This window comes from Hippopotamus amphibius, chromosome 5 (genome assembly GCF_030028045.1).
Source record: "Hippopotamus amphibius kiboko isolate mHipAmp2 chromosome 5, mHipAmp2.hap2, whole genome shotgun sequence".
Lineage (NCBI taxonomy): Eukaryota > Metazoa > Chordata > Mammalia > Artiodactyla > Hippopotamidae > Hippopotamus > Hippopotamus amphibius.
This window is the reverse complement of record NC_080190.1, coordinates 133129004-133180285: the sequence shown is the minus strand read 5'-3', so window position 1 is coordinate 133180285 and position 51282 is coordinate 133129004. Positions and strand designations below refer to the sequence as shown.

At 39.3% G+C, this 51282-nt stretch overlaps 1 protein-coding gene and 1 non-coding gene across 4 annotated transcripts; one reads left to right on the top strand and one right to left on the bottom strand.

Moving 5' to 3' along the window:
- Positions 1 to 18540: 18540 nt before the first annotated feature.
- Positions 18541 to 39447, bottom strand: PLEKHF2 (pleckstrin homology and FYVE domain containing 2). 3 transcript variants are annotated; one of them, XM_057735517.1, is made up of 2 exons: positions 39128 to 39447; positions 18541 to 21107 (listed from the first exon to the last, which is right to left on the bottom strand). In XM_057735517.1, exon 2 carries the CDS (start codon positions 21091 to 21093, stop codon positions 20344 to 20346), a length of 750 nt encoding a protein of 249 aa, XP_057591500.1. In that variant the 5' UTR covers positions 21094 to 21107; positions 39128 to 39447; the 3' UTR covers positions 18541 to 20343. The 3 variants fall into 3 exon arrangements, with proteins under 3 accessions (XP_057591500.1, XP_057591502.1, XP_057591501.1); XM_057735519.1 differs by lacking the exon at positions 39128 to 39447 and adding an exon at positions 38974 to 39111; XM_057735518.1 differs by lacking the exon at positions 39128 to 39447 and adding an exon at positions 21520 to 33221.
- Positions 39448 to 44723: 5276 nt separating this feature from the next.
- LOC130854661 (U6 spliceosomal RNA) lies at positions 44724 to 44830 on the top strand. Its single transcript, XR_009054110.1, has one exon. It is a non-coding gene; the product is annotated as a U6 spliceosomal RNA (small nuclear RNA).
- Positions 44831 to 51282: the final 6452 nt, after the last annotated feature.

The following is a 51282-nucleotide window of genomic DNA, read 5'->3' as shown; positions in this document are numbered from 1 at the left end:
GGCTGCCGGAGAATGGAAAGCTTTTCTGATGAGGGACTGGGTTGCGCTCATGTGGGACCCCCTCCCTCAAACTTAGGCAGGGCACCTGCACAGGGAGCTTTCTGTCTCTTCCAGCCAAGCTGGTCTAGTCTGTGCAAACGTGAAATGAGGTTCATTGAAAGAGTTTCCCTGAACGTAAGAGCTGGACAAATGCTGAGTTCTTGTAGCCTCAGGAAAGTTCAGTAGCCCACATTTAAATCAGCTTTTCAGTCAAAGCTTTCACATTCATGGTTAAATGAGCCAGTTGATTAGGCACCATCACTTAACCCAAAAGTGATGAGGATTCCCCCAGCCTGTAAATCAGACGGCCAATTTGCCTAAGTGAAAGCAAGAGGGTAAAGTGTATTCCCCTAGGGTTTTACGCTGCCAGCTGAACACAGACCAACACCAGATTTCCCAGAACACTGTGCTTGCCAGTCTGTCTTTTTAAACATCTCCAGAAACCATTCAGTTTACTCTCCCAGAGAATTGCTAATTTATGATCACTTACAAATGAATTTATAATGCGTTTCTTGACAACCATAATGTTCGACAGTAGACATTAAGATGGAAAGGTTTAGGGAAAAAAATGAAGATTTTCTCTTTATCCCTTGCTTGTATGATGTCTGTCTCCCTCTTTTAGTAAATCAGTAGACAAAGATTATCATCAGAAGGCTCTCTGGGACCTTGTTCTTGAGTCATTTTCACATCCCAGGTTCAAATTCCAATTCTAGTAAGTTTTAAGACATCTGTGGGCTTGGGGAGAACACATTATATTACCACTTCTGTAACTAAACCGTGGTGACCTTGCAAAGAAGAAATCGGCATCGACTATGCTAACCATCCAGCACAGGGCCACATGTCCCCTCTTTAATTTGGACAGAGCTTAATTTGAAAGTTAATGTGTAGCCAGATCTTCCTGCCCGATTCTCCAAGTGTGTCCCTGTGGTTTGGCAAGAGGAGTGGGGTGGGGTAGCCTGGTTGAGGAAGCAGTAACTGGAGGGTTGGGTGCTCGCCACCAAGGCCCAGTTTCTTCTGTGCTCTCATGCAGAATGAATAGGGCTGGTGGCGACCCTCGTTACCCATTCACCACTCCCACTCAGAACTCAGTCTGAATGGACTCTGGTGTTGTTATTTGTTGACGGATTCTGTCCACGTCCCTTCAGCTTTAATCACTGGCATCTCTGAAGCTGGCTTTGCCTCCTACCCATTGTTGGGTTTGGGCTGTGTTTCTGCATTTTGAGGCCCTTAAAGAACTCCATGAAGTAGAAGAGAAAAGGAAAGGGGCAGTCAGACAGGATACACTGGTTGTACCATTCTTAACAGTCCATCCAACTCCAAGGAGCTCCTGCGTGTTGAATAGATAATCAAAGGTCAGTGTGCAGCTGGGCCCCATTGACCCACTACCTTTCCCTTAAATGCCTGATAAAGGGAGTCTTTAGGATGGCTCACAGAACACAGAAATGACCACCTTAAGAAACAATTTATAGTTACAAGTATGGTAGTTAAAAAAAATAAAAGGCCAGGACTTCCCTGGTGGCACAGTGGGTTAAGAATCCACCTCCCAATGCAGGGGACACGGGTTCAATCCCTGGCCTGGGAAGATCCCGCATGCCTCAGAGTAACTAAGCCCATGTGCCACAACTACTGAGCCCACATGCCGCAACTACTGAAGCCCACTAGCCTAGAGCCTGTGCTCTGCAATAAGAGAAGTCACCGCAATGAGGAGCCAGCACACTACAACAAAGAGTAGCCTCCACTCATTGCAACTAGAGAAAAGCCTGTGCACAGTAACGAAGACCCAAAAAGCAGCCAATAAATAACTTTTTTTAAAATAAATTTATTTATTTATTTATTTATTTATTTATTTATTTATTGGCTGTGTTGGGTCTTCTTTGCTGTGTGCAGGCTCTCTCTACTTGTGACAAGAGGGAGCTACTCTCTTCGTTGGGGTGTGCAGGCTTCTCACTTCGGTGGCTTCTCTTATTGCGGCGCTCCTCAGTTGGTCCGCGGCATGTGGGATCTTCCTGGACCAGGGTTCGAACCCATGTCCCCTGCATTTGCAGGCAGATTCTTAACCACCGTGCCACCAGGGAAGTCCCATAAATAACTTTTTAAAAACAAATAAATAAAAGGCCAATGTGGGTTCATTGATTGTAACAAAGGTACCACTTTGGAGCCGGATGTTGATGGTGGGAGAGGATGAGAATGGCGGGGAGAATGCGGCGTATGGAAACTCACTGTACTTTCCCTCAATGTTTCTGTGAACCCAAAACACTCCAAAAAGCAAAGTCAATTAAAAACTAAAAAAATAAAAAGCTGTGAGGAGATCTCCCTATTCAAAATAGTTTTCATAGCCCAAGCTAATTCACATATACTGTGGGGATGAAACAAAGTGAAATTAAAATGAATAATAAACATATTCTTTATCCTTAGGCAGCAGGTATTTGCATGTTATTATTTTAATATTTATTTGTTTGTTTGTTTGTTTCCTGACTGCATTGGGTCTTCATTGCTGTGCGCAGGCTTCCTCTAGTTGCAGTGAGTGGGGGCTGCTCTTTATGCCGGTGCTCAGGCTTCTCATTGCGGTGGCTTCTCTTGTTGTGGAGCACGGGCCCTGGGCACTTGGGCTTCAGTAGTTGCGGGACGTGGGTTCAGTAGTTGTGGCTCATGGGCTCTAGAGCACGGGCTCAGTAATTGTGGTGCACCAGCTTAGTTGCTCCGAGGCATGTGAGATCTTCCCAGACCAGGGCTCAAACTCGGGTCTCCTGCATTGGCAGACGGATTCTTAACCACTGTGCCACCAGGGAAGTCTGCATGTTATTTAAAATACAAGTATTAAATTAAAAAACTGATAATCTTAGTGGTTACTATTAATTAAACATTTGCTGTACCCTGAACTAAGCACTTTATCTCGCGAACTTCTTAAAAACAACTCTGTCCAGAAAGTATTATTATCCCTACTTCACAAAAGAGGAAACAGGTTTAAGCAGGTTAAGAAAACTGTGCCCAGTCACACAGCCAATAAATGACCAGCTGGGAAATTAGTATTAACTGAAGAGAGGAAACAATAAAGGAGAGGGAAGTCACCCAATATTTTTTTGCCTAAGAAATAAAAAAGCAAATTAAACATAAAAAATTTTTAATTAAAAAAAAACCTTACCCTACATCTAAAAGATAAACAAGCTGTACTTAACAAGTTTGGAGGAGAGAAAAGAGAGAAGAAAGAGCAACATAGAAAGTCCCTCTTTTTTCCCTCCCGTTTTTTTCCTCCGGGCAAAGAGGGTTAAAAGAATTCTGTGGAGGGTGGTAGGGAAGCTAAGTTTGGAGAAAAAAGATGAAGGGGTAAAGGAAGAACATAAGAGAAATATATTAGGAAAGGAAGAAATATATTAAAGAGTGGGACAATTTAATTTATGTGACTTTCATTCTGGAATGAACTGGTTTCAACAAAATCATAGTCTATGGTGGCATCAAACTTGCAAATATGCTTTTAAATTACATTCAATAGTACGGTTAAGTAAAAAAAAAACTTTTTAAAAAATAAATTTATTTATTTATTTATTTATTTATTTATTTATTTATTTATTTATTTATGGCTGCATTGGGTCTTCTTTGCTGCATTGGGTCTTCATTGCTGCACGTGGGCTTTCTCTAGTTGCAGCGAGCAGAGGCCACTCTTCATTGTGGTACTCGGGCTTCTCATTGTGGTGGCTTCTCTGGTTGCGGAGGACGAGGTCTTCAGTAGCTGTGGCTCGCAGGCTCTAGAGTGCAGGCTCTGTAGCTGTGGCCTGAGGGCTTAGTTGCTCCGAGGCATGCGGGATCTTCTCTGCCCAGGGCTTGAACATGTGTCCCCTGCATTGGCGGGCGGATTCCTAACCACTGTGCCATCAGGGAAGTTCCAACCATTAAATAGTTTTTGTCTTTGTTTAATGTAGATACTGCTGCCTGCCCTCCCTCCCTAGAAGCTGAAGCTGCTGTACCTTGCTCCTCAGGCATGGACCCTGGGCCTCTCATGGGGGAGCATCTCACTGCTTAGTGTCTAATCATATGTGTCTGTGGCCCCAAGTGCAAGTCAGTGGCTTCATCTAGTGCTTAAATGAGGAAACAGCCAATGCTGGAGGAAACTCAAGCTGTGTTTGTCTTACTGAGAGCCTGTGTACCAGTCTCTTCGTAAAGGATTTTCAGAAGCCTTAACTTTGCTGGATGTTTGCCTCATGTGCTACTGTAGAAAGTAACCTCCATGTACAGACAGACTTGAGGGGCCACTGTCCTTCTACTCCCCACCCAATGGCACCCAAACTCTAGAACCATCCAGAGCTGTGAGATGAGCCATTAGGAGAGGCTACCCCCAATATCAACAAGTCCTCCTGCTCTCTGTCCTCTTCATTAAAACATTCATTTAAAATGAATGACACATCTTCATCTCAGCACTTTTTTAATCGAAATTACACTGGTGCCTCAATCGTGCCTCAATCGCCCTGACTAGCAAATGGCCACCACAGAACTAAGAAACTGGGTTCTCCAGGGGCCTCTGTCTCACTGCTCTACGTGACCTTAGGCAAGTCACCACCCTGCGGCCCAAATTCCTCAGCTGGACAGATAGAGTGAGTCAGATGACCTGAACCCCTCCAGCTACAAATTTCCATTATCCTGCTCACCTACCACCTCACAGCAGGTGAAAACTGGAGTAAAAAAGCACTCTACATCTCAAATTCTGACCAATGTATGAACCCACCCATGACAGACCAGTTCACACTCACACACAAGAACACACACACTTGTACACACATGTACGCACCCTCTAGCCATACACCATATGCAGGCTAAAGAAGTTGTATCTCACAAAAGAGAGCAAGAAAAGCACTCTATCACTGCATGGGACTCCCAGGGAAGATCCTTAGACAAGTTGATGATAAGGAGATCAGACAACAATCTGTCCTTTACCTAAAATATGATGAAACTTCCCAATCCATTATAGACCTTCTGCTGTTATTGTTTAGAAAGAGCAAAAAGACTAAAGTAGTGATGAGTTACTATTTAACTGCTGAGTAGTCACAAAGAAACCCAGAAGAAATTCAGAATGTTTAAACATCCAAATGGGACCTCCCTGGTGGCGCACGGGTTAAGAATCTGCCTGCCAATGCAGGAGACACGGGTTGGATCTCTAGCCTGGGAAGATCCCACATGCCGCGGAGCAACTAGGGCCCTGAGCCACAAGTACTGAGCCTGTGTGCTGCAACTGCTGAAGCCCACTCATCTAAAGCCAGTGCTCCACAACAAGAGAAGCCACCCGACTGAGAAGCCTCTGCACCACAACAGAGTAACCCACACTCACCCCAACCAGAGAAAGCCTGTGCACAGCAGTGAAGACCCAACACAGACAAAAAAAACAAAAAACAACAAAAAAATCCAAATGGTGGACAACTCTGAGAATGTCACATCTAATAATCACGGTGTAATGCATCAATCTCTAATCCCCAAATCCTACCTTGGGTCCCTACTTGAATTTTTATTTCAGTTACCTTTTATTTCTCTAGTCTGTCCTCATGTTTCCAAATTACCTATCCTCAGGGTTTTTGAAGAAGTCCAGGCATGAATAAATTTATTAGTCAAGAATAACAATGTCTCATTTGAGGACTGTCAGATAGTAAAGTCACAGCAACATCAATGATGTGCATACATTTGGTGTGTAAGTGAGTTCAGGGTCTTATATTCAATTATAAGAGATTTATCACAGTTGATAATCACCATTTATAAAAAGGAAGGATAACAAAGTGACTACAGCTACTTGTTCAAATCAGGCCCTAAAAAAGCAAAATGTACAAAAAAACAGTCTGTTCCTTAGTGTCTATGTGAATATTTACATGTTCCTGTTGCGGGGCGGCAGGGGGCGGGGATTAGTGCAGCTGGGGTCAGAACCTTGGTGTTCTGAGTCTCATACCTCTCTCCCCACTCCACCTCCGCCTCCCTCCCCCTGCATTCAGCCCACTCTCTGCTCACTTGCATCATGTACCCAATTGTGGCACAGCCCTGCTTATAAACGCTTGAGCAGGTGCTGCAAGGCCTCTCACCGTCTGACCCCACCTGACACTCAGTCACTCTTCCACAAACACTGCGTCTCAGCTCCACCGAACTGCTTAATCATGGTCCTTGGTAGCATGAAACTCCCTCTTCTTTGTACCTCTGACCATGCCCTTCCCTCTGTGGGAAAGTCTTCCCTCTCCCATCCAAGGAAGGCTGTCTCCTTCCAGAAAGACCTAAGCCCTCACGCCCCTCCCATCTACTAGGTGGACTTCTGGATTCATTCTCTGGAACCCTTGCAGCCAGCCAGTCCCTCCAAGCACCAGGTTTTTCTTATCTTTTGCCAGTGGCCAAAATGGGAACCCCTTTGTCATCTCCTTGCTACACTCTAACCCCCAAAGAGTTCTGTGTTTCCTTGCCCTTGACCACCTCCTCTTCCTGCTCCCTTCTCTCCATAATATTTCCCTGGGCTCTCTAGACCTTCATTCCGTGATAAAGTCTCTCTCGTCCACAATCATGTCACAATGGGTCTTCCCCTCCACCTCTTTGGGTTTAACCAATCCCAGCTCATCCCTGCAAGGACACCACTCCTCCCCTGTAGCCTTCCCAAGGAGATGCCACTCATCCAGACTGGACCCAAGAGGTGGGAGAACTCCAGTGTCAGCTCCAAATGACAATTCCCCTACCCATTCAGGCTGATACGAAATTAGCTTCTATACTGTCCTCTGTCAATGTCAAACGGCAACCCCCAGTCGTTCTTTCTCTTCATTCGAGGAGCCTTTGGCACCTTGCTCAATCTTCCTTCCCACCCCTAGTCCTGCCATTATCCTGGGCAGCTTCAATATCTTAGTTCTTTGATCTCAAAAAACGTGTCTGCTCAATGCCACTTACGCCACCCTTCCCTTGGCCACTCCCTGGACACTGTCATCACCCCAAATTGCTCTACTTATGAAATCTTAAATCCAATAGCTTACTCTAATCACAAGATACCATATTTCATTCCAGTTACCATCATTATATCTGTATTTTATTTCAGTAAGACCTTCAGTATCTCAACTCCTCTTTCTCCTTCTCTGTCAAACCCCTCCTGTTTTTACTTCCTTCCCTATCAGACCCACACTCCATGACACATCACATCTGTCACTGTCTTAGAAATATCCTCACTCCTCATCCATAAGGTACCGTCCTCTTTTGGCTTCAGGATCACTGTATTTTCCAGAATGTCTTTCACCTTTCCCTTAAGCATCAGTGTTCTTGAGTGCCTGTTGGATTCCTCCCACTATCCCTTGATAATTTCATGCACACTGCTTGGCTATTTCTGGCAATTAATTTCTTTTTCTACCTAAGATGCCAAGTTATTTGCTTTGCAATTTCTTTTCACAAGGAGACTCTACAAAATTAAATCTAACATTTAATTTTTGGAACTAGAGAATTATCTTGACCTAAATATAAGTATAAAATCTTGCCCAAAGACCAAAACAATTTGCTCCTGATGCATATTAATAGCATTTTTACAATGAGATATTTCCAAAATCATGACAGCCACAATGTTTCGAACAGTTATTGTGTGTCAAACACAGGAAGCTTTGTGGACTCTCATTGAACCTACCCAACAATTCTACAAGGTATTATTGTCCCCAGCTCTCAAATGAAGAAACCAAGACTATAGAGATGATATAAAAAAATACTTAACCCATGAGGTCCTATAAGACAATAACAGCATGGGCTGGAATGTAATCCTGGCTCTGACAGAAACTAAAGCCCATCTCCTTTCCACCCACATTGCTTCTCTAATATGGGAATTTCTGTACCCATCCAGCTCAGTGATGGACTTAATGCTAACAGGAAATATTTGTAATTTATGACACGTAAACAACAGGCGACAGTAATCAATAGCTAAAGCACCAGAGATTCTCCCTAGAATTGACTTTACAGATGACATCCCTTTACAGGGACTGCTCCATGCCTGTGCCATACTTTTTCAAATATTATATAATTTCCTTTATTGAAATGCACTATATACAGATTTTGTTTACGAAGTTTTCTTGTAAGGAAATCCTTTTAAAAAGTCAGTTCTCAGCTTTCTTTGTTGCCACTAGAAACGAGTGATACCAAGTTTTAAAGCTCCTACTTTTCAAACTCTAATTACTGCAACGTTTTGTGAAAAATTTCTAAGATCTTGAATTTTTCTTCAGCCACAGAGCCTACAGTGGAATACTGACTAAAATTTTAGCAATCCCTGGAAGAGGTGGCATTTCTCGCTGTACATCCCTACACGTGCCATATTTTTTGAAGTTACCAATCAATCACAGTCTTGGCCTTTGTCGACCTAAATCCAGCCATAGGCTTCAATAAAGAGGGAGCTTTTGGCCTCTCATTTCACAGGAAGATACAGCAGTGAATCCTCTAAATTTAAATAAACAGATTCAAATTGTTCCCAAAGAAAAGTTACTAGAAAAGCTCTTCCTCCTGAGAGGCAGTGGAAGTCCACTGGAAGTCCGCCTGAAGCTTAGTATTTATTCTTAGACTGGTTTGAGAAAGGATTTGAGTAACCTAAGAGATTAGGAAAGAGGTAATGAGTAGAAGAAACATTCTTCACCTTTGCTAGAGCAGGTTCTGTCTATTTCCAAAGCTCACTCGCAAAAGGAAAAACCTATGGAACTTTCTTTTGCAGAAATGTGAAAATCAAGACAAGGCCCTCGCTCGGCAAAGGCGGAGCACAGACTGTGAAGTGGCACAGATGCCTTTCCAAGGGCAGTCCCATGTGTGCTTGTCCTTCTGGCACTAGGAACACAAGCCGGGCCAGCCACCGCTGCTGTCACGCCCGCAGAGCCAGCCTGTTGGGCAGTCACAGGCAGCCTGGCATTCCCTGGCACACTCAGGAGACGTTTACCTTTCTCCTAAGATAGGATGCTCCAGTGGACACTGCATGAGTTAAATGGTCAACAGGCAGCAGTGCTTCTTAAGCTTCCAACACTTGCTTACAGAAAATGATGTCTGTGTACAGCCTCAGGAGACATTTACCTTTCTCTTTAGAGAAGATGCTCCAGGGGAGACTTGTATCACATTCAATTCAACAAGCAATTATTGACCACTTACTGTATATCAGGCATGGTGTGAGGCATCGGGGATAAAAGGATGAACAAGGTGACCTCTTGCCCTGAACAGTCCCCAAAGAAGCCCAAGAAACAGGCACAAATAAAACAACTCTAAGACAACAAGAGCAGAATAGATGACCAGATGAATATTCTTTTTTAAAAATTTTGTTTATTTTTATTTATTTATTTATTTATTGGCTACATTGGGTCTTCGTTGCTGCACATGGGCTTTCTCTAGCTGTGGTGAGTGGGGGCTACTCTTCACTGTGGTGTGTGGGCTCCTCATTGCAGTGGCTTCTCTTGTTGCAGAGCACGGGCTCTAGGTGCACGGGCTTCCGTAGTTGCTGCCCGTGGGCTCAATAGTTGTGGCTCATGAGCCCTAGAGCACAGGCTCAATAGTCGTGGCGCACGGGCTTAGTTGCTCCGCAGCATGTGGGATCTTCCTGGAGCAGGGATCGAACCCGTGTCCACTGCACTGGCTGACAGATTCTTAACCACTGTGCCACCAGGGAAGTTCCTGAATACAATTCTGATGGAAGGTGCGGAGAAAGCAAAACGTGAAGAGGACCGTGCTGGGAGAGCATCTCAGAAGTAGTCACTCTTGAGCTGGGTTTCCTCCGAATTTACAGTGCCAGGAAGCAAATCTCAGTCTTTCCTTCCAAAGCTCACTGTTCTAAGAAGAACTGGCAAAGGCTTGGAAAGAGCTATATTCTTTAGATACATAACATCCTAATTAGTGGCTATCCTCCAAAGCCAAACAAAGCAGTCAGGGAGCAGACTTCAAAGTCACTCATCTGATGACAGCCTAGGACACAGAATGGCTTGAAATGAGAATAAGCCCTGACTGAGCTACATTTTGCTAGCAGTCCAATTATCACCGCTGCTGGCATGCCTAATTTATTCACTCAAAAGAGCCTTTTTCTCTTTCTCATCCCAAAGCAAGATAAATCTTTCTTAGGTAGTCCCCAAAGGGAAGTATTAACAAATTCAATAATTAAAAGATGCCTGTAAACTTGACCCTGAAAACTCATTCTGTTTGAATTCAGTAAGAGAGCAAGTTCTTGAAGCCAAGTCAAATATTTCCTAGCAGGGCCTAGCTTCCTCTAGGTCTAGAGGCTGACTTTATTTTTAAGCATGAGTTACTTAAACAAATGTTCATCCTTCAGAATGGAGTTATAACCTAATAGCTGATTCTAGTCTGGGACAGTAGACTAAATTCCTATTTTGGGCTTTAATTTTCATTCATTCCAGCACTTAGGAAGCATCCATTTTGTACACAGCAGGGATTCGAAAAGCTCCCTCCACCACTTTCAAGCCCGCACATCTACCCCATTTTCATCACAGCACTTACCCTACCTGCCACTATATTATATACTAGAACATAAGCTTCATGAGGACAGGAGCTTCAGACTGCTTTGATCACTGCTATAATCCCAGAGCCTAAAACTGCCTGGTGGAAAGTGTATTTGCTCAGTGAGATATTTACTAGTTGACTCAGGTGAATGAACGAGCCAGGCATTGTGCAGTGCAAAGTAGTTGACTAAAGTTACAGAATGTGGTGGTAGCTCCAATCATTTCTATACGGAAGGAGTTGATGGGGCTCAGTCTAGAGTTAGAAGGAATGGTTGTGCCTTAAAGCTGGGCTGCACAGCAAGCACATTGTTTCTACTTAGATCACGTTGACTTGGGTGATTTGGTGTGGAGCGTAATGGAGATTTTGGAAGAGTAACTAAATTCCTGCCATTAAATGAATAAAGGAGTAAAAGAATAAATGTGCTTGACTGAATAAATATCAAAGTTTCTAAAATAACAATATGGGATCCTTTCCCCTCTGAAAGGCACATTTAATAGGGTAAACATGGTGGATGCAAAACACACGAATAAAGTATTACCGAAGCCTCAGAAAATCGACAATGAAATGAGGACAGATGAGGACATCTGAACTGAGGCTTATATAAGAGTGGGAATTTGCCAGTGTTGCCCATGTGCAAAGTCCATCAGTAATTCCCTCAAATACATGCAGAGACTTCCTCGACTTTGTGGGTTTTTTTTTTAAGATTAATTATTTATTTGTTTATTTACTTATCTATTTATTTATTTTTGGCTGTGTTGGGTCTTTGCTGCTGTGTCGACTTTGGGTAACTTTTTAGGTGAGACATCGGAACATGAACTCTGAGCCAGGCCACCTGAGTTCACATCCTGGGCCTGCCACTTATTAGATGTGTGACCCACCTCATCATCCCTCTAGATTAAGGCTAAAATTACTCTACCTTCCTCAGAGGATTGATGTAGGAATTAACTGACTTAATAGATGTGCTTAGAACAGGGCCTGTCATAGAGTAAATCAACTAATAATTGTTAATTATTATTAATGGGATAACTATTATTATTGTTGATGTTATGAATAGAATGGTATGCCTAAGGATGAAATAAATTACCAATTATGATTTAAAAGCAGTTCCAGTTTCCAGCCTCGGCAATGGGGTCAACTGGGCCTCCAAATGAGGGCCCACAACCAAGGAGAGGGCCAATTTTAACAGCTCAGGTAAACCTTGCCTACAACACACATAGCACAGCTTATTGTTATTTTTTAATTTTTTAAAATGTTATTCTATTTTTTAAATTGAGATACAGTTGACTTAACATACCTTTAATGTAAAAGGAAATCAAATTGAATTATTCATACATATCCCTCATGAGCTTAGAAAAAAGAGACATTACACAGAAGGGAGGCTCCCAATGAAAATAAGGAATTATATTAATTTATAGCTTTCAGCCTAGACTCTCCAACGTGCTTTTGTTGGAATTAAGAAAATTTGGCATCTTAGCAACTGGCCAAGCAAAAGCTACTTTTAACATTTTGTCATTCTTTCTGCATTTAAGACCTTAAAAGCTACTACAAAATATTCTAAATCACAGAAACTATTTTCTAAACCACTAGATGTAAAATGTCAAATCATCGCTGTAAGCTTAACAGTGTTACCATTAACAACTTCCCTTTATGGAGTATAAATTTTAGGAAATCAGTAACAACTTTATAAGGCATTTATTTATGTTTATACATCAAACACGCTTTTCACTCTTTTATTCACACAAAGCAACAAGTAAAACCTTGACCTTCATTAGTGCAGGTTTCAGTTTCTATGCTCAGAGATTTAGATAAAATATCCCTAAGAAATGCTTTTAAAAGATAGAAGCCTATGAAATTGGGAGTCATTACACCCCCAAAATATGCTTTACTATACCAAGTTTAAAGTAAATTGGTGTCAAAAAAGCCAGGTATTCAAAAAATATCATCTCTTTTAAACTCATTATCCTTGCTCTGGCATTTGCTCTGCGTTTTCCATTTCTCGATGACATATTACTCTGTATAATTATTTTCATTTAATTAGCAACATTACCTTTGTACATGTGAGTCTCACATACTTTTATGAAATATATCATGGTTTACCATACTGGCTCACATATAAATGTAGAATTGTATATAATAGTGTCCACTTATTTTTTTATATCAGAAATACATTCTCAAATAATTTCTAGAGAATCATGTGCTTCAAACCCATTCCTCTGTTCCTTTCACTAAAACTCTCTTAAAATTCCATGAATTCCATTCATGGATTCCTCATGGAAATTGAGGTCCTAGGTCTCCTCCCTGGAGCATACTCTACATTAGGGTCACACCACTGTTAAAACAAGTTGATTTGTGATTTATTTATAAGTTAAACTAAAGCCCTGAAAATAACTAGACAGCTTTACTTTTCAATCATTAAATAAGAACAACTGGAAACCACTTGGGTTATCGTGGGCAACCTACGAATGTCAACGGACTTGGTTTAAAGCCGTCGTTTTCAGATCCCCTGGGGTCTTAGCAAGGTGGAGGGAGGACAGACCAGGGGCTGGCCTGGTTCTTGGCTATCGGCTCTCCAAACCTCCCTTCACCCAGAGCTCAGAGCTCTAGTTTTCTCTCTTATTTGTACATGCTATCAGGGGAGTTTATTTTAAAGATATTCACCTGCTTGCTTGCTTGCTTTCTCTTTCTTTCTCTTTCTCTTCCTTTCACCACCTTTCTTCTTTTTCTAGGAGTTATAACACATGTAAGCCCTTCCCTTCTCCTTCTGAACAGTTCAGTCCTAAGCCATCAGGTGGTCCAGAGCAAGCGACGGGTCTGTGCAGAGGAGCAGCCTGGTGGGGGTGGGGAGGGGTCAGAGCCAGAGAGGAGTGTGTTGGGAGGGTGATGATGGGGTGAGCAGGGCAGGCAGCCTGGTGCAGTGAGTCAGAGCCCAAAGAGGGCAAGGTGTCTACATGAGGGGAGTCACCTTGGCATGGGTGGCCAGTCAGAGCCCAAGCAGGGGAGAGAGGTGCATAGTTCATATCCCAAGCACAGTGAAGAGGGAAGGCTTTCACACAGGGGTAAGGCTTGGGGTCTGGTGTCAAAGCAGGATGAGGAGGGCATTCAGGTCAGGAATGGGTCATTCGACCCAGTGAGGGGAGTCAGAGACCATGCAGGGTGAAATATCCTTGTCTGTGGGTAGCTCAGAGTGGGCTGTCAGCACTAGGCAGGGTGAGAAGGGCACCTCCACAGAGAAGTGGTCCACTGCTGAATGCTGGGGCCCAGGTGCAGAGGGTATCCATATGTGAGGGTAGCCCAGAACAGTTATGAGAGACCAGAACGGGTCGCAAGCATGTCCACACATGGGGGAAAGGCTCAGCACTGACTGTTGGAGTGGGATAAGGGGAGGAGCAGCCTGGTATGAAGTATCAGAGCCTAAGCGGTGTTACAGGGTATCCACATGGGAGAGAGGCAGCAGTGGGGATGAGAGAAGTGACACACTGGGAGACTGATCAAATAATTTAAATATATTAAAGTTGGAGGTATCGATTCAGTATGAAGTCATGGATTTCCACATAGAGATAGCTGTGGAAGTTTAGATGTGTGTGTGTGTGTGTGTGTGTGTGTGTGTGTATACAATAGATTTGTCCCCTAAAAGGGCCTGGGACTGGTACTTTCCCCAAAGCAACAACAAGCACAACTAATCCCCAGATCTTGGCTTCTAAGTATCACTCTCCACTAAAAGGGCTCTTTGGAGAAATGGCCAATCCCTGGGTTGGGGAAGGGAAAGTTCAAGATGAGCCTAGAACATCCTGCAGCAAAAAAGCAAAGAAGGGCTCAAATGATGAAGATCTGTCAATAGGCCACAGAAGCCAGCTTGCCACTGGCCAAATTAGGGACTATTTGATCACCAGAATAAATTATGATAATAATGGGTAATAAAGAATGGTCCCTGCGCTAGTAACAACAGCATCACCTGGAAACTTGTTAGAAATGCAAATTATTGGGTCCCACCCCAGACCTACAGAATCAGGAGCTCTGGAGACCAGCAGGACCCAGCAGTCTGTTTTAATAAGCCCTCCAGAGAATTCTCATGCACACTCAAGTTTGAAAACCACTTAAGTAGGAAACATTGAGTCCATAAAAGAAATAAATAAAAGTTTGATAAGGAACACGGTATCTATATGATAGGTCTTCAAGTAGCCTAATGGGACAAATCGAAATTGAGTACCACTTGATAAAATGTGAACATCACGTTTATGGAGTAAAAAGTTTACCAAAGTAAACTCTGGAATTTTCGTTTCTTCAAGTCATTAGAATAATCCTATAAGAAAGCAAAATCTATATTTAAAAAAACCTAGTCTTTACAATTTTACCCTATTACTTTTGTAATAGTTTAAGTCAGAATAGTTGAGTCTTTCTTTCTGACAGTAACTTGGACTACAAAGTAAAATTATATTGTCAGCTCCCAATAACAACAAACCAAGTCTTCAGCATAAGAAAGACCGTTTCTGTTTTCTGAGTCTACCTGCAGTATATCCAATAGTTTTAATTTACCCTGCTGACTTGAAAGAAAAGGCTAATGCAAACACATTGCTGTTTTACTTGGCAGGAAATTCACAAATGAATTCTAATGGGTTACCTAATTCATTAGGAAACAGTTCCCAACTCTAATTCTGGAGGAATTATTAAGGATATGTTCCACATATCAATAAGCAACAGTCCTCATCACACTCTGAGTTAGAAGGAAACATAGGAGTAAATCTTCATGATCTTGAGTTAGGCAATGGTTTTCTTAGATATGACACTAAAAGCACAATCAATGAAAGAAAAAACTGATAAATTGGACTTCATCAAAATTAAAATTTTTGTGCTTCAAACAATACCATCAAGAAAGTGAAAAGAGGGCTTCCTAGGTGGCGCAATGGTTAAGAATCTGCCTGCCAATGCAGAAGTCACGGGTTCGATCCCAGCTCCAGGAAGATCCCACGTGCCACGGAGCAACTAAGCCCGTGTGCCAAAAAAAAAAAAAAAAAGAAAGTGAAAAGACAATTACAAAATGGAAGAAAATATTTGCAAATCAAGTATCTGATAAAGTCTTGTAACCAGATTATTCGAGGATGAGTCAAAAATTATCTGCACTCTGGCTGTAGAATTTACAGAAGTTTTAATATAACCAGAGTGTGGATAATTTTGACTCACTTGCGTATAAAGAATTCTTATAACTCAATGACAAAAAAGAAAAACCACCTGATTTAAAAGTGAGCAAAGGATCACTGACAGACACATCTCCAAAGATATGCAAATGGACAATAAGCACATGAAAAGGTCCTCAACATCATCAGCCATTAGGAAAATCCAAATCAAAACCACGGGATACAAAGAAAACCATAATCCCATAAGAAACATGTACCATAATGTTTATTGCAGCACTATTTACAATAGCCAGGACACGGAAGCAACCGAAATGCCCATCAACAAATGAATGGATAAAGAAGATGTGGCATATATATACAATGGAATATTATTCAGCTATAAAAAGGGATGAGATGGAGCTGTATGTCATGAGGTGGATAGACCTAGAGTCTGTCATACAGAGTGAAGTAAGTCAGAAAGAGAAAGACAAATATTGTATGCTAACTCACATATACAGAATCTAAAAATGGTACTGATGAACTCAGTGACAAGAACAAGGATGCAGATGCAGAGAATGGACTGGAGAACTCGGGGATGGGGAGGGTGGGGGGGACTCAAGGGAGGGTGGGGGGGGAGTTGAGGGAGGGAGGGAATATGGGGATATGTGTATAAAAACAGATGATTGAACTTGGTGTACCCCCCCCCCAAAAAAAAAAAAAAACCCCACGGGATACTTCACTATAATCAAAGACAGTGTTAGGGAAGACGTGGAGAAACTGGAACCCTCCTACACTGCCGGTGGTTGCAGCTACTTTGGAAAACAGTTTGGCAGTCCCTCAAAAGGTTAAACATTGAAGTAACATGTAACCCACTGCTCCATTTCTAGGTAGGTACTCAAGAGAAATAAAAACACGTCTACACAAAAACTTGTACACAAATGTTTGTCACAAGATTAGTCACAATAGCCCGAAAGTGGAAATAACCCAAATGTCAACTGATGAATCAATAATATGTAGGTCATCCATACAATATTAATTGGCAACAAAAAGGAGTAAGTACTCATGCATGCTACAACATGAATCTTAAAAAGATACTAAGTGAAAAAAAGTAGGTCACCAAAGACCACATAATGTATGACTTCTTTTGTGAAATGTCCAGATAAGGTAAGTCTATAGACAGAAAGTAGATTAGTGGTTGCCTAGGGCTGGGGGTTTGAGGAGTGAATGCGGAGTGACTGCTAATGGGTGCAGGGCTACTTTCGAAGTGATTAAAACATTTTGGAAATAGTGGTAATGGTTTTAAGAATATACCACAGCCACTGATAAAGTATAACTTTTTTATTTTTTTAATTGTATACCTCAAATGGGTGAACTGTATGGTAAGTGAATTATATCTCAATAAAGCTAAAAATAAAGAAGAGTAAAGCATATTATTTCCTCTAAACATTAAGCTGACAGGAGCAAAATCTGATTAAAGTGGTACTGACTACTTTTTCTTGATGAACTGTTAGATAATACCATCAAAGCTTTACAGAAATCATTTTAACTAATGTGAATAATTAAATACAACACTGGTTTAGATGGTGAAGACAAGATGTTAGCAATATTATCAACCAACCTCCTCAACCTTTCTATTACTGATCAATTAAAAGGATAGGATTATCAAGCCAAGCAATTCTGTTACCAATTTCTGTTTTTGCCAAATACTACATTTAGAGTGGGTGCAAAGAGCAATACTGTTGATTAAATGGCTTAAAATTCTACTTTCTAGGGTTGAAATTCGGTATATTAAGTTTATTGCTGCAAAAATTTTTTTTCAATTACTTCAGATGCCAAATACAAAGTAATTTTTAAGAAATTTACTTTGATATTTAAACAAATACCATTGATAAAAAAAAGAATGCCACTGATAATGACCTTTACAGAAATGACTCTTAAAAAGTTTAACACATCCAACACCAATATTATGGAGCCTAACATAACAGATACTTAATAAATGTTGAGTGAATCTAAAATAATTTAGCTTTTAAATAAAAACTTTAAAGTTACCATCAATAAAACAAACACAATTTTATATATTTCATCCTAGACTTTACCAGTCAATTTTACTTATCTTCTAAAACATATTGCAATCATGTGGATTTGTAGATAATCACTGCTATACTGTATAAAGCTACAACATATATTTGAGAACAAATTAGCATATCCAAGAGAAAGAAGATTGCAGCTTAAATACTGGGACGTTTCAAAAATCATAAGCTATACAATTCAATACTATCCATTTACAAGAATTTTAGGGATTTCCCAGTCCAGTGGATACGACTCCGCGCTTCCACTGCAGGGGGCACGGGTTCAATCCCTTGTCAGGGAACCAAGATCCCACATGCTGCATGCAGTGTGGCAAAAAAAAAAAAAAAAATTTCAGCATAAAAGTGATAAAGATACACAAATGACTTTCTATAAAACTGGCCATTTTATGCACTTGACCCAAAAGCATGAATTCCTGTATTGAGGTGTCTTCAATTTAATATTTTTCCTTGGCATCTATAGAATTTTGCTTCCTTTATGCCAATAGTTACCAATTTGGTTAATGTACTAGGGGAACTAGTATAGTCCAAGTAAATTTCATTCAAGAGAACAGCATGAGAAATTGGCACCAAAATCATTTCAGGTTTATATGTAAGTAAGATTTATAAGAGCTTTAAAATTACAGAAAAAATTCTGGAAGAAAACACAGCTTGGATTCTAATTGCAGGTAAACTCCATGAAAAGGAGGCAAGTTCTGTTCACTGGTCTACTCCTAGTGCCTAGAACAATGCCTGGCACATAGAAGGCACTTATAGCTGCTGAAATGAGGTAAAATATGCATAACATCTCCATTAACCTTAGCAAAGGGTAAAAAAATCTTCAAGTCACAATATGCACAGAACAAGTGAGCTGTAAAATATTTTTTATTGTGAAAACAGAGTCAATAGAGGTTGACAACACAAACGTTATCTCAGAACATTTCCCCTTGGTTCCTGAATTTGCTAGGTTCCTATGTACCAGCAAGTCTCCATTAGCACTTTTCAGATTTCATGGTCCTTTTTGAATGTTGATTGATTATATGTAAATATTGCTTAGAAACAAAAGTCCATATGATATTAAAACAAACAAAAAACCTGCTGTGCCTTTCTTTCACATTTCCTACAGGGAGATGTATAAATCTCAGGTGTTTTCACAATTTGAAAGTAAAGTTAGTGCCTTAACAAACCAAAGAATCCTCCAGCACAAGTCATTCCTCTCATGACATTTGCAATATATTCAGATTTAAAAATTTTAAAACAAAAGAATTTAGAATTTAAAACAAACTTCAGACTGATTTTTCATATTTGATTATAGTTACCTGCAGCATACAAATGGAGAGTAGTGCAAAATGCATCAAGTTTCATATGATAAATATACTTTCAACCTAATGGCCGCCTCAAAAGCAAAGAGTGAAAAATTACCCCTTCTTCAAAGCAATCTAGACTGACTCAATAACCTTCACAATTTAGAAAGATCAATTGCTACTCTATTTCCATAGACTGCAAAATGATTTCAGAAACAGATTAAACATACAATTGTTTTACAAAAATAGAAATATTGTTTGGGACTTTACAAAACTTTATAAAATATAACACTATATTTGCAAATTTAAGATAGTTTCACACTGAAATAGAAAATACTTCCATAGACATGAAGTCTAGCCAAACTTAACTGGTCTCTCTTGACCATTCTCATACATTATTTCTTCCAAATCTTCAACCTAAGTAGATGTGTGCTCTAGCATAAGATTTTTCAAAAGTTGTAAAAGATTTCAAGAAGTTGTATAAGATTTTTCATTCTAGAAACAATGTTAAAGCAGATGACTTTATACCTAAAAATGTCTTATTAAAAGTATAAATAATGCAATGACAATTTGTATTTGATAAATATCAAACCAAATTCCTAAGAATGACAATTATAATTCGGTACCTACAAAAAAGTAAAAATATACAGTAATCACAACTATTTTATGGAAAAATATTTATTCATATTTGTTGCTGTCAAATGAGAAGTATTTTCTAATTACACCCATTTATAACATTCATTGTATACCTCAAAGAGCACCAGTGTATTTTTAAACAAACTAAAAAGTGAGAAGGTAGGGGCTGATTTCATGCAACAGTGCTATTATGATAAGGCACCACCTGGCATACGAAAAAGCCAAACAAAGTGTTTCTAAAGCATGTATTTCTGTTCCTGGTGTCTTAACCTTTAGATATGATGGTTAGAAAAAAGCTAATAACATTATTAACTAACCACATCATACTCCTTTTTCCATCATTCTTTGCTTTTAGTTTTTCCATATAACAGAACATGTAATAAACAGTGTAGTACATGATATTAAATAAACATCTTTTCCCAACCATCCAAGAAAATAGTCTAGAATTTAAACAAGAATAAGCAACCAAAAATTTATCTGATATATTCACAAGTCTACCCCTGTAGAAGAACAGGGAGCTGGGGGAGGTGAGGAGAGAGTGGCAGCAGCACTTGGGGTGGGGGGGTGATAATAACAGGACCTATTTTCTATAGAATACACTGAGGCACATAGGTTAAAAGTTTCTCAGGCAAATTCATGGCTAGAGCAAAACTGAGAGAAAGCTCAGAATGTTACGTTCCGCCCAGAGCTGATTTCTCAGTCACACCCGATTAAACATTTCAAAACGCGCCCTTAGTCACTGCTGTCATCGTCGTCGTCGTCATCAGAGACATCGTTTAAAGGAGACTTAAGTGACTGGCTATAAGAGTCTGATCTAGCAGGCTGGCACGGGGCCATGTCCCCAGTAGAAAGCAGGTCGTAGCAGAAGTCACAAATCCGCACAGGCTTAGAGGACTGGCTCGGAAGAAGAAATCTCTTTTCAGAGCAGGGCCCACAGACGACAAAACCACACTTGCGACAGTGGTGACGACGATTCACAGCTGTGAATTTTGCTTTCTGACAACGCATACACACAGTAGCCTCAGAGTCAGGTACCCAGACAGCAGCATGTTCATTACTGGGTGTCTTCCCACTTTTGGAGAGTAAATCAGTAACACATTTATTTATGTGATTCATCCATTCTGATTTCTCAGTGGCAGTGGCAGCGTAAACTGCAAATGATTTAGTTGGTGTCTTGATCAGCCATCCATTCCTCAAGTCTCCCTCATCTTTGATAGAATCAATTGTGACATTTTCCAGGGGAATAATATGTTGTTTGTTATATTTTTTCTTCTGGATGACAATATTGCCATATACAAGAATATCATTAAATAAGAAAAACTGCCTTGCTTTGGGCTTTTTTCTGCACAACTTAGTCAATACTCCTTCTCCAATAAGAACCCGTCCAGGTATAGTTAAGGGTTGGCCAGCTGCTCCAAAACAGTTTTCTACTATATTTATACGTCTAGTATTTGCTTCACTGTTTGCCAAACGATCCACCATGTTTTGCTAATAGCCTTAAAAGAGAGAAAGAGAGAAATTAGCATACAGAAATTATAAATTCATATAAGCTAAAAAAATTATACAATCTAAATTTAATCTAACAAATCATTACTTCCACCCAAAAGCAAAATTCCCCAATTGTTTCTAAGATAATCACTAAACATACCAAAAGAGCTAACATCTCCCAATTTTTATAATCATCAAAAACACTTATTAATCATCTCCATATAGTATCATACTAGTTAAGCAGGTATTTGTAAAAGTATAAACTTCTTACAGACATAAAATAACAAATAATTAGAAAATGAATATAATATATATATACATGAGATTCTGAACAAGTAAGAGGGCCAAATATTATGGAAACTAAGAAAAATGACTATGATTTTTCCAGGAAGCTCTGGGCTAAAGCCTCAATCCTCTCACCTGGAGTACCAGCATGGTTTCCCGACACATCTCACTGCCACAGATCTTGCCCCTTAAATCAATCTTCAGGCAATGATCTCTCAAATGCAAATCTGACCACGACATTACTCAAAATTACTCCCCTTAACCTATAAAATGCAGAATCTTTAACATAGCATTTAAGGCCCTTCATTACCTGGTTCTTGCTTAACTTTCCAGACTCATCATAAATCACTCTTTACCTCGAATTTTATGTTCTAAGGAAACCCTACCACTTGTAGTCTGTTTCAACCAGACATATCTTCTCTCCTGCTGTTGTATCCTTTACTATTTACCACCCTCAGCTAACTCTTAGTCTCTTCAAGACTCAGTTTAGTTTATCACAGCAGCTCCAGGAAGCCTTCCTTAAACTCTGTTAGACTAAACACCTTCCTCTGTGCTTTTCATATTTCCTGTACCTTCTGGATTCACCCTTACCAAAGGACTGAAATCTGTCTTCTCCATAGGCTGCAATGGAAACTAAAAGGCGGAGACCATTTGAAACACATAGTGTCTGGTACAGCAAAAGTGCTCAAAACTGTTGACAAGAACATCTTGGCAATGTGCAAAAAAACCATATTAATTTAATTTTAAACAATCACAGATTTAATCTCTAGATCCAATATTGACTTCACTCAAGTCCCAGAGTTGTGCTCTATTTCAGACCACTAACCTAACAAACAATACCATACTACAATCAAATCATATTAAAAAGGAGAGGAGCATTTAGCATGGTTTAAGTTCCAGTATTCAGCTCACAAACTGATGACACTGTAACCATTTTTGTCCTCCATCATAAAGGACACAACGATTCTGATTATTCCTGAATTCTGTCTCTCCCCTAATCCTGGGTCCTTATAAAGCCCTCCAGCCTTCCACAATGGTGGACTTTGCCCTAAAAGTTGTTCCCAAAAATTAATATGACAACGCATGGCTCCAAACTGTAATGGCCTCTATTTCTAATTAGGGAAAATCTGCTGGCCAATTAAAAGCCTACTGCCCTATGCACAAGTGCATCACAGAAGAGAAAACAGAAACAGTAAACATGAGAAGAGGCTCAATTCATTCATAATTAAATAAATGAATAAAACAGGATTTTTTTCATCCATCAAATTAGCAAAAATTTTAAAAATTTCTTAAGATGGAATACTACTGAGGATACAGGGTAACAGGTACCCTCATACGCTACAGAAAATATGTGTACCCACTGACCCAGATACTCAAAAGAAATTTCACTCAAATGCATAAAGATATGTACAAGGATATTCAACACAGCACTACTTGTAACAGGAAAAAAACTGGAAAAGCTTCAAATGTTCATCAAGAGGAACTGGTTGAACAATTTATGATACACCCTTAATAATATGCTAGATATCTGTTAAGAATGTGATAGATCTAAATATAATGATATGGGAAAATGCTCAAAGTACCTAGGTGGGGAGAGTTGAACATAATGATCTCATTTTTGTTTCAAATATATACCAAATTTCATCAAATCTAAGATGCTATTAAGACACATCCTCATTTTATGTGCTATTAACAAAGAAAAACGCTGCCAATTAAATCATGGCAACCTTGATTATATGACATACCACTTTGAGAGACTTAAAATATAGTAAAACATGTTCATCTTTAGATTCAATGAGATATGGCACAAATGCATAATCATAGACACCAGTAAGTATGTAAAATTAGAAAACTATATACCATAATATCAATAATGGTTATTTATCTCTGGGAGGTACAATTATGGATAATTTTTCATACTTTACATTACAGTCAAACATTCAACAAGAGTACTGATCTGGGTACAGGAAAAAATAATAAACAACACAGGCAAGGTCTCTGTCCTTTCCAGGCTTATGTCCTAGTTGGGGAGGAGGCAAACAGAAAAAAGTCGAGACCCAAGTAATAATTAACATTGTAATTTTTTAAAGTGATTTTTTAAAAAAAATCTACTGGGACTACCCAGTCTACTGAGACTGGGTGGTCAGGGAAGGTCTTTCTAAAGTGGTATCTTTTCAATTGATAGGACAGAACTAGATACGCATGAGGGGTGAGGATGAGGGAGAATATTCCAGAGAAAAGGAATAACTACAAAGGTCCTAAGGCAGGAAAGAGGTTGGCACTTGTAGAAAACTGGAAGTATCTATTCCCACCTGAATCAATTACTGATTCTACTCATTATACAGTTATTAATCAGCTCATATGCAATGCAAGCAGGTTTCCTATTATTGTTACTACTGGAACTAATATCACCACAAATTTATGCAGTACGTTTCACATTTATTATCTTCTGATTTTAACTGTCTCAAACTCCTGTGAAATAACTAGAGAAGTTTTTATCTCTCAGAGAAACATCTAGTAATATTTGCTGAAATGTGAGCTGAAGGAGAAACTAAGTCACAAATAGATGCAGGCAAAACAGCGTGGAATTTATTCACTGGAAGCCCAAGCAAGAGCTGACCACTTGACATGCATTACTGTATTTCCCACCCTGGGCAATCTTATGATAGATATGCACTATTAACTCTACTTTATAAATGAGCAAACAGATACAAAGGAGTTAAGTACCATGCCCAAGGCTGTCACAGAACTGGGGCTCAAAGGGGATTCCTTCGTGCTGTCACCAGTATATTATGGCACACTGATTATTCCTTAAGGCTCCACAGAACTCAGAAAGCTATTGCTAACCTCTGGACCTTCACTGCAAACCCAAAAAACACTGAAGACAAAATAATACTAATTTGAGCAAATAACCTGAAAGGATAGGTCATCATGATTTATTTATTAGCCAGTCTTCTGATAATGTTTCACTGTTCCAATTTTATAATATATTAAACTTGTATCTCTGTTCATAAACTTCCCCTCTGTTTAAGAATGATGCAATGCAACAAAAGTGAAGTTCAGGGCATTTAACTGGTATTTGGCTAGAACAAATAGCTTTCAAAGTTTGACAGTGACACGGATAAGAAATATATTTCAGGGACTTCCCTGGTGGCGCACTGGTTAAGACTCCATGCTCCCCAGACATATATATAGTACCAACTGTAAAATAGTCAGTGGGAAGTTGTTGTATAACAAAGGGAGTCCAACTCGAGGATGGAAGATGCCTTAGAGGACTGGGGCGGGGAGGGTGGGGGGGACTCGAGGCGGGGGAGTCAAGGAAGGGAGGGAATATGGGGATATGTGTATAAAAACAGATGATTGAACTTGGTGTACCCCCCCCCCAAAAAATAATAAATAAAACGGAGATAAATTTTTAGAAAAAAAAAAAAAAAGACTCCGTGCTCCCAATGCAGGGGGCCCAGGTTCAATCCCTGGTCAGGGAACTAGATCCCACATGCATGCCTCCAACTAAGGAGCCCACATGCTGTAACTAAGGAGGCTGCCTGCCACAACTAAGACCTGGGGCAACTAAATAAACAAATGTTTTAAACTATATACATATTTCATACTGCAATGTTACAAACAATACTCATACAATTTTTTCAACTATGAATGATGTATTCTAGCATCTTCATTTATTTTAATGATAGCTGCAGCCCACTTGACTGACTTTAGCAATGGATTGTGACCTATATTTGAAAATTAATGAGCACAAAGAACTTAAGGCCTTTGGCCTTAAGCAGCCCTTTCCATTATCCCTGTTGGTCCTGAAAATTTTTCTGTATGTGTCTAACATGAGAGAGAAGGGAAGCACTGAGTTTGAAAACCCAAGAATACACAAATGCCACACGCGCACAACACGAGAAAGAGATGATGGGGGGCACAACAGGGAGGAACTGAAAATTATCAAAAGGAAAATCAAAGTACCACCTTTAGCTGGATTACTGCTAGATACCCCAAAGCAAGGTTCTTAATAAACTGGATTTAAGGCATTACCCTTTGGCTCAGGGCCTAAACAGGACCATCTGCCTTCCCCCAAAATCCAAAGCCAAATCTACCACCTGTGCACTGAAGTGCCCCCAAACAGCAGGAATTCTCAAAGACTTTTGTGAGAGTATTAGAATACAAGAATACTGAGGTTAATCAAGGAGTGGGTCCCTTGCATATCTGCATGAAAAGCAGAAGACAACTATAAAATGTGGCCCAACTGGACTTCTGTCTACTTTTCTTAGGAAGGAATACTAGTGAATAAAGTAAGAGCGAGGAAGAATGCTTCCCCATCTTCTGGGAGGTAACTTCTTTAGGATAGATTCCAAGAAGTAAAATTATTGGGTCAAAAGGCACTAATGTTTAAAGTTCTTGCTACCTTTTACAAAATTTCCATTCTGAAAGGTAACACCAATTTACCAAGTAGCACAATGACTGTAGCCATCCCATCTTGTCTCACAAAGTATTTTTCTTTAAAAATTTCAGCAAATAGGGCAGACTTTTTTTAATGGTATCTCGCTTTATTCTTTACTTCTCTTTTTATTCATTCAATAACTCCACTGAACACTTTCTAAATGCCGAATATTATTCTTTTCCTCTCAGAGCTCAGTCTAGTGGAGGAGAGAAAGATAAGTAAGTAAACGAATAGGTGATCCCAAAAGGTGAAGTGCAATGAAGGAAATCAACAGTGTGCCAAGACACAGAGAAAAACTTATTTACTGAGTAGTTCAAAAAGACTTCACTAAGGTGGTGTTACACACTGGGTCTTAAAGGATGAGGAGTCAGCCTTGCAAAGGAACTAATAATATGGACAAAGGTCTTAAAACAATAAAGAACAGTACTTTCAATTTAACTGAATGTTTCATTTCATAGCTACCTCGTGAGGCCAGCTACTTTCCATTGTGTTTACTCTTATTTCTACACTCATATATTTAGAGGTTTTTAATCTGTGTGAATACATTATACATAAAGGCTATTAACCCATTTATTTCATTGCTTTTCCTAGTATATTAGTCTGTAATTTTGTTTATGGTGTTTGACAGAGAGAGTTTTATTTCTTAAGTAGTTACATTTACAGATATTTTTCCTTTGTGATTTTTTTCCATGACTCCTAAGCTTCCCTTATCCAGATAGCGGGTGCATCTATTTAGTATTCTCTATATTTCATGATCTGAATTTTACATTTAGTTCTTTTATCCACCTGAAATTTATTCTGGCATAGGTTAAAAACCCATTTTCCTTTTCAAATATTTGCATTCTAAAGCAACTAACTGCTCCAGGATCACCAAATACTGTGACATCTCAGGTTTCCTCACTTATAAATGGAAATAATAAGAGCTATATCGGGGGAGGATTAAACGAGATAACGCATATAAAATGTTCAGCAAGTAGGCAACATGTGGTAGCTATTATTTATTGGTATTAATAATCTAACCTATTAATTTATGACAAATTTTTATATAGTATTATAACTGCTTCTAGGCTATCTGGTCTAATACATTAATCTTTTTTATAATTCTTTCGTCAGTACCACGCAACTTGGTAAAACTAGTCTAGACTACTTTCCATTACCTTTTAAATGTTTTACCTAGTCTCCTCTGCTTATTTGTCCAGATGACATCGACTCAGAACAGTAGTACCCAACCTTAGCTGCCTGGAACCACAGGGGAGCTCTAACCTTTAGTATACCAGAAAAAACTAGCCATCCCAATTTACTATCTGGGTCCAAAATACCCTTTATATTTACTTTTAATATTTTAAGCCATTTTATAACTAATTTACAGAAATAAGAATAAATGAATAGTAAAAAATAATAAACTTTAAGAATAATCTTTATAAAAATTTAAACATAGCAAATTTCTTATTCCACATTTCTGTTATAGAAGGTATACAGATACAAAAGAACAGTATCCTTTAAATGCAACTAACTGCTCATGAGTTACCATGCATGAATCTATAATATTTCTATTTCTGTTTTTAAGAATATTGTTTACTAATTAATTCTGAGTTTGAGAAAAACCCATATGGTAATAACGAGCTATATTTTTTAGCAAGTAAATTTCCTTTTTGTTTTGAAAATCTCTAATAATAAAACTTACAAAAAATCAATCTCTACAAATAATTATAACTGCTTAAAATATTTAATAGAAACTCAAAAACCAAAAGTGAGGTCAATAGGCTGTGATGATAAATATAAAAGGTTAAGAAATACTGATATCTAGATCCCTCCCCAAGGTGTTCTGATTTTACTGGGCTGAGGTATGTGGGGTATGGCCTGGGTACTGGGACACTTTAAAGCTCCCCAGGTAATTCTACTGTGCAGCTAAGGTGTAGAACCATTTCCAATTACAATTAAAAAAAAAAAAAAAAAGACCAAATCCACTGAAATTTTGAATTCATATTATGCTTGTAAATTAACTTGGAATAAATTAACATCTTCACAGTTTCAAATGTTCCTAGCAGGTTTTAAATCTCTCTTCCAAAGGTTTTAAATCTTGTTTAATGATCCAATAATTTTGTAGATTTCTTCTCATAAGATTGTTACACTACTTAGATTCCCAAGTATCTCATACTTTTTGTTGCTAATTTGAATCTTATCTCTTTTCCACATTATACTTTCTAATTTGTTACTACTACTGATAAAAAAAAAAACTACTGTTTCTTCCCACATCCAGCCACTTCAGAGAACTCTAAACATCCAACAGTTTTCTCACTGACTTCCTCTGTCTTCTTTTCCAGCAAATGGTGTTTGCAGCCTTAATTCATAGTTTAAAATGTAAGAACCACAGCAAAAACATACCAAAAACAAAACAAAGAAATCCTCTTAACTTTAATAAAGCTGACTTTACATACCAATTAAAAAAAATTAAACCATCCAAAGCTTCAAGATATCTCCTTCACAACTGCAGACAAGAACTACATTTGCACTGTGGAAGTTCCACCCTAGTCTTCTGGTAACACCTTGTTTCTAAAGTTAATATGTTCTGCAGTGAAGTGTCTACCACCTGTTAAAAATGTAATACTAGAAGAGGCAAAAACTCTTTTAAAAAGGAGTCAGAATACTACTTACAATTGAGAAGAGAGCCCAACTGTCACAGAATACTATGGCCCAGTTCTTCTTACTGAAAACCAATACTTCTTATCTCATCTTTGCAGGTAAGTTTAAAACAAAAAAATCACCTAATTAATTTCTTACACATACCCAAGACATCTGATAACAGTGAGCTTCAGTATTCAACTGTGCATTATACTGAAAAAACAATAAACTATGAACCAAAAGACCTGGATTCTAACCTCAGCTCAGGCATTAAATAAGAGATTTCATACAAACTACCTAACTGCTACACACATGCACACACGCACACACCAACTCACCTTGCATAAAATAATCGCAAAGCCCTTTCTTGTCTTTAAAATAATGAACTCTGACAGTAGATGGGCCATACTTCTGGCTTACTATAAGCCTTACTTGCCTATAAGTTATTCTAATCAAACTTTTGACTGTCTTAATATCAATCAAGATTTTAAAATCTGTGTTACTGCTGAATTAAGACTACAGAAAATGGAAAAGGAAAAGGAGAGACAGAGATTTTTTTTTAAAGCAGCAACAAACTATCAGAGGTACATCCCCTCTCAGCAAATGTCTAAGTATTAGAACAAACTACTCCACTCCTAATGCACCCAAGTCAAAGGAACAATTATTCTAAGCACCTACCATATGCAAAGGACAGAACAGTTTTTACTTTTAAGAGTTCTATAATTTAGTAAGCATAATAATAATCAGGAAATTCAAGGTAAGACTTTCAATAAAATACTAGGATAATAAAGCAAAGAAGAAATACTTGAACACCTAGCAAATTAATTTCAAATTTTAGTAAATTTTACCTATTATATCAATAAGAAGAGACAAAGTTTTTTCCTACCCTTTCCACTAGGATTTCTGCTGCTGTAGCAAACCAATTATACAATATGTATTTTAGAAATCAGTAGCGATCAAGGAAACATTCATTTCTTAGATAAGAAAAGAAAGGAATAAGCTTTAGATTTTAATTTTATTTCTTCTAAACTTTTAAAAAATTTATTTATTTATTTATTTATTGGCTGCATTGGGTCTTTGTTGCTGCTCAAGGGATTTCTCTAGTTGCAGCGAGAGGGGGCCACTCTTCATTGTGGTGCACGGGCGCCTCACTGCAGAGGCTTCTCTTATTGCAGAGCACGGGCTCTAGGCACTCGGACTTCAGTAGTTGCAGCACATGGCCTCTAGAGCACAGGCTCAATCGTTGTGGCGCAAGGGCTTAGCTGCTCCACAGCATGTGGGAATCTTCCTGGAGCAGGGATGGAACCCATATCCCCTGCATTAGCAGGTGGATTCTTAATCACTGCACCACCTAGAAAGTCCCTATATTTTAATTTTAAACTCTTAAAGCTGGATTGATAAGAACTGAAACTTCTGAACTGAATCACATTTACAGAGAGCCACAGCAATTTGTTTTAAATCTCTCCTAGGCACTAAATCTGCCTATTACTGAAAAGTAGACTCAAATGCCCTACACTACATGTTTAACTAAGAAAGGAAAAAGAAAAAACATTTACTCAAGACGTACACATGTGCGAGGCACATCCACATTTTACTATTTCATTTCGTAATCTCAATTTTGTTAAAATGGATAATCATATCCATTTTACAAAAAAGTAAATTGAGTCATGGACTAGTTAAGGAATTTTCCCAGTCACACAGCCAGTTTTTGTTTAAAAAAAAAAAAGGCATGTTCTTTCCATCATACTTTGCTACCTTTAGAAATAAATACTCTAGAAATATTTCACTCATGTGGACCTTATTATGTATTTGGGGAAAGCCACTGATAACATGAAAAACTTAAAACACAGTAATAGGTATAAAATATGCTCAAAATAATTCTTCAAACACTAAAAGCAAGTGAAAAGTAAAGCAATGACTAATTTAGGGCGCCAGTAGAGCCAGTTTCAAATAAGTTAGGCTTGATAGAGAAACTCACCATGGTATACAAAGAACAACTAAGCCACAGTTGAAGATTTTTTAAAATTTAAAAAACCAGAACAGTCACACTGGGAGTTAAAAAAAAAAAGTGTTTAGAGAGGGGAAGAATGTGGACCTCAAGCTTGAAACAAGTCCTCTAGTCTTTAACTAGCATTTAAACTATACCACACAAGGCAAGATTAATATTCTTTAACTACAGCTATGATCCGGTAACTCTCTATTCAACAACCAAAGATTCCCTGGCCAAATGAATAAAATCCAAAGTCCTTAGCCTGGTATTCAAAGAACTTCGATCAAGCTCCAGCCTGCCCAGTCTAGCTTTTTAGTTTTACTTCTTTCTCTATGTTCCTTTTGTTATAGTCAAACTAGACTACTAGTTATTCCCAGGAAACACCCTGGGCTTCCTCCCCTCTACCTGAGTTCAGTATGTCCTCCCCGACTTGCTGACCTGAAATCTTACCAGTTACTTCAGTAATGTCACAGCCACATACTGTTTCACCTTTAAGTCCTCATACCACTTTACCTATACCATTTATGGCACTTATAATTCTATTATATTTTATAAAGATTTGTATACCAGCTTATTCCCAACAGATTTGGAGGTTCCTGAAAAAGAGAATATCATTTTTAACAACTTCGTATTTCCAATAGCACCTACAAAATTGCCTGCATATATATGCCATCAATGTTCACTGAACAGTTAAAAGTGGCAGCAGCTTCTTGACCTAGAGTTTTATGAAAATCAAAGACTTCATTTTTGACATCCATAGTACTAATGTTCACACAAAACAGGAACCACACCCTACACATCAAACGCTTCACTAGGCCCACAGATTTTAAATTTACAAGCAAATGTTCTGGTCTATTTAACTATAGTATCTAATTATGAATTCTAAGTATTGAGCACAGCAGATCCTGTTTTTAAAAATCTCAATCTCATGATAATATATAAGAATGATTTCTTTTCTTGCCAAAAAGCACAGCTGTTTAGTTAGCAAATAAAAAATGATGATGTATGCGTATTTTCATCATCAACAATTTTCAGATAAAAAACTGCATCATTTCAAAAAGTATTTGTACAGAGGCAGCTGTACAGTGCTGACAGCTGTTAAATCATTGTATAATATTTGAAAAATAAAGCTGGTACCCATCACATCCCTAGCAAATTTTCTTCAGTATTTTTCAAAGCAGTTACAATCTACTCACTACATTCAAGACTTTATGCTTTGTGTTAAAGGGAAAACAAGAATGAACCAGACACTGGGAATTAAGACATGTTCCCAAAAGGTTTTAACAAAAAGCACAATGAAATAAATACTATAATAAAAACATTAAAGTGGTAAGGAAGAATGCAGCACTTCAACACTTCAGGCAGGTTGTGAAAAATAAGCTGAACCTCAAAAGACAAAAAAATGATAAGGCACAAAGCTCTGCAAGTAAAATGTGTTTTTAAAAACTTACATGTACAGCTGCAGAAGAGGCTGGAGAAGAGATATTTAGTAGAAAAACAGGGGGGAAAAAATAAGACAAGAGATCTTGGTTCCTGAGAGTTCTTTTTGAAGCATTGGGAAGGAGTGGCCTGATTTGATCTGGATTCTTCTAAGATAACTGTGGAAACAATGAAAGATTCTAGAAAGGAGAGACTGAAAGCAGACCCAGTTGAAAAATTATTGCAAAAGTAAAATGGAAAGTTGATGAGAATGTGAAGTTTGCAACAGGAAAAGAAAGAATCGGTAATGTTCAGGATTGCCATAACTAACTAGACGTGGAAGAGTAAAACTGAAATTAAATCCCTGGGTTTTTAGTCAACATGGAAGCTAGCAAAATCAATAATTTTCAATAAATGTCAAGTAGCAAACATTTACCAACCACTTACTCTGTACAAAGATAGAAGTACTCAAAACTAATAATCTTTGTGGAGGAGGACAGCCATATACCCAAGTTTATATACACAAGTGTATATAGTTCATGTATTACACATTGGGGTATACTTCTATAGGAAAGAGGATGATGGGAGTAACTGATAAGGAAGGAAACAATAAACAAAACAAGAAAGTGTCTGGTACTCATACAGTGTGCTATGAACTAAGGAATATGACTACCTCAAATCTGTGCCCTCAAAATCTAAAGGAGCAGAGGAGAAACAAACCAAAAACATATTTTTTTTTAACTAATAAAAGAGTGATGAAACCTAAAACCAAAAAATGTAGTTAGGAGGTAATTCTGACCAGGGGGAATATTTAGGAACAACTTTTAAATGACTTGAAATTCAAGCTGGGCCTTAGAGCAAAAGTTGTAGGTCAAATTATTCAGGGGAGAGGGAGAGACAATGGAGATGATGGTGTACAAATACCATATATTGCCCAGAGAGGAAATAATTGAGCCTGGCTGAAGGCGGTACAGTAGTACTGGAGAATGTACAGTAGTAAACTAGAAACCTGGCATGATACGGAAGAGCCAAATGCAAAGGAAAGTACGCATCAGACTGAACAGTTTAGACTTTTATTATATATGCAATGGGAAGACTAAGGTTTTTAAATAGGAAAATATTAATAAGTACACAGAAGCAGAACACAGGATGAACTGGAGAGACTACCAACGAAGAAAAACTGGAGGCAAAAAAAGCAGGAGGGTATTACAGTAGTCTCTAAGTGAAAGGTTAACAAAAGCCTAAGCTACAAATTTGACAGCAGAAATAAAAAGGGGAAGATGGAAGTTAAGAGAGAATACTGAGGTAAGGCGGAAAGGCTTTAGGAACCAATTGAATGGGTTTGAAAGTGAGTGTAAGATGACTTCAAAGGTTTAAGAATAAACCATTGAACAGATCAGATACTAGTTTTGTTTCAGGAGGGTAAGAAATCAGTCTGGGACATACTGTACCTTCAGGGCATCCAGAAGACAAACATCTGTCAGACCAACAGAAACGCCAAGATGAGCAGGGAGCTCCAGCACAGAAAGAGATTCAAGAGTCTCCTGCGAAGAGATGACCACTGATACTGTGGAAGAGGGGAGAGGGCAGAGGACTAAATCTGGGGGAATGCCTAGCTTAGAAAGCAGGAGAAGCAACAGAAGAGAGAAGGGGAGACAAGAGAGCACAAAGCACCTTTTCAACAGGCTTTCACTTCTCACAAGTCTCAGAGACTAAAAAACCTCATTGTGCCAAAAGGTCACAATAAGCAGTGAAACGTGGGAAAAAAATGGAGGCCTGAAGGTAATGTATATTATTTCAGAAAGCCCTGCCCTTTGACCTTGGAATTTGTTTAAATTATTTATTTTATTTTTGGCTACACTGAGTCTTTATTGCTGCACGAAGGCTTTCTCTAGTTGTGGCGAGTGGGGGCTACTCTTCCTTGTGGTGCATGGGCTTCTCATTACAGTGACTTCTCTTGTTGTGGAGCATGGATGGGCTCTAGGTGCACGGACTTCAGTAGTTGCAGCAGATGGGCTCAGCAGTTGTGGCACACAGGCCCTAGGGCACACAGGCTTCCACAGTTGTAGCGTGTGGGCTCAGCAGTTGCGGCACGCAGGCTCTAGGGTGCTCGGGCTTCAGTAGTTGTGGCTCACAGGCTTAGCTGCTCCGTGACATGTGGGATCTTCCTGGACCAGGGATCGAACCCATATCCGCTACACTGGCAGGTGGATTCTTAACCACTGTACCACCAGGGAAGTCCCAACACTGGAATTTCTTTAAACCCTGGAATTTTTAATCACAGAAATTTATCCTGAGAAATAGACTCTTAGGGTTGGGGGGAAGGGAGGCTGTAATATAAGTTTTCCCTCTGGCATCAACTCTAAAAATGACAAACAGAGCCTAAATTTCTAGCCCTAGAAACTAACAGCTAAATACAACATAAAGAAGCCAAATATCATAAAGGAAAACATTTTACCAAACACAAATTTTAAACTTCAACACTGAGGGGAAAAAAGCATTAAAGTTAAATAGGTGCACAATATGACAAAGGGTCAACATTTTTAATATATAAAGGGCTCCTATAAATCAATGAGACAAAAGGAAAATATCCCAAAAGAAAAACGTGTAAGATACAAATGGCAATTTCCAAAGGAACAAATAAAAATGACAAATAAATGGAAAAATGCTGGCTCTTGGTGCTAATCAAAGAAATAAAATTTAAATGATGTATTATTCACCTCTCTAAGACATGGAAAAAATGAGCACTCATACTCTTGAGAGTATACACTTGGAACAGCTTTCCTAAATGCCATTTTTGGCAATATAAGCACTTTAGAAAGTTTATACAACAATTCTACTTCCAAGGATATATGCAAAAAATAATCAGACAAGTGTACAAAGTTGTTCACATGAAGACGTTCACTGTAGCTTTGTCTATAATGTTTAAAAGTCAGAAACAATCTAAATGTTCCACATTAGGGCACTAGTTAAGTAAATTATGGCATACCCATATAATGGATCTTTAGGTAGCTTTTTGGAGAACACAGATTAATATTTAATGTCGAAAATTGTTAAATAAGGCAGTTTATTAAATAAAAGCTTCTAAAAAGCACATACAATATAAAACTTTTTTTTTAAGGTCTGGAAACACAGCCACCAAAAATTTAGTACTGGTTATCTCTAAGTGCTAGGGTGAAATATTTTGACATTGCCTAATTATTTTATATTGAACACATATTCTCTCATAGACAAAGAAAAAAGTTTTTAGATTGTTTAGAAAAATACAATAAACACAAAGTTATAGGTATAATTAATAAAAATATAAACAAAGAATACAAAAATATTTTTTTCCCGAACCACTGTTTAAATGAAACAAGTATAAAGAATTAAGGATAGTTTCACCTACGGAAATGGAAAGGAAAAAAAGATGAAAAAAAGTTGATATAAAGAAGAAAACAGAAAATTCACATCATAAAATCCATAGAAGGAAGCAAGGTCATCTGTTCAGAGTCAAGTGCTTCAAGATTGAGGTTAGCAACCTAAGTTAGAGTGAAAAGTTGATAGAGAAAATGAGTCAACTTTGGGATGAGAAAGGATTAGAAAGGAACTAGTATACAGGCAGCTGGAAAACAAATACTTAACAGTCACCATAGGTGTGACTTTTTTCGGGAGTGCTAGGCAGGGATAAATGTAGAAAAAGTAAAAGTTGAGAACTGACCAGTTTATTATTACACACAGCAAAGGTCAAGGAGAGGGAGACTATGTGGTATTAGTGAGCTCACAGTATATGAACTATAGAGTTCAGAAATGGAAAAAAGGAAGATTATTAACAGCCAGGGAGGGACTGCAGGTGACAATGAGGACAAAAAGCTGGTTCATCAGGTATAATGGAAAATAGAAAGAAAGGCCCTTGAATCACCACCTCTGGTCACCTGAGGTCTAAATGAGGATAAGGTTAAATAACACAGTCATTCATGTAGGCTGTTAATGTAGAGCGGAGATGAAGGTCACTTGACTTAGCAAACTGCAGTTCCAAATGTGGCCTTTCTAAAACGAAGGTAACTGTTAACTCCATGCCCATTACTTTCCTCTGATGAGAATTCACTCTTTCTAACCCGACAGGAATTTGGCTAGCACTTAACCTCTCTCTGAACTTTATTCAACCACAAAATGAAGAGAATAAGGAGATAGGAGATTGAATAAAATCAATGTTTCACAACCCTGACTGCACATTAAAACAAACAACTGGCAAAGCTACCTGTGCTTTGATTCCAAACACAGTAACTGTGATTGATTTGTTCAAGGGTGGGGTTCAGGCATCAGTATTTTTAAGAAGCTCCTCAGGGAATTCTAATGTGCAGCCAAAGTTGGGAACTGAACTACCTATTTCTAAAGACTGCTTCCCTTTTAAAATTCTATAATTCACTGACACTCTGCTCATTTGCTAATTAACTTACTGAATATCCTGCAACAGGCACTTCCACAAACATCTTAGTAAATCTTCACAACAGTGTTAGATATTTCTGTGTCCATTTCACAAATGAGTCCAGTGAAGCTTAAAGAAGTGAAGTGACTTGTTCAAGAGTCACAAGCTAGAATGGTGCAGAGCTAGAAGTCAGGTTTGGTTTGGTTTGGTTTAGTTCCAATCCACCCTACATGCAACTTGCTTTCTCTAGCACTCACAGCAACTACTTGAATGCCTTCTATTCTCTTCCCAGGACCTCCCAAACTGAGCAGTTTGTGGTTTATGGAGCGATTGGAGAGAAAGTTATGGGGTCAGGGAATTAGCCGCAAATTCTACAGTAATTTTATTACAGAATTACAGAATACCACCTAGGGAGGTTTTTGCAACTTAAAACAGCATTGTGAGTATATCTATGAACTAGATTTTATTCACTTAAGCCAACATACACCTTGCTATTATCAAGCATTCACAAAGCTAGTTCTTTAAGATAAACTCATCAACAGAAAAGCAACTGTTATATGTTTTCCAATAAGCAAGGCATTCTAAAAATTCTAGGACAATTCCAGCAAAACAATAATTGGTAGAGAAAATGTGAGTTGCTCTATCAAAGAGTTTAAATGTATAAACATAACTCTATTTCCATTCAGTGCAAATACTAAATACAGTTGCACTTTAAAAGTACAATTATTATCCTTTTGTTCACCCAGGGCTGCTGCTTCTTTGTTGATTATGCTTCAGTCCATTATCTAATTGGAAATTTCATAACATTCAAGTTCTGTATCCCAGTCCAAAATTAACTGAGTTACCAAGGTAAATTCCCCTCAAAAAAAGCAATTAGAGAAGATTTAACTACTTATACCCATGGGAAGTGCAATTTAACAAGAAATTTATGAAGTATATTTACAAGAAACATATGTGTATTCATCCACTCAAACCTTTCCTGGGCATCTGCTATATTCTCAGCACACTGGGGATGAAGAGGCCAAGTCAGACCTCATGTAATGCCTACTGTCAAGGAGGTGCCATAACAGATAAATATAATATTTACTGGGATAATATCTTATCTATCTATCCCGAAAAAAGGGGATAGGGTAAGGAGAACAGGGCAAAAAAGCTTCAAAGAGTATGTGCTCGAGTATTTTTAAGAGAAAAAATTACAGTACATGAACCCTTGTAAATCAGGAAATTTCCTAGGAAATGAATATATATACAGAGGAACTAAATTAAAATCAGAAAGAGCAGCTAAGACAGAGGAAACAAGGTAGACAGAGGCTGCTCCACAGGAATGAGTTACGCATCCTGCAAAGCTATGCTATAAAAAAAATGAGAAGGCTTCAGTCATAAGAACTCAGCTTAGCTGCTAGATTTGTTAAGTAAGTTAAATCACCTCATTTCTAGGTAACACTTCATCCAGAAAAATAAATATGTATAATGGCAATTACCTGACAATGAGGCAAAACAAAAAACAAAAAAAACGCTAGAAAAATCAGCAATCAAATCTGAGCAGAAGCTATACTTTCACCTACAGATTAAGAAGAGAAATCCTCCAAGACATGTTTAAGCCTTTATCTTATTTGTGGTTAAGAGTGCTTTCAGGGCAATTAACAGTTTGGAAGCTCAGATGTCTTTATTAAAACTAGTAATTTACATTCATTTACTGCAGTGATTCAAACTGAATCTTTTTTGATGCCTTGGTCAGTACACCAGTTTTATTTTTTGAGGCGATTACATGTGCAGCTTATTTTCAAATAAGCAACTTAATACCATTCACCTCCAATGCTGTGAGAACCCGAAGAGATTAAAAGAGAAGCCTTCGTTAATACTGAATTAACCTCAGGACCCCAGGGGCTACCAGAATACAGAAAAATGTATATAATCAAAAAAAAGGTAAGCATGCACCTTTAAGCAACTAAAGTGAGGGAAAAAACTTCACAATGTCAAGATCACTTCACCTTATTCTTTAAAGAACAACACACGCCTTTAAGTCTCTCAGTGAACCTTCCTAAGTCTTTCTTTACTGAATTTCTTCAGTTACGTACTAAAACACAACAAAGAAAGTATTTATCAGCTTATATACTTTGTGAGTCTATGAATTACAGAGAAGGGCTTGGTTATTTGCAACCTTAATGCTACCCATTATTTCCACCGCACACACAAGTTACTGCTACGATGTACTAAGAGTGCACAGGGGTATTCAAAACACAGGAACAGCAAGCTCTCGGCCTTCAATAAAAATTTTAAAAGAAAGCTAAATTCGGCGAAAGACCATACGACTTTAAAAGACTCCAAATAAGTAAGGCGTTAGAGCCAGCAAATTCTGCGGTGCCATTTTTTTTGCCCGAAATCACATAAAAATATGCTGTTCAAGTTACAACGTCCCTGACGCCCAGACCCTGCAAACTTTTCGGATAGAAAGATGCTGGCGCCCTAAGACGCCAGTGGCCACGACTGGGACCCCAGTCCTCACGCCTCACTTCTCGCCCGACCTCGGGCCCCCTTCGCGCGTCCGCCCGGCCCCCTCCCCGCGGGCCCGCGGACCCGACGAGCACCGGCGCGGCCCTCCGGGCGGCCCTCGCGACCCACGGCGGCGGCGGCGGCGCCCGGCGGGAGGGCGCGGCTCCCCCAGCGCAAGGGCAGCGGCCCGGGAGCGCCCCGTTTCTCACAGACCCCAACATGGCGTCGGCCGCCGCTGCCCGAGACGACGACACCTCCCCGCGCCGCCGACGGCCCGGGGACCGCGCGGGGAAGCGCTCGGAAAGTTTCGCTTCTCCTCTCCTGGCCCGCCGGGGGCCGCCGGACAACCAGCCCGGGCTTCACCTACCCGGCCGGGCGCGGAAAGCGGCTGCGGCGAAGGTCCGACTCCTCCTCGTCCCGGGCGCCGGACGCGGACTCTGCTCGCTACCCCGCCCCAACCTCCCAGGGCTTGCAGCCAGCGGCCCCGAGAAGCCGGCGCGATCCGGACGCGGCGGGCGGGCGGGCGGGCGGGCGTCGCAGACGCTCGCAGGTGAGCCTCCCGCCCCTCCAGTGGAAGCCCACAACGGCCGCCGGGGCTGGCCTCTCCCGTGCGCGCTCACGGGCGCGCCGCCACCTACACGCCAGGCGCGAGCGCGGGCACGAGCACACCCACACCGCTCGCTCTCCGCCCTTTCTTGCCTGTTCCCTTGCCCCGCCCGGGCGGCCCCGCGCAGCGTTCTTGAGGGGGCGGGGCCACCACGGAGGCCACACCCACCTAGGCAGGCGGGGCGTGGAGTAGGTTCCTCCTCGCGGAGTGCGGACTCGCGCCCTGGAGCTGATTGAGTGCACGTGGTACGTGCTACCTGGGCTTCCTGGCGCTGGCAAGCCCTTAGAAAGGATTGTTCATCTCGCCACGAAGTTCTGAGCGAGGCTGGAAGAATGGAAGGAAAGCTGCGCCCCGTCTGCCCCACCACCGAACGGGCCTCCGCGGGGTATTCAATAACTTTCCGCAGCAGGGAAATGAAAGCTTTGGATTTAAAGCGTCGGGGCGGACATTTATTTACTACTCTCAGTTAGCACGTCTTTCCTACCCCGTCACATCTTCCACTTGCTTTCCCTAAAAACCCTACCACGTGAACAGATGGGAACTGCGGCTACAACACATACCCTACGTACTCAGCACAGCCTTTTAAGTGATGCCATTATTCGCTTAGAACCCTGGTCTTTCCAAAACTTCTCTGTGACGCCGCAAACCTCATTTACCTACTTCACTCACCTGGAAACAGTGATAATAGTATATAAGGTTAAAGCTGCCCTTCTTCATTTATACCACAGCTACGTGTGCTGGTGGGTACGCGGAGAGATATTAAAGATGCCTAAGTAGACAAGGAATCGGGGGAGGGGACCGCATATTCACTTCAGACAAAAAATGTATAGGCAGAAATTAGATTTGGGTGAATTTTATCTTTCCCATTGATCTATTATTTCAAGATTTTGAAATAATACCTTTTTTTTTTAACCTTTGATTGTTCTTGAGTTAGAGCCGCCAGCACCTACGCCACTTATAAAGAGCACCCATTTAGGGAACACAAGCAGGTCTTGGTTCCAACCAACTTTCTTTTGGTCTGGGATTCTACCCCCTCCAGGTCTGCGGCCTCCCATCTTCCCCTAGGTCAATATCTCAGAAACAAACAAATGTTTTTTAAAAATTAGTAACTAGAACAAAACTGGCAAGGATGAAATTTTTTAAAATAGGAAAACAGAAAACCATTATCACAGAAATCTTTATATGTGTTAGGTATAGTTGTCCCTGTAGACAGGTACAAATGTCCCCAGGACTCTCATCTCAACTGTCACCCTACCCCAACTTCGTTTAGCCTCATCCACCTCTACCGACAGAACAGCAACTGTCAGTGGTAAAGAGGATGGATTTGATCATCTCCAAAATCCCTTTTAAGGTTGAGGTTAGGAATTGCTGTGTCTGACTGGTTGTCAAAGGTCTAGTCTTCGAACATTTTTGATCATTCAACTATCAGTAAAAATGTTTGCCCTCTTCCCACCTCCCAATACTTATTTAGCTTATCCTAAAAGGCATGGACTCAGAAGCCAAAATGACTACTCAAATTTAGGCTTTGCCACCAGCTACCTGTGTTCTTGGCCACATCCACATTTTCCCTTAGTTTCTTCATTTGTAAAATGAGGATAATTAAACTGTCTACCACACAGTGTCATTACAAAGATTAAATGAGTTAATATTTGTAAAGCATAGTGCCTGGTACATGGTAAGGGCTATATAAGTGTTAAATAAGTATATATACAATTAATTATGTATAAAATAATATATACTATATAGTGTGCATATATGTATATACACAGTCTATTATAATGTTGATGTAAAACAAATAGATTGCCAGTTATTTCTCCAGTAAAAATGATTGCAATTCAGGGTATGCTACCATGGCAAACCACCTGCAAATCCCCACCACTGCGAAGAGAGGAGAACTCTTTTAAAGCGGGGAAGAGGAAGTTAGAAAGGCTAGTGGAAACAAAGAGCCCATTGGAGGAACTGAGAGTTCCAAGTATAGCGACTTTTCATTGGTTCAGTTGTGACAGCCTTTCATTGGCTGAGCTCTTGCCAGGCAAGAAGAAGATGTCTTTCTTTTTCCTTGGTATTGGGTACTGTCATAGTGCTTAAGAGCTCCCTCTTCTGGTCTCCTGACTCTATATTAATTGAGGTTTCTGTTTATCAGTTTTTACAATGATATGCCTAATATGTTGAGTACATTAAAAACATATACACAAAAAAATCAGAAATAATGATTTAAAACATAAATGTGTATGTGTGTCTGTATCTTTTCTTTCTGTACTCTGCATATTCTGTACCCTCTCTGGTCTGTGCACACCCAAATTTAGAGCCTATTGGCAAATACAATATTGACAAATACATAGCCACTAGCCACATGTGGCTTTATTTAAATTAAAATTTTAGTTCTTTGGTCATACCAACCACATTTCAAGAGCTTCAAGGTCACATAGCTAACAACAGTACCTATATCAAATATTTCCATCATTCCAGAAACTTCTATTGGATAATACTAACAAAGCTGAAAAAAACAAGGGACTCAGGTAGTAGGAGTAACTCCTGAGTTGAACCTGTAACTGTGGTAGCATGTTCAAATCAAGTGATAAGATCTCCCTCTGAGCCTCACATCTCAACAGAGTAAAAATAAAAATAGGAACTACCTCATGGATTGCTGAACAGAGGAAATGAGATAAGGTGTGTGAAGTCTTTGGCAGAGTGCCTAAAACATAGAGGAACTTGGAAAATGTTAGTAAAATTTGACTTTAAACCAATTCTATAAGCCTGAAAGGCAAAGATCTTGTTATTGTCCTTGACTCTAATGGTTAAGATTTTCAAGGATATGTATTTTGGAAAAGACAAGAATTTGGTTAACTTTTAGTTGAAAACAGAGCATTCAAATAAAGACAGCAAATAACTGGATTTTAATTACTCCTTGATTTCTTTGTCCCCCACCCCCAACCCACAGACAGATCCTGGTCTTCTCCCAGTTGTGCCCATCTCAGTGAAATGACACTGCCATCCACAAACCCGATGAGTCATCACTACCTCATCCTCTTCTCCGACTTCTTTACCCAATCCCTTTGCCTCCAAAATATTGTTGGATCTACCTCCAAAACACTTCATCTGATCTCTTCACCTCTCCTTCTGTCCCCTCCACCCAGGGACCATAAAGGCCTGTGTCACTCCCCACTAAGGCTGCCATACACAGTGGTACATGCTGTAGTAGGACAACCTTATGGAAGAGGGCCTTTCACAGTGAAGCACTGCAAACTTTATATTTATCACAGATATTCTTTGGCAGGTGTCAGCGAAGTGACTTTTTCTAACATAAGCATTTTACAATTTTCCAATAAGATGGAAATGCCTTGAGGAGTAGATACCTTTTCTAATTTGCCCAAAGGTGCCATATGGGGTAGTAACATTTCTATTTCACTTAGAACCAAATGCCAGCTCATCACCAGGTCCTATAAGACCTAGTACAACCTAGCGTCTGCCATTCTCTCCATCTTAAGGTGATGCCACACTCCACTCAATTCCTGTGATGTTGACCTTCTGTCATTTTGAAAATATATCATGCTCTTTTCCGCTGTGGGGCCCACTGCTTTTTACCTAGACAGTCCAAAGCCCACCCCACCCTGCCCTTCGCATAGCTGTGGCTCCTTGTTATCTGTCAGTCCTCCATGCCCTGAGAGAGTACCTGTTATTCTCCGTCACAGCCCTGTGTGTTTCCCTCTCAGTACTCAGAGGTCTGTCTGGAAACTGTAAGCTCCGTGAAGGCAGGGAGCTCATTGCCTTGTTCTCCTTTCTATCCCCAGATCCTAACAGGACAGCAACATGCACCAGCTTGTCAGTGGTCTGTCAACTCAGCATCATTGCCACCCCTTTCTACATTCACCTCTGCAGATAGGGAGAAAGCCTACAACTCTGTTTTCCAGAGAACTTTTCCCTGAATCGTTCCAGGTTAAATTCTGCCAATAGAGACACATATGTGAGATCTGAAAGGCAGAAGAAAAGGAGAAATCATTTCTCTCCAGTACAGCTTCAAGCATCTCAGATAATAGGCGGCTCTTTTCCTAAACTTATGGGAAAATATCAGACAAACCTGAAAAAAATGACCATTCTATTTTTAAAAAGAGGGGAGGGGGCTGAATTCTGAAAAAGGGCAGTGGAAATGTTCCAGATTAAAGGAGGCAAATGAGACATAACAGCTAAATGCAATACAGCCCACCCTCTAGATCCTCAGGTCCAGAATCTGAGGATACAGGGAGTCTGACTGTACTACACCTTTTTATACAAGGGACTTGAGCACCTGCAGATTTTGGTATCTATGGGCAGAAAGGTGAGGGAGGGAGGGCTTCCTGGAACCAATCCCCCCTGCAGATACGGAGGGATGACTGTACCTGACCCTATACTGGGTCCAGTACTGAAAGGGGAAAATGCTACAAAGGATATTATTGGGTCAATTGACAAAATTAGAATGTGAACAGAAAATTAGATAAGAGTGTTGTATCAAAGTTAAATTTACTGTTCTGGTTATATAAGAGAATATCCCTATTTTTAGGATATACATGCTGAAGTACGAGTATTTAGGGGTAAAGGGCCATGATGTATATAATTTATCCTCAAATGATCCATAAAAAATTTTAATATATAACATATAATTTAAACAGTAAATAATGAAAGAGAGAAATCACCTGTATAAAAGATGAAGCAAATGGAGTAAAATATTAATAGGTGAATTTGTGTAAAGAGTATTTGGATACATAGGTACTATTTCTATTCTTGCAAAATTTAAGTTTGAAGTTATTTCTACCCACCCACCCCCAGAAAAACAGTTAAAATATATATATATATAATGAAGCATTAAATAAACTATACTGAATGATGCAAAACAAACTAGGAGAGTTGGCTTAAATATCCAGTCTCAAAATAGGCCCAGACTGACAGCTACAATTAAAAAACAATACATTTTATGTTTTTTTTCTAATTCACCAGTGAACAGAAGTGAATTTACTATTCTTGCAGAAGACAAATACTCCCTGGCTATGGGAAAATAACCTATCATACACAAGGTGTCATTCTAAACGTTTTAAAAATGGGACATTTCTGGATTTGCTGGCCACTGTGTCCTACAAACTAGATTGGAATAATATATTTGCTGCAGATCCTGGACTAAGTGGAAGCAGATATTATAGTCCTTATAAAAATTCATTTATGTAAAGAGAATAATCCAAATTATTACCACATCCCCAAATTGTAGCATTGCACACTTTTTGCTTTAAAGAAGGAAGGCCCTGGTACTCATGGAAATACAGTTGTCTGTTGTTTTAATAGAGAGCCTTATAGTCAGCTTCTCAAAGATCATTCAGAAAAGTTTCTCATGCTCACTTCAGCAACACATATACTAAAACTGGAATGATACAGCGAAGATTAGCATGGCCCCTGCACAAGGATGACATGCAAATTTGTGAAGTGGTCCATATTTAAAAAGAAAGAAAGAAAGAATGAGACAGAGAGAGAAGGAAAGAAAGGAAGAAAGGAAGAAAGAAAGAAAGCCAGAAAGAAAGAAAGAAAGAAAGAAAGAAAGAAAGAAAGAAAGAAAGAAAGAAAGAGAGAGAGAGAAAGAAAGAGAGAAAGAAAGAAAGAGAGAGAGAAAGAGAGAGAGAAAGAGAGAAAGAAAGAGAGAAAGAAAGAGAGAAAGAAAGAAAGAAAGAAAGAAAGAAAGAAAGAAAGAAAGAAAGAAAGAAAGAAAGAAAGAAAGAAAGAAAGAAAGGAAGGAAGAAAAAGAAGAAAGGAAAAGAAAGAAAGAAAAGTCTCCCAATTAAAGGCATGGAAGTATCCCTTAAAAATATTTCAAGACAGTAAAATGATCAGTGGTTGCCAGGTATTAGCAGGAGGGAGGGCTGAGCACAGACAATTTTTAGCACAGTGAAACTATTCTGTGTGATAGGATGATGGTGGCTACATGTCATTATACATTTGGTAGAGTAGGCAGTACAACACCATTTACGTAAGCATAAATTATAGACTTTAGGTAATATTGACATGTCAATGTAGGTTCATCAATTGTAACAATCTGTGGGGGATGTTGATAGTAGAGGAAGTTGTGTGTGTTGGTGGGGCAGGAGGTATGTGGGAACTCTGTACTTGCCCCTCGATTTTGCTGTGAACCTAAAACTGCTCTAAAAAATAAAATCTATTCAAAGAGAAAAAAGAAAAAAGTTACTGCATATGTTCCTTGGAGAGACTGCAATTTAAGTTTGGGGAGTTATTTGAGAAGCTTTTTGCCAGCCATTTAAATTTACTTCTTGAAAGATTTATTATAAATTGTATTTCTCAGACTACTGCTCTTTTAACCATCTGTCATCTTACAATAAAAAAATGACATTTAAATTTGAACAGAGGAGGCTTCCCTGGTGGCACAGTGATTAAGAATCTGCCTGCCAATGCAGGGGACTCAGGTTTGATCCCTGATCCGGGAAGACCCCATATGCCTCGGAGCAACTAAGCCCATGTGCCACTACTACTGAGCCTGCACTCTAGAGCCTGCAAGCCACAACTACTGAACCTATGTGCCACAACTACTGAGGCCCATGTGCCTAGAGCCTGTGCTTCACAACAAGAGAAGCCACTGCAAAGAGAAGCCTGAAGATCGCAATGAAGAGTAGCCCCCACTCTCCCAAAACTAGAGAAAGCCTGCATGCAGCAACGAAGATCCAATGCAGCCAATAAATAAATTAATTATTTATTTAAATAAAAATTTGAACAGAGAAGTTTATCCATATTTTTTTAGAAGTAATCTACAATACTTTTTTTTCAGTTTTGTTTTATTTATTTATTTATTTATTGGCTATGTTAGGACTTCTTTGATGTGCTCGGGCTTTCTCTAGTTGTGGCGAGCAGGGGCTACTCTTCATTGTGGTGCACAGGCCTCACTGCAGTGGGTTCTCTTGTTGCAGAGCACAGGCTGTAGGTGTGCAGGCTTCAGTAGTTGCAGCACATGGTCTCAGTAGTTGTGGCTCACAGGCTCAGTAGTTGTGGCACATGGGCTTAGTTGCTCCGAGGCATATGGGGTTTTCCCAGATCAGGGATTGAAACTGTGTTCCCTGCATTGGCCGGTGGATTCTCAACCACTGCACCACTAGGGAAGTCACTATCCATATTTTTAAAAATTAAATTTTCTTGGCAGAAATTTGATCTTGATCTTGAGAATTTTATCATATAAACCTAGTACACAGAAAGAATCCTGTGACTTTTCCCAGCAATGGATATAAATTGATCAGGGATTTGCCTCAATTCAGACTCAGTTTACATATTTCTAACAGGGACATCATTTATTTATCATATTGGAAACTAAGGAACTAGTTTTATGTTAGTCTCTGTATTATTAGAAACATAAGTCTTAACATCTTGTACTAAAATAAATTCCAGGTATATGAGTGAATTACAATGTAAAATATTTAAATTTTATATTAAAAAGCCATACAAAATACATAACTATCTTTGGTAGGATTATGTGTGATTCTTTTTCTCCTCTGTAATTTACCAATCTTCTATAATAAGTACATATTGTTTTGTTTTTGTAAAAAACACTCAAGGAATAGTCATTGGTAAGTTTTTCAATGACGTGTGAATCATATTCAAATAGTCGTACACAAAAAGACACAATGGCTGCTTTCTTTGGTAGAAAATTTCTCAATGATTTGCATATTATCTTCTCTGCCAGTGGTGGGAAATTATACAACAAATGCCTTATTTCTCAACATTAACTTCGGTAAATGACAAATAAAACATTAACCTCAACAAGCAGTTATTGAGTAAGCTTACCATCTATAAAACTAGCTCAAAATAAGTATACAACCTGCAAAGTTAGAACACTGTATTAAGGTTTTCAAAGTTGGTGCCAGACTACATCAGAAAATCTACAAACAGTAAATGCTGGAGAGGGTGTGGAGAAAAGGGAAAGCTCTTGCACTGTTGGTGGGAGTGTAAACTGATCCAGCCACTATGGAGAACAGTATGGAGGTTCCTTGAAAAACTAAAAATAGAGTTACCATATGACACAGCAATCCCACTACTGGGCATATACCCAGAGAACACCATAATTCAAAAAGACACGGGCACCCCAGTGTTCATTGCAGCACTATTTACAATAGCCAGGTCATAGAAGCAACCTAAATGTCCATCAACAGATGAATGGATAAAGAAGATGTGGTACATATATACAATGGAATATTATTCAGCTGTAAAAAAGGAATGAAATTGGGACATTTGTAGAGACATGGAAGGACCTAGAGACCATCATACATAGTGAAGTGAGTCAGAAAGAGAAAAGCAAATATTGTATATTAACACATATATGCAGAATATAGGAAAATGGTACAAATCAACTAGTTTGCAAGACAAAAATAGAGACACAGATGTAGAGAACAAATGTATGGACACCAAAGTTGGGGGAGGGGGCGGTGTTGGGAGGGAATGAATTGGGAGAGTGGGATTGCCATATATACATTACTAATAAGGAAAAAAATATCAAATTGTATACTTTAAATATATGCAGTTTATTGTATGTCAATTATATCTCAATAAAATTTCTTAAAGAACTGGGAAAAAAAAACCATAGTTGGTGCCAGACTAAATGAAATTCAACAGAAACTTTAAATCCACATATTATGAAGGGAATTTATTTTTAAAAGCAATATATTTTTATAGACTACTGGTACAAATAGGTTGTTCATACTTTTACATACAGAGAAGAAATTTAAGCATGATTTCATTAAAAATTCATTTCAGGGCTTCCCTGGCAGCACAGTGGTTAAGAATCTGCCTGCCAATGCAGGGGACACGGGTTCAATTCCTGATCTGGGAAGATCCCACATGCCACAGAGCAACTAAGCCCATGCGCCACAACTACTGAGCCTGTGCTATAGAGCCCGTGAGCCACAACTACTAAGTCCACATGCCACAGCTACTGAAGCCTGCGAGCCTAGAGTCTGTGCTCCGCAACCAGAGAAGCCACCACAATGAGAAGCCCACGCACGGCAGCAAAGAGTAACCCCTGCTCTCCGAAACTAGAGAAAGCCTGCCTGCAGCAACAAGGACCCAACACAGCCAATAAATTAAAAAATAAAATAAATTAATAAATGTTTAAAAAAATAATAAAAAATAAAAAATAAATTTTAAAAATAAAAATTCATTTTCAAATAAAAATAAAAACGTTTACAGTTTGGAGCTAGATAGACCTGAGTTCAAATTCTGATTCTGCAGCTTATTAGCTGTATAACTTTGTGCAAATGGTTTAACTATTCTGCACCTCAATTTTCTTCTTAGTAAAATTTGTAAAATGGGAAAACTAATCTTTGTCCCCTAGGATTATAAAGATTAGGGGCAACATAAGTAAAGCACGTAGCAAAGAGCACGTGCTCAGTAAACAGTGGGTGTGCTGGTAATAGTGGTAGTGGTAAATGTTGTTGCTGTTGAAATAATTAATAAAATACAAATTTTTACCACTTATGTGAAAAAGCAAGAAATCGTATATTATTGACCTGCCTGATTCACAGATCCCTGGCTGCCTCTATGGAGGAAGAGCCTCCCTCCATATTTGTGCACTTGAAATTGAGAACAAACAAGGAATGTTCACAAGCAGCACCAAATCCTACGTAACAAGCGGTCATTCAGCTACAACCACCAACTGCATGTCTCACCTGGTCTCCCTCCAACTCTGTATGGAGCCGCCCCCAACACTCATCTCCAGCCCCTACTTCTGCTCACACCTACCCACAGGTTTCTTTACTTTTTAGCTCAAGCTCAGCCATCAGGCCTGGTGGGCACCGGAACAGGCAGGCCGGATGGAACAGAGCACCTGATTCTAGAAGAGAGGCAAGGTGGCTGGACCAAGAGAAAAGGTCCAAACTCCTTGCAGAGCAGTTGCCCTGCTCCACTGCAATTGGCCCTCAGCACATACAATCACTATTTATTGCATTTGATTCACATATAAGGAAGTCCAAATTTGGAAGTGAAACTGAGTGGCAAGGTGGCCAAAGCAGCCAAGAAATAGAGAACAGAGGCAAGAGACACAGCCAGGGACCATAGGACTTTGTGCAGAGGACTGTTTCTAAGCAGGGGTCAAAGCCCCTAAGGGTTGGAAAGGATGTTTTGATCTGAAAAATACTGAATATCTTTTATTTATTTATTTATTTATTTATTTATTTATTTATTTATTTATTTGGCTGGGTCAGGTCTTAGTCGCGCCATGCAGGATCTTTCCTTACTGTGCACAGGCTTCTCTCTGGTTGTGGTGTGCTGGCTCCAGAGTGCACAGGCTCAGTAGTTGCAGCATGGGGGCTCTCTAATTGTGGTACACAGGTCCTAGAGCGTGGGCTCAGTAGTAGTCGCAGCGTGCGGTCTTAGTTGCCCCGTGGCATGTGGGATCTCAGTTCCCCCACCAGGGATTGAACCCACGTCCCCTTCATTGGAGGTGGATTCTTAACCGCTGGACCACCAGGGAAGTCCCTGAATATCTTTTTAACAGTGATGCAAAGTTATAAATGGCCTTCTCCCACCATTCAGCAACTTCTTCCCACTTTCTTCAAGTACTGAACTTTTTTCCAGTTATTTTTCCTCTATATCATCTCCAGCATATCTTTACTTTATTTTCTCCCAGCCTCTACTTACTTTCCTGCAGGAAGATCCTGATACAAAGTCTACTTTCCCAGAAATGGAGTACTGTGTCTATGCACATAAATATAAATATGTACATCATCATGGATTTGAAGACCAAAATAACCCACAGAAATCTTCCACTTGAGGAAATGGTTTGGTGGAAAGAAAAGATACAGTGAATTATTCTTACTTATTTAAATATCAATTCATTCTTTTACTCAGAAACTACTGTTGCCTGCTATGAGCGAGGAATTGTTCTTAGAGCTGGGGAAGGCATAGGGTATGTAGGCAAGACAAATAAGGACCATGTCCTCATGGAGCCTACATTCTAGCAAGGGGAGAAAAGACAGATAATAAACAAGACAATTGAAGACAGTGATAGAATGCAATAAAAGAAATACACATGGTAAGTACCATATCACCTAGGACTATTGAGGGTGAGAGATATTTAACCTCATAATATTCATCAACCCCACCACCATTACTCTTCCTTGCAAAGGACAATTGGTAGCCTCTCAATCTTATGTAAGTCACTGTGCAAATGTATCTGCAAGATAAGTTTCCTAGCCAAAAATCATCACCGACTCCTCCTACCATCACATATTCTCAACCAGATTATTGCCCCTAAAGTATTCTTCTTAAAAAGTTCTGGAGCCATCACAGAGTTTTTAATGTCTACTATGCTTGTATGTTACTTTCACTTTTTAATTGTGAAATATTCCAAACATAACAAAAAGCACAATGATGAAAATAATAGGCACCCATCTTCTCACTAACCGGACATCTAACTCTTACAACCACACACACACAAAAAGCTTTATTTTTAAAAAGATAATTGGACATTAAATGCCCCTGGAGAGCTTTCTGTGAATGTTGGGTAATAATTACTGATTACAACCCTTTAAAAGATGTCAAGTTCAGACTCCCTAATAGAGCCCTTCACTATCACTCCTCAGCCTCCCTTTCTGGAGAGCTTACAGTTTTCCTCCCAACACACTCAATAGAGGATACTGGTTATTTTCCCTCCTTGCATCCACGTACTCTTCTTTTGGTAAAACAATACCCCAATTTTGTTTTGCATAACTATTTCTACCCCACTCTCAGCAAAATGGTTTGGGTAGGATTAACCCTCCCTCAGCTCCTAGGAGGAGATGGCTTTTACCAAGCAGGCTATCCCATACTCCTAAATACAGTAATTGGCCCCATCAGGATGAAGCTCAGGAATTTTATTTGACAATTGAAAAAAGAGATGTTCTCTCTCCTGTGGACATGACCAA

Coding starts and splice junctions, on each gene's coding strand:
- PLEKHF2 (XM_057735517.1), bottom strand. CDS start 21,093: ATGGTGGATCGTTTGGCAAACAGTGAAGCAAATACTAGACGTATAAAT.